Source organism: Anoplopoma fimbria, chromosome 1, assembly GCF_027596085.1.
Source record: "Anoplopoma fimbria isolate UVic2021 breed Golden Eagle Sablefish chromosome 1, Afim_UVic_2022, whole genome shotgun sequence".
In the NCBI taxonomy this organism is placed as follows: Eukaryota; Metazoa; Chordata; class Actinopteri; order Perciformes; family Anoplopomatidae; genus Anoplopoma; species Anoplopoma fimbria.
Window position 1 is genome coordinate 7,067,074 of NC_072449.1, and position 59,737 is coordinate 7,126,810.

The 59,737-nt window shown below is 38.8% G+C and overlaps 3 protein-coding genes across 3 annotated transcripts; 2 read left to right on the forward strand and 1 right to left on the reverse strand.

Moving 5' to 3' along the window:
- Nucleotides 1-13,660: 13,660 nt before the first annotated feature.
- Nucleotides 13,661-23,903, forward strand: b3gat1a (beta-1,3-glucuronyltransferase 1 (glucuronosyltransferase P) a). The gene is made up of 4 exons (XM_054602389.1): nucleotides 13,661-13,772; nucleotides 16,067-16,578; nucleotides 20,970-21,266; nucleotides 23,817-23,903. Exons 1-4 carry the CDS (start codon nucleotides 13,661-13,663, stop codon nucleotides 23,901-23,903), a joined length of 1,008 nt encoding a protein of 335 aa, XP_054458364.1.
- Nucleotides 23,904-31,264: 7,361 nt separating this feature from the next.
- Nucleotides 31,265-51,502, reverse strand: LOC129094583 (beta-galactosidase-1-like protein 2). The gene is made up of 19 exons (XM_054602857.1): nucleotides 51,255-51,502; nucleotides 50,355-50,540; nucleotides 50,171-50,239; nucleotides 49,608-49,703; nucleotides 48,679-48,787; nucleotides 48,249-48,341; nucleotides 47,982-48,063; nucleotides 47,321-47,385; nucleotides 46,875-46,959; nucleotides 42,592-42,735; nucleotides 41,669-41,749; nucleotides 39,652-39,758; nucleotides 37,870-38,016; nucleotides 36,997-37,068; nucleotides 36,530-36,608; nucleotides 35,819-35,906; nucleotides 33,773-33,887; nucleotides 32,825-32,941; nucleotides 31,265-32,230 (listed from the first exon to the last, which is right to left on the reverse strand). Exons 1-19 carry the CDS (start codon nucleotides 51,395-51,397, stop codon nucleotides 32,144-32,146), a joined length of 1,965 nt encoding a protein of 654 aa, XP_054458832.1. The 5' UTR covers nucleotides 51,398-51,502; the 3' UTR covers nucleotides 31,265-32,143.
- Nucleotides 51,503-53,592: 2,090 nt separating this feature from the next.
- Nucleotides 53,593-59,219, forward strand: LOC129094673 (beta-galactosidase-1-like protein 2). Its single transcript, XM_054602970.1, has 18 exons — nucleotides 53,593-53,774; nucleotides 54,013-54,081; nucleotides 54,195-54,290; nucleotides 54,372-54,480; nucleotides 54,576-54,668; nucleotides 54,752-54,833; nucleotides 55,042-55,106; nucleotides 55,284-55,368; nucleotides 55,660-55,797; nucleotides 55,906-55,986; nucleotides 56,144-56,247; nucleotides 56,784-56,930; nucleotides 57,033-57,104; nucleotides 57,613-57,691; nucleotides 58,008-58,095; nucleotides 58,407-58,521; nucleotides 58,856-58,972; nucleotides 59,109-59,219. The coding sequence occupies exons 1-18, from the start codon at nucleotides 53,611-53,613 to the stop codon at nucleotides 59,217-59,219; spliced, it is 1,815 nt and encodes a 604-aa protein (XP_054458945.1). The 5' UTR covers nucleotides 53,593-53,610.
- The last annotated feature ends 518 nt before the right edge of the window (nucleotides 59,220-59,737 follow it).

Sequence of the window (59,737 nt, forward strand, 5' to 3'; positions counted from 1 at the left end):
AAGTAAACATTTACCATTATTACAGCTAGATGAATAGTTGTGTTAAGCGAATGACCTTTTCTCTTCCTTAATGTCTCTACTCCATCCATCCAACTAGAAATATGTGTGCTCCGTTAAAGGTCAAAGGCCCAGAGGGGTCAGTCAAACTTCAGGGATTTATTCATCAAACTCACGCTGACGTGTCACCTCCAAGGGGTCATAAAAACACATCAGTTTGGGTCGTTACCAACCAAGAAATCTACTTAGAATCTGCATTTCAGTACAGGGGAAGTGATAGATGTTTTATGAAAGAACAAGGCTTAACTTAAGGCTGAAGTATTCTAATTATGATCTGCAGGCAGATTGAGATGTTATTCAAATGTAATATGCATGCGTCTGATGTCAAGTAATGAAAGCCGGTGACCGTAAAAACAGAATTAGCATCATTAGGTTTTAACATGAGAAGCTGTTTAGAGGATTCAGTGTGCAATAATATGGGTCTTTAAACTGGAAGAAAAAATACCCTTTGATTTGTGCAATCAGCTTACTTTAAGTAGCACAAGAAGGCACAGGCTGAGACAGGGTGATTGAATACAGCTCTGATAAAGCCTGATTGTAGCTCAGTCCCATCCACAACCTCCCCTTTAACATGGTTATTGTCCAACCCTCCCTGGACTTTACAGCTGGATGACCTAATTGGAGCCATTTCCACATATAATGTGTCAGCCCCAAGAGGGTTAATTATAGATGATGGGTCGACCCACCTCAGCTATTCTTTAGCCCCTGATAAGGGTCCTATGGTTCAGTCTAGTGACGGATACAGTAGGGTTTACTTCAGCCCACAGGCTATTGATCACCATTAGGAGGGAGGAAAGTCCTGCTGGCTATGGTGCGTGACGGTATCAGGGTGTGTGTGTGTGTGTGTGTGTGTGTGTGTGTGTGTGTGTGTGTGTGTGTGTGTGTGTGTGTGTGTGTGTGTGTGTGTGTGTGTGTGTGTGTGTGTGTGTGTGTGTGTCTGTGTCACTATGGGCATGCAGAAATGACTCAACTCTCATGCGTCAAAACTAAACAAGAGGAACATCATAATGGCTGTTGCAGTTGTGGATGGAAAAAAAAATTTGAAGTTGCTAATTTAAGCAATTTTATTGCTTTGACCTTTTTTGGAAATAGTATATTTGCTTTCTTGCAAAGATTTAGATGAGGAGATTGATAACGCTTTCATGTCTGTCTGGTAAATATTAAGCCAGCAGCCAATTAGCTTAGCACAAAGAAAAATAGGGGGAAACAGCTAGCCTGGCTCTGTCCGAGGGAAACAAATTCCACCTACTAGCACCTCTAAGATATCTAATAGACACAAAAACCAAAGAGTAAGAAATGACAAGTTGTAGTTTTGCAGGGGCAATGTAAATAACTTTTTCTTGACAAGAAATAATGACAAGACAAGAAAAAACTCCAGGAGCTGCTTTGCTGAACACAACTAATAAGTAATTCAGCATGCAACCTCACATAAAACCAGAACTTTAAACGTTTTCACCGTTTGACACTTCAGTTCTGGTACGGATTAAACAAACCATATATAACATGTTAATTTAAACATGCTGTTAGGTGGATAGGACAGAACCAAGCTAGCTGTTTCTAATGTTTGCAGTCTATGTGCTAAACCAAGCCAATTGGCTGCTGAATGAAGCTTCATATTGCGTAGAAATGAATGGTATCAATTCAAACATCAAAATCTTGAAGGAACATAAGCATATTTCCCAACATGTCAAACTATTCCTTTAAAATGGCATTTTAGCATTGTAACGGCGAGCATGTTCGTATGCTTCCATTAGCATTAAGCTCAAGTACAGCCTGAGTGTACTTGGCAGAGAGTAGGCTGCATGACAGAAGACCCTTATTAGATAAGAATATGTCTGGTTTTGCCAGGTAATATAGGTGTTTCATGTTATTTAGAATTTGTTTTCGGTGTACTTTTATTCCTGTCCCTCCTTATTATCATTATGACACAGTACTATTTTCACCATGCTTGCACAGCACCCATGAAGCTGAAAATCGCCAATGGTTCTCAGTCACCACCGTGCTCTTTATCTCAGCAAAGTCATTGCTCGGTTGAGTCATTGACACCTCTGTAATGTAGCATCAGCAGACACACAGTCGCTGTGTCAACACTGTTCTGTCAGTGTCATCTTTCTGTGCCCTCCGGGTGCTCTTTGAAATGCAACTGTGCATAGCTGCATACAAGCAAAGGACAAATAATAATAGTAAGTGATAAGCAACGATTTGAAAGGTCAGCAAAGAGCGGATTATCAAGGCTCTGGGTTGAAATGTTAAAGGTGCCTTGTTTTTACAGTGAACTGGAAACTATGCGGACTTGCTCCTTCATTAGGCCTGCGTCCTACATCATCACTTATTTGACATTTCACCAGAGATCTTTAAATGTCAGTGCTTTTAACGTGGTATTCAAAAAATACCATTTGTGTGAAAGTGGTGCATACACGCTTAACTGTTTTTGATATAGTTTTTAAAATAATAATGTGGAATGAGCATAGCAAGACTGCTGCTAAAATAATTTTAATATACAGTAATGACATGCAATTGCATTGGAAAGATCAAGCATTTTTCTCTTTGTAATAGCATGAAACAGGTGCTGACACATGGTTTTTGGTTGCTTTTGCGTGTCTATTTCAGTCAGAGTTTAGACTTCAGCACTGTCAACACATATCTTGCAATACATCATCTGTTACACAAGGTATATAAGACCTTAAGAATATCATAGGATTCATGAAATGCACTGCATAAAGCATTAGCAAATGGAATTACTCAGACGTGCAGTAAGCTTTGGAAATAATAGTAATAATGTTGCATTCACTAATTGCCAAAGCTATTAAACGAGTCTCCACCACAAATTAGCCTTCTCCTGGGGGCCGTGTTTTACTGGCAGGTTCAAAGCTAATGACAGCATGTCATAGAGGGAAATCGCATATACCAACACTCTGACTAATTATGTAATTAAGAAAACACCAGAGATGGACATGAGCGAACTGGCAGCTGCGTTGACTCCATAATTGTGAGGTGCCAAGTTCATCTGCCTCTGCATCAGACATATCTTTAAAACCCTCTACTTATCCTGGGGAAGGTTTTGCTGAGCAAGCATACTGTCCTCCAGCACTTCACACATGCTACACGGCTGCTCACTCTTGACACCGTAGAGCCACCCAGGGTTCTCATGTTGTTCACAGAGCTCCACTCCTTTATCCCCACTGGCATGTCCGTCCAACTGAGGCTACTTGTGTTCCCAAATGTATTTTTCCATACCGTCAGTCTTAGCTTTCACATCTCAGGTTTCTTTCTTCATGGCTGATGCAGATAAAGACAAGTATTAAATATGTTTAGTTAATTAAATTCAGTTTGATTGTGAAAACAAATCCTTCAGATGCATGATGATTCTGATCCATAATCCAAACAAACGGTGAGTTTTCTTAACAAAGACTCATTCATGTCTCTTTTTCTTCTCTATTTACACCAATTATTTCCCCTTCCAAACAAAACTCACGGCTGCACTGTCATTGCATTGGATTAAATCCCCTAGGTCTAATTAGCGATGATCAGATTCATAATTATATATATTTTCCCTCCATAAGGGCATATAATTGAGGGACTTTGACGCGGGGGAATTTTTCATCGGAGAAATCCATGGTTCAGCCCTCATTAAGGAACTCGGAGCTCTGGCATGTTGAAGTCTGAGAGCGAGAACTAGTAGAGAGTCGAACACCTAAACTCCCACTCAGGAAGCGGCCTTTAATTAGCTAATGAATCTGGGAGCTCCCTCTGCCAACCTTTGACCTTATGCTGAGGCATAATAAGCCTGTTCACAGTGCGAGCCATGTCACATGCGATGGAAATCAATGCCCTGTACAACAAAACCAATTTTAATGAGATAAACGCTGCGCTTTCTCTTTTATTGTTAGGAACTGTTGAAGCCTACATTCATGAATCATTCCTGGATACTCTCCAAAGGATGTAATGTATTGATTTAGTGTCATTTCAAACAAAAGTCTCCACTGTTTCCAAATTGTTAGTCATGTTGATAGCACACAAAGGATTAAATTACATTTTAGTAATAATATTTCCAAACCTCTAATGGCAGCATTAAAAAAAAAAACACATTAACCATGAATATGTTATTCATTTATTTGATGCTAGAGGGCAAATAATCAAAAAAGGTATGTATTAACATAATTTATTCTCATCAGTACAGTATGTAAAGAAATAAATGTAATATCTCGGCAAATACTTTCCAGCTCTCTCTCAATGTGCAACTTGAGATGTGTGACTGGAGTTGGAGTTGACAGACGACATGTACAACCAGGTTGTTTGACAACTAGCAGTATGCAAAAAAATATGAGTTTCCCAAACTCAAAATGGTAAACTTGCAAAAGTGCTCTTCTGTGTGATCATTCTTTTCACAAGTCAAGTCTGTACACATTCGTTCAGTACACTTATTACCACTATCTACTGATTTAGACTCACTAATAATCAGGTACAGTTTCTAGCAGTCACAATGAGGAAATCTATGAGATAGTGCTGCTCTCCAATCTCTCTCTGGTCCCGCCAAGATGACATGTCCCATGATTCCATTCTGATCAGAGCTGAGCTGTGCTGACCCGACATGGCAGGTCCAGGTCTCAGTGGCAGTCTCTGCAATCTTGGCGGAGCTCCTTCAGTGAGCTCAGCCAGCTTTGAGAGGCTGCATTGTGCTCCCAGGTCCAGCATTGGAAATGTGCCCTGGGAGAGCAGGACTATAAATTAGTCAGAATAAGTTAACGGCAGGCTGCGCTGGGCTATCCCCCATGGTTATCGGCAGAGAGGGACCTGCCCGGAGGTTGGTGCTCTTAAATCTTCCATCATTGCTGAGGCAGCCTGATCCAGGCATGGACTCGAGCCATCAATCAGGGCCAATGCTCACAGCTAATGGGTTATTCAAGGTTTCTTGCAAATGAAACAGACATCTTCATCATGTAAATCAAGTATGCAAAACAGCACTAACCGCCACATTATCTTGCTTTTTTTTCATTTTTTTATCAAACAGCATTTACAGTCATTTGTCTGCAAATAGTTATAATCTGATTAAAGCTTGACATGTTCTGTAATGGCTATTCAGCTATTCATTCTTTGATTACCAGTTACTGCATTTGATCTAACCATTTAAACAAGTATGTTAGAATTCCAGTTAGCATGATTTGAGGTAAACTTGAGAATATCACATGATCGTAAACGACATAGCTTCTTTCCCACTGACAGCCAACTACAGTATTCCTACGGGAGCTGTTCTCCCTGCGTTGCTATTTTTAGCGTTAAAGCCGGCAGTTGTTTCATGAGCAGAGGATCAAATTTTGAAGAGTCTGGCTTCACAGCAGGTGTGGATTGGATTGATGGGACAAGTAACACAAAACTAGCATTAAGGCAACCTTTCGCTGAACCCTGACCTAGAATATGAATAGTAGCATAGCAAGCACAAGCATGGCTGTCAGAAAATATCAAATTCAACGGAGGAAATGCTTCCTCCAAGACAAGATGTTGTTGTTATTGGATTTTTTTCCAACATTAAGATCCTCAATGGTTTTATGCCTGTTTTCATTCTTTAAACTCTCATTCACACTTTGAAAGGCAAAATAATTGCCAACCCTGCTCAAGATTTCAGAATAACACTGTACATCAGTTCCCCCTCTGCCCACAAATGAATTTAATTAGTTTGTGAGAAAAAGACAGTCAAACTGCCTCAGTGCACCCCAGTCTTTGAAACACAAGATCGTTTTTCGACTACACCAATGACACAGCCTCTAATTGTTTTTTTTCAACCATTATATTTTACTGCTTCTCTGTCTGAGTGGTAAGAGAAACGAATAAATTGAGCATAATATACAACCGAATAATTGACTATATAGTATGAATACTGTAATGAAAGATGTGCTTTAAATGTCGTTGAGGTATCTTAATTTTTGAAAAATAAGAATTGTTACACCTTTGATTTATGCATACATTCAAAAACCCACACACACATACACACTTACTGGAAAAGGAAGTATGGATGGAAGGAAAATGTCCAACCAACCAAGAACATTTTGGTTGAATGTTTGACCTAATGTCAAAATCTTTGTTCAGTTCTAAAAAATGTCCGTTTAGTCCTATTTTGAACGCAAATGGTTGTAAATTGTGTTTATATAAAGGCATGTTTTTGTACCACTAATAGTACCTTGGATTTTTCCTACGATCCATGAATTATATAAATGTATAACATCGCAAGCTGTCAGTTTACGTCAAAATATTCCAGAGAAACGAAGCCAAACTGTACATTTATTAAACTTTGTGATAATGTTATGATTTTTTCGGGCCTTGAAATCCAAAACCAGGACTATGAGAGAAGCTGAACGTCAGAGAAAGCCTAAGATCACTGGCTCCTGGCTTATTGTACTTCAGAGGCAATTATGCCTGTGTGAATCAATGCCCACAGATTCAAAATTCACTTTTAATGACACCTTCAGGCGAAGCTTTTTGGGGGTCTGTGACAGTAACATCAATAATGATTCACTCCAGTGATGTGTCTTCCAACGTTCCCAAGATATTCCTGAAAACTGTTCTGGGCTTTACCAAGCTGGTCGGAGAACAATGAATTCATAAACGAAAGCGAAAGATTGGACATACCAGGACACTCCATCTCCAGAGAGGCTCTCTTCCCTACCGACTGGAGAGTACATCAAAATGTTGCCACAAAGCAAGCAAGGAAAAGATTCTGTTATTATTGGGTCCTCTGGAAATAGGAGATGGTCCAAGGGAGCTCAGGAGTCAGAGGGAGACTCGATAACAAACTTGGAAACATGCCCTCGCTTCATCTTTGACTCAACTTTACAAATCTGAGGGAGAGAGAGAAGAGGAAGCATTTGAGAGCCTGCCAGAGCTGATGTCTCTAATATACTTGTCAATGCCAGGGTTTGAGTAATAAATTGGTTCAGTGCCTATTAAAGTATTTTATAGCCCAAACCATGGTTATGCATTTCAACACATTTTAACCTTTTGTTAAAAGGTAATATAAATATATGTTTTCCCATTATTGTATGTTATATTAATTTAATCTCACATGTAAACTTGTACCCCTAAAAAACTGAAATACTGAATACTGCCTAGAATTAAACCTGAAGAGCCACTAATTTCAATTTGTTCAATTAGAAGAACGCACTCAGTATTTGGCTACAAGTTGAGCGTGAACGTTATTTTTTCTTAACAAAAGTGAATTTAGTTAAACAAGGCCTTTTGTAATTAGCGTTATCAACATAATAATAAAGAAGGGGGAAAAAATATATTCACTGTAAATAAAAAATAAATACATTGTCTTGCTGCCAGACACAACTCCCTTGGTGCCTTTTTGTTCCAATTGCTGCCTTCTGAATCATCTGAAGGTTTATTATTAAAAAACAAATGATACTTCACAACACAAATTAAGCTTGATTCACAGGAAGGTTTAATGAGGCACTCTGTGTCCTCATGTAATAACGTAGAGGTGTTACATGTATAGTACAATGTGTTTTTATTATTTTAAAGCTGATGCACTAAAATAATCATGTTTTTAAGAAGTTAGAATTTATTGTATAAGTAAGAGGGAGAATTTTCATCCAAATTCTTAAAAAAAGGGCTAGGATTTAAGATTATTTGGAGATCTGAGGAAATAAATCCATATATGCTTTGTATAGTAACAGTATGGGCATTGCTTCTTAGCTCCTTTATAACCGTAAAATCATACTTTATCATATTAATAAAGTTTATGATGATAAAAAGGGACAGTCTGCTCTGTGTTGTCCAGCACAAGTTCATAAAACCAGTGGGAACATTAGAATGTACTGTCTGATCCCTCTGAGGTGTACTGATGTTCAGATCTCTCATCCTTTTTATCACACACACACTGCCTTTTTCTCTGACACACTCAAACCCAGTACAGAAACATATTGGTTCAGCCCTCCCGCTTCACCTTTCGGGGGTAATGATGTTAGTTCAACAATCAGAACAACAATTTTCACACATGACATCGTTGCTGTGATTCTTTATTAATCAGGGGCAGGTGTTCCCTTCACAGCTGGTTAACTTGCGCTGATGTGAAAGGCTGTCGAGCTTCATTGTCTGCCATTGGCTGCAGATTAGACTAAAATTGATCAGCACATAAAACAATGAGAGCTGTAAGCTGCGGTATTGTTTTTGTTTTCATGCGTGTGTACATCTGTCAACCATGTCAACTGACAATAATGTGCTCTGCAGTCAGTTCTGACTGGAGTCTAAAGTCATGCTAGCGGCTTGTTAGGCTGCAGGCTAATTGGGCACAACAGTGCTTGCCCTAAATAACGTTAACATGCTAACATGCTCACAATGCGTTAGCGTGCTAGTATTTGGTAAATAGCACAAAGAACCGCTGAGGCTGATGGGAATGTCATAGTTCTGGTGTTCGGTTATAAACCAAAGTGTTGGACCTTTTAAAATTGTATTAATTCAGCTAAATGTTCCTTGAAAAAAGAAGTTAATCTTCCATGGCCCAACCCATCTGCAATGGGTAAAAGCCAAAGAAGCAATAAATAATTTTAATAAATGCATTCATCATATCCCAAACAAGCATTTATTGCTCTGTATATTCTGCACATTACTGCAATATGAATTTCAGCTCCCCTTAGCTGGCAGCCCTTGACACGCTTCTTTTATTTTTCCAAACATTTTCTTTTAAAAATGTTTAGCACTAAGATGCTGCACCAGCCTGTTTGAGGGTCTGAGAATTTGGCAGGTTATTGTTCTATACTGTGTTTTCCTCTGTTTATCTCCATCACCATACATACAGGAGGTGCTTGTTGTACATAAATGAGAGTGACAACACTGTCATTGCGACCTTGCATGCATGACAGTACCTGGCAGCCACTGTAAAGCCCTTCTATAACTGTTGTTTAGTTATTTTTCTTGGCACTACAGTGTTTGCTTGTCGCTGTCATGAAAAGCAAATAGCCTACTGCAGCAGCTGCATTAAACCATGAAGACCGTTTCTCGTATTCATCTGTCATTCCTTTTTCCACACAACTGACATCAGCCCTCAGAAGCATGAGACTTCAGTTTGAGAAATTGGACAATGTGTCAGGGCAATCTGAAAATAGATTGTTTGGAAATGTAGTGCCCATGAAGCAAACACACACATACACAAACCCCCAAATGCAATACTGGATCACAGACAATTTGCCTTTTTATAAACCAGTGTGGCTCAGTAAAATGATTCTGGGAGTCCTGCTGTTTATTCCCCCAAAACTACATATTTGCAATTTATATGCGTCTCTATTACTGAGCCCCTCAAAAATACAGTCTGTGCAGCTGATGCAGCGTGCATCACTGGCTGAGTGAAGCATAAGCCTCCATAGAAGCAGCGTTCCCTCAGATGTATTTGAATAAGACATGATGCCAGTTTATTTTTGTAACATCCCCCACCCCAGACTGTTGGCAAGCAATGGCGTTGTGACTAACCCTCTTTCATTTTCCACATTAGGTATAAAAATAAAAAAAAAATGCTGGCTCTGTGTCTGTTCAGTTCAGATTGGAGTCAATGAGATCAAATTATCAATACGTGTACGGTATTAACCATTTCACACATGAGCAAAACCGCAGCATTGTAAAGCACAGCGGTGGTCTACCACTGGAGGAGCGTATCCTGCTGTGAATCTGAATGATGTGCATCCAAATTAGAGTTCATTACTTGATACTGACACACTTTTCCTCAGCTGCATTTTTCAACCCAAGCTCTTTGATGTTAAATAATGAATAGACGTCCAACAGCCACACCACTCGCAGAGGTGTCTGGAGCCAAGAATCGCTTTAAGGCACTGACTGTTAGAGCCTGTCCAAATGGCTATGTTTAAACCTGTCTGAGACTGTCCTTGAATGTCTCATGCTGGTGTGAGTGAGAGAAGAGAGGATGGGGGGGGGGGGGGGTACACACTGTGAGGAACACAAAGAGACAAACATCCGCAATCTGTCATCACTGAATCATATTCACCGATCTGTTCTTCTTTCGCAGGTCTGGACTCGGTGTTGCCCGTCTGCGGCAGAGGAAGAGGAAATGGTCGGCTGAGGTGTCGTGGAGGACGTCACCGCCACGTAGCTCGTCCAGTATGCAGTGTGGCCTTCCCAGCTGCGCATCACCTGTGGTGCCATAATCCAGTTATAACTGTGGGTGAGCATCCAGAGGCTTTTTTTTTTTCATTCACATGGATGTATTAATTATATGCAAGCAATGTCATTAAACGGGCATGCCACTGATTTCACACTTCAAGGTCAGTTCACTGGTCACAAGGAGAGTACTGCTGAACCTGCCACTTCAGTTTTATAATGCTTTCTGTGGCTCAAGAGGAGCTTTGTCAAGTCTGAGAAAATCAGCCTGATGATGTCATAGTGATGTCATTAGGGCAATCTCAGCTTTGAGAGATATTGGAAAAAGCCTACGTTACAATCTTGAGGTGTGGAGTTTGAAAGATGTGGGCATTTACCAAACACGGTTTAATAAAAGATGCTATCCAATTGCCTCATGGGAAATTAGGAGATGCAGTAAAGCCAGTCTGTACTTGCAGAATGACTCCCCGTTCTGTTGTTTTTGGGATTAAAAATGACTTGGGCTGAGAGTTAATTAGATCAAAAATGAGGTAATTTGAGGTTTCTCCCATTAACGAAAGCTTTCATTTTTCAAACAGAGACACTTCCCAATACCAAGGGAATATTCACAAGGTCAAGAAAATCCATTTCACATCAAATGTAAGCAATAGTTCTTCTAGCATTTGTAAGCAGGTCTGAAAAGCTTTACATGGTCCCAACTTTTCATTAAAAAAAAATTAAAAAAAATGTCTGTTGCCCCATGTTGCCCTTCAATATTTGGCTGCACACTGATGCACTTACTGTGGGTGATGTCATTTTCTGTACAACTTACCGTACTATATAACTATGCAGAGCCACGCACAATAATAATTTCCACAGAGCACTTCACCATAAATCACCTCTCCACTAAAGGAAAGAAAATACAGCTTTACAACTCTGCAGAACAAATATCTTTATCAGTAGAAAACACGTATAGGTGAATGGTGTGTCAGACACACCTGGTTGCTTGGGCGTTAATGGTATATTTATTTACAGAGCTCAATAATCATAATTGGCATATACAATTATGTTAAGCCTCAATATACAGCTACCTTCCCCAGCAGTGGGAAAAGGATCACTGTGGGAAATGTGATGACTTGCTTCCTCATGTGTAAAGCTGTAATGAATACGCCAAACACCTGTGCTCATATTATGTCTGTTTTTTTCTCCTTTGTGTAATTGAGCAGATCAGTTAATAAATGCATTTTTCCAGTTAGGGCTTGGCATAATGCCAGCAGCCTATTAAGGAGGAGGAGAGACAGTCCCTGGGAGACACGGGGAGGTCTGTTATCCTTAAATTCAATGTAAATGAGCTACCGGTGGCAAGAAGTGGCAATGGAGTAGGCCCAACAGCACAGGGAGTGGACACAATAATAAGGCTGTCTGAAATATAATGATGCAATCCAAAAAAAACAAACGAGAATAAAAAAGTTTGTGGGATATTACCTTATATGGTGTATTTTCATGTCATTATGTTTTTTAGTTTTTTTATATATAATATCTCAATATCACACAATGTAGAATCAACTTCTATAGGCTGAGTAATTTTCATTTGTCATCAAAAAAAAGCTGGAGGAAAATTAAATGAATTGGTCTCATTCTCGAAACATGAAATTTGCCCATTATATGTTAACAGAGTAAGAAGTGTGTTTAAGTGCTGGGTACTTTCACCCCAGGTTTTGAAAGGCCAGATCCTACGTTTTTTATTAAATCATAAATTTTATTAATGCCTGAACAGCAATTGTCCAATCCTAACTTAACAACCGTAACCAGGCATCGTCTGTCAGATAAAAAAGCCCCGTTTCTGGTTCGAGCTTCCGTTTATTTGTCCAGACCTTGATGCTATCAGAGTTGGAGGTAATGTTAGCAGCTGTATCTGATCATTATGGTACAGTATTTGGTTGACAGTCCGGATGAGTCAGCTGGAAACATTAAAATGTCAGCCTGAGACATTGTTTTCAATCAACTCGTTCAGCTAATGTTACTTGATTAATTATCTTACATTAGATGGCTACAGGTTATAAAATCAGTTTCAGTTGGAAAAGTCTAAATCAGACTGGTGTAGCGTAACAGTAACCAAGGCGGGGCACAGCATAGACATGTGCTAGTAATGTATTTACTGTATTACTGTATTTACGTTACATATATAAATACAACATTGGAACACATTAAAAAACTCAGATTTTGTTAGTCCAAAGACCTGCTAGATTATCTCCTGACCTGGTGGTGGGTGGTGCGTTTATGGAGACATTAATGAATAGAGTGAAACGCATTAAAAGACCTTTCACTACATTTGATAGTTCTAGCTGGCTCCAATCCTCATCTAGTATTTGGGTTATGACCTACACCTTAGTTTGTGCCTCGCATGTATCAGCATGCCTTCAGGCAACAGAAGTAACCATTGGTTTCACCAAAAGATAATTAACTGACAATCTTTGGAAAAACTCAGAATGTAATTTAAAAACCGTTACTGCTGTTGTAGCGGTAAACGTTTCTGGTAACCTCTGTTGCCCAAATGTATGCAAACAGAAGAGAGAAACAAACTGGGACTATCATTGACCCATTGTTTACATTTAAATCACAAATTGCACCTTTACCTTTTAAAAGGTTACCATTAAGAGAAGAGAAGTGCAAGTTTATATAAAAAGTTGAAAAACCTTTTAATGAAAGTTTTCCAGCTACTTAGAGAGACCTGCTACCATCCTATTAATCAAATTGTGACAAAGCTTCATCAATTACATTTTCAAGTTGAATTTGTAAAAGCTATTTCAATTAATTCACAGTGAATGTCTTGCATGCTGTAATTTGATTTTTCAAAGGGATACAAAGTTGAACCAAACATTTTGGACTCAGAGGGAAGGGCACATATCCCAAACAGTCCAGCCTCAGTCTGGTGACATTGTTTCCTGCCATTTGGCTGGTGAATAGTTACAGCACTGGGCATGAAGTCACTGCCTCCTCCTCAGTGATGGCACCGATGAGCTCATTGGGTTGGCAGAGGGCACAAGCTCCTGCTCCATAGCCTCCTCTGGTAGATTTGACCCTCCTTTTGTTGGCTGTGGCACACTTAATTTTTTCATTACCTTTTATTCTTTTTACTTCTTACATTTTTCTGCAAAGGACGAACAGCATCTGCTCCGTCATCTCACTCTTAATGTGTTTGGTGAGGCTGTAATGGCGCTGTGACCGCTGCAGAATAATAGTCTATTTTCTTTTAAAAGCTCAGAGTAAACCATGACATAATTTCCTTCAATGATGCTTTTGATCCTTATGAATATGGGTGTCTTCTTGTGCCTCCAAATCCCCAAGTGATGGAGATTTAGCCACTTTTATGTTTGCTTGAATGGTGGAGATATTAACACAAACGTGGACATTTTATGGCTTTTTCTAAAGATGTTCCTGTGTGTTACAAAATGCAGAATGATAACACATCCAACTTTTTTTCTCCAGGTAATGCCGAGCCAGATAACCAATCCTGGAGATGCCGAAGAGAAGAGATATTCTTGCCATCGTGTTGATCGTGTTACCCTGGACTCTGCTCATCACTGTTTGGCACCAAAGCGCTATAGCTCCACTCCTCGCCATCCGCAAGGGTACGCAGTGCACCGCACTCCACAGGCAATATCTAACGTGAAGTGGGTCCTCCAACCTAAAAACGTACTTCAGGTTTAGACAACAGGCCGTTCATTTAGAGGCACTCACTAACCATGACCACCAGCTTCATCAGGGCTCAATGACTCTTGTGCAGCCATTGTAAACCTCATCAGTGTGGATTGTTTGGTGTTTGATGAAGACTGAGAAGTTACTGATCCACATATACTCTCATTCATCAAGGAGTTATATCGGATATTCAGTTTGTCAGTTGAATAGAATTAAGTGCTCAGCTTTGTCTAATCTTTCATTTTTTCTTATTTTGACAATAACTTTTGTTCTACGAAACATTTGCAGCCTATCCACTTTCAGGCCTTGGCCCATTTATCCATATTTCACACAGCATGCACTGTGAAGCAGCATGTCCACAATTCATTTATCCATTTAAGGTTTAAACTATTTCCCAATTTCACTCATTCAAATTCAGTGCAAATTCATTTTTAGAGTTTGTTCGGTAAATCAGCAATTTGAAATAATAAATGTCTACTCAGTTAGCTTCACAGAATATCTTCCATCCACTTGTAATATCACAATTGCACACCAGTGTGAGTCATTAAGACACACACTCATGAGCCTCCCAATCATCCCCCAGAGACCACAAACCAACAGTGTGAAATGTCAAGTGTTCTGCAGAGTAAACAAACCCATTAGAGCCACAGCAAATCAATATAGCTCTTTGCCCTCTTCTTATAATGTCACGAATCAACACACAGGGGTTAACAACCAAAATAAGTACACACAATTGTCCTGAAGCAGCCTGGAGTCAACAGAAACTACAAATTATATTACATTATTTGTTTTTACAGCCAACCTACACACCTAAAAAAGTGTCATTAAAAAAAATGTGAGTACTAATACTTTTCTTCCTCACCAAATTCATAGGTTTAAGGACAAAATTGTTGTCAATTTAATAAAAATGTATACATAGAAAAAAAGGTGGCGAGTGTTATCTGACACAGCTCTGCCCGCAGACCTCCTTTTGTGTGCTCTTAAAGGAGAAGCTAGAGGTTTTTTGGCAGCCTTTGTCAAACATCTGGTCATCAGTAGATTATGTTAATCTATGTGCTGCAGAAAAACCCTCCTTATGTTGGAGGTGAGACTGGAGCTCGGGCAGAACAGTGACAAAGATCGCCACTGTGGCACAATTAAAATAAACGTTAATGTCTCTATTATCATGTTCTATCCATCTTGACCAAACTATTGGGACTACAGTATCACAGCCTTTACCTCTAGAGGAGTCAGTTTGTGTCATCTTATTCACAGCTGTTTACATGCAGGTCTTTAGTGGTCACATTTTTCTCACTTATACATTCAAAATGATATTAACGTTATTTCAGAAGAAAGAAACAAGAAAGCAGTGTGTTTGTAGCACAGCATTCACTACTGTAGTGCTACAGCTGCTGGGAGATTTGGTTATTATTTCTGTGTTGTGTCAAATGCTCAACATGCCCACAAAAGTAGTCCACGTAAAAAACAAATTTAGTTTCGTAACTGTTTAGTTTGCATTTGGTGTTACCTGGATTTTCAGTTTCCAGATAACCAGCGGGCATAGAAGTAATGTATGTATATTTGCGTTGAGCAGAAGAACCAAATAATCCCCAAAAACAATTTCCAACCTTTTCCATGGAGTCATTTAAGAGCCAAAAGATCTTGGTAGTGGAGTGTTTAGTCCCGCCACAGTTAATCATAGCATTTAAGGTCATGTTTAGGGATCTCTGGGGCAATATATAGATATTTTTAATAGAATGAATGTGAACACTAGGACTGATTTCAGCTACATAACTACATTGCAGCAAAGTAGTAGTAGTAGTAGTCTTAGTAAGAAGGGACATTGAGGGGCAGGCAGAGGATGAGGGAGTTTTTGGTGGACTCTGAAAATAAAAAGACAGCATGTCTCCTGGATCCACATACCCACATTTTTCTTCCTTCCGAAAGAAAAAGCCCAAAGGCAATGCTGGGGGAATAGCAGGGCTCATCTCTCCCCTCCCTCTCCTTTGCGCTGTCTCTCTGTCCATCAGCTGTGTTATCCTCTCACGGTGCCTGCTTTCACTTTTTGCAGCCTGTCACCACCTAGTAAAAGAGATCTTTATCATTCCAGAGAGGCTTGCAGTCCGCCACCACCGTCTCTCAGGTACACTTTACCCCTATTGGGTTTAAGTCACCTGAGGCAAATATACAAAGGGCAGCCCAAGGTTGCACTAATGCCTTACATGTCTTCTTATCCCCAAATCTGCAGATGATGGTGTCGAGGGCAAGAGGGAGGCAGGTGGCCAGGCACAAGACTCCAAGGAATACTGTGCCTCAGATAAGGACATTGTGGAGGTGGTGAGGACAGAGTATGTGTACACACGGCCTCCGCCCTGGTCCGATGTGCTGCCCACCATCCACATCATCACCCCCACATATAGTAGACCGGTGCAGAAGGCGGAGCTGACACGCCTGGGAAACACCTTCCTCCATGTTCCCAACCTGCACTGGATCCTGGTGGAGGACTCCCAAAGGAGAACGCCTCTGGTCACGCGGCTCCTCCGAGAAATGGGACTTAACTACACCCACCTCAATGTGGAGACGCCCAGGAACTATAAGTTGCGAGGTGACACCCGGGACCCCAGAATCCCTAGGGGGACGATGCAGAGGAATCTGGCCCTGCGGTGGCTGAGGGAGACCTTCAACGCCAACAGCAGCCAAGCTGGAATCGTCTACTTTGCGGATGATGACAACACATACAGCCTGGAGTTGTTTGAGGAGGTCAGAGTTGCTCTACACTCATGTTTATTTAATGCATTTTTTTACAAAAAAATGCAAGACATGGAACATTTAGAGTATAGGTTGAACTTTACAAAATGTATCTGAATGCAGTGGTGTCCCTTACACACCCTGTTCAAAGCGGGACTGTTTCACCATTAATCTGCCTTGCTGGTCTTTATGAAAGGTACTGAGGCAGAATGGGGGGACAGAAACTATATGTGTAGGGGGCTATCGGTGTGTTTTTATAGATCCCAGGGTAACTACAAATGAAAGTAATTTCCATATCCCAATTTCCTCTAACTTTAACCTTACTTCTTAAGTATTTACAACTTAAATCATCTAAACTTTGGATGGTATACCTAAGTATAACCATTTCCTGTTTCTGCACTGACCACTAATGAAAATTCTCAAGCTGAATCCACCTTTCAAACGCTGCACCACTTGAGTTTCAGAAAAACAAACCCTGTGCAGAGCACACGATTGGTAATTCAGGGGGTCTGGGAGATTAATTCATTGATTCATTCCCAGCAAAAACACAGAGGACAGCCTGTTATGCCTGTTTAGAAAGCTAGAAAGCTCAGCAGCCACTCTGCTTAAAGAGGAGTGACTGGAATTGATCAGGAAGGCCAACAATCAGTGAACCCTAACCAATATGTTATGGTGCTAAGATCCAGTAAAATAAAACTGACTGCACTTTTGAATGTGCTTGAGGAAAGAAGATTAAATATTATTTTGTTCTTTTGACGTTTAAGTGCAATGCATAAAGATTTGTTTGAAAAAAGTTTTGCCAATGATATTCTCTACTGTACATGTAAATTCCTTTTGAGGTTTTATTGTAGAGAAAAAAAATGCACAAATGTAAATGTCAACTTTTTGAAATTCTTGTTTTCTTTCGGATCCCTCCCTATAGCTGTAGTTCAATATAAATATTTAGTAGGTAAAACATAGAATACACCATATGGCACTCCCCAGCCATATACTCTATACTCTACGCAGCTGCAGTATGTTATACAACTATAAATTCACTGTAACACCGTAAGCATTTCTCTTGCTCTTAACAAGCATAGTCAGTGATCTTGAGCTGGTGGAGAGACATTCGGGCATGTAATCAGTACAATCTCAGTCCATCCATCTCAACATCGGTTGAATTACCTGAGCAGACACGGTCTAGGTCTTTTGAGTATTAGCCTCAAGTCTTGTTAGTAGCGCAGACGGGTACCGAAGTAAATGGAGCGCCGGGTATTGACGGGGCCTGTCATTACCTTTCTCTGGGAATCAGCCGAAGTGCTCTGTCTCCCTCAGAGGCCCTCCATCACCTCCAACGGGCCTATTTATGGGTCAGAGTAACGGCCCTGAGGGGGAAAGAGACAGACTCAGAGAGGGAGAGACAGAAAAAGAAAAAGAATGCAAAAGAAAGAGGAGGTGACAGCCAGTTAGACAGAAAGCAGGGAGTGGACTGCAACAACAAAATAGCTTGCTGACACCATAGTAAAAAATCAGTAGTTTGCTGACACCATAGTAAATATTCAGTGTCTCAACAGCTTGAAAACAAGATAGGCATTTAAGCCTCCAGTGTGGAGACAAGGTTTTAAAGATTGATGTGCACTGCTCCATATGTTAGAAAAAGACTCGTCCTTTTCCCCTGGTTAATCTTAAATGATCCAATTCATTCCTTTTGAGCAGTTGAAATACCTTTTTAACTCTAATATTTGAAAAATTTAAAGAAATAAGAGCTAGGTACATGTTGACGAGCTGTCAGCTTCACAACGAATGAAAATACCAACAGAAAATAGTCAGATCCTGCACATTGGTCCTTTTAAATTACATCAACTTCAGTCAAAGATATACAACTGTTATATCCAGGCAGTAACATCACATTGTTTGCGGCTGATATGCTAACTTAGCCTAAAACGATGTGGCATTTATAAGACTAAACCATAGCTAACTGCTAACCACACATGCAGAGCGGCAGGAATTCTCCTCAGTACAATTCAGATCACTTATCACTATAGTCTGCAGCAACAAAAGAATGTAACTGGAATTGTTGTAAATTAACTAACATCATATCCGCTGCCAGAGATTTTGGTGCATAGATTGCTTTTATTACCTTCTATTCATACCCACATTATGGCAATCAGTCTTTCATTCATGCACTTGTGGCTCTGGCACATTAAAATTAACTACTTTTTTTGTTGGTCATGCCTTAATAAAAACATAAAAGATTTATTTCTCACTGTGCTCAATTTCAACCTTGAAGAATAAATGTCAACAGCATAAATCCAAGAGAATGGAGCGATCACATAATCAGAATGTCTGCAGTAAGGCTGAATGATAATCACAAAATCAAATATCATAACATGCCAGTACCGACATTACCATGATATTTGACTATTGCTGCTTCGATTATATTTTTACAGATGAGAAACTATCATGATTGTCATAATTTAATATATATATAATGGATTTACAAAAAGTTAAAAAATATAAAGTTTACTTTATCTGTTTAATCATAAATCTAGATAACTATAGCACATTTCTGTTGTTTGGACAAAGACTTAAATCCCCAAACTCCTCAAATGGCACCAATGGACGACTATTCTGTTCTGTTCCTTCCTCTCTGCACCCTTAAGGACTCATTAATACCTGGATGCCGCCTTCTTTTCTCTTTGAGGATTTGGGATTTCTGTTCTTTGTTTTGCTTTTCTGAAACACAGCCACTTTGTCTCCGAAGGCCTCTCACTGAGTGGAGCAAGGAATAGATCTTAAATACACACACAGGTATTCAAATACAAAGTTTAGCAACAGTGAACAAAAAAAATAAAACTCTGTACAAACAAATCATATTCACCAGAATGGGGCAAGAGGAACGTTGTTGCGTTTTCATTTTGCTTGGGTGCGAGAAGAAGAGGGATGTGTGCTATTTTACTCCGGCTCATATTCCCACTAGAGGCGGCAGGCGGAACACTCGTTTTCACATTTTCAGATGGGAGAGTGATGAGCCCCTTGACATCGCCTGCAGAAAGTATGATTTATGCTTCATTTGAGTTGTACCTACTGTATATCTATGAAGGGAGCAGGCATGGGTATGTATGTTTGGGCAAAATGGGTTGGTGGCTGGATCCAGTTGTCACCTGTCTTCAAAGAAACTGACAAAACAACCTTGTGGACGGTACTTACTGGAGCTTTTCAGCATCTCACAGACGGTTTTGTGAACCTGTACCCAGGTGTTGAAACAGGAAACAGATTGAGCATTGCTGCCAAACCATATGTAGGCCACATATGAGACAGAAATATGATCCTCTGTATACATTTATAGCAGCACAATCACATGGATGCATATAAGCACTCAATCTCTCTTCCACCATCGACACCCAGATCTCATTGAGACCGAATGTCCTGCCAAATCTTATCTGGGTTCCTGGCACGTTTTTGTTTTTTTTCCCCCAAAGCTAAAATCCACAGATTCCAATAAGCCCCCCCCCAACCCACTTCATGCTGTTCACACTCTGCAGCTCTATGATCCCCTGAACTGACCACACAGTATCCCATCAGAGATAACACACACACCAATCTAATATAGCAGATCATGTGCAAACGGTTATCTTCATGTTATTTACACACATATTAAAAATACACAATGCACACTTTAACAAATACACGCTTGGAAACAGGCTTTCATTGCAAATATAGACATTTTCTACATGCATGCTCTTATATTCAGGTAAGAACTCTTCTTTATCATATACTATATACACACATACTAGATACTGTACATGCGCTTGCACATTTGTTTTTAAATAGACCTTCCCCCAAACAGGCACGAGAGTCATTATTTCTGCTGCATTGAGTTTGATTAAACATCTCTGCTGTTTCCTGTTCCCTCACTGTAAAGACGTACATTTCATGTCTGCAGCAGGCCCTTCTGGAATGGCAAAGGCTAACTGAGAAAAAGGGTGGCAAGATCGTTTGATGCTTGAAGATTAAAGGACAAAAAGAAAAAGAGGATGGCAGTGCTCTCCCGTAAAGAATCTCTTCAGCCAACCAGCGACTAGGGCCACTTGCTCTAATGGCTTGGCTCCTTCAAAACCCTTTTGGCACTGTACTCCCTTTAAAGATGGTTGTATCTAATTATATCATTGTAGAGCAGCTGTTGAACAATGTATGTGATCTGCCTTCATCTAGTAGTTAGTCTGCTGCCCAGGGCACAAAGGGCTTGGTCAATATTCACCGTCTTTCAGAATGAATAATCGCTTCAGCTCTAAAGACCCTCCGTCCACACTCTGCTGTACAGCTGGCAGCAGATGCTCAAATAATGTGTCTCACTGTCATGTATGCTTTTTTTCAGATGACTAATTTACTCTCTTCTCCCCTCCACTTTCTCCTCTCGCTAGATGAGATCCACTCGGAAAGTTTCAGTGTGGCCTGTGGCCTTTGTGGGCGGCTTGCGGTACGAGTCCCCCAAGGTCAATGCAGCTGGAAAGGTCTACGGCTGGAAGACAGTGTTCGACCCCCATCGGCCCTTTGCCATTGACATGGCTGGCTTTGCCATCAACCTGAGGCTCATCCTCTTCAAGCCGCAGGCGTATTTTAAGCTTCGCGGGGTGAAGGGCGGCTACCAGGAGAGTAGTTTGCTCCGGGAACTTGTTACACTCAACGACCTGGAGCCTAAAGCAGCCAATTGCACTAAGGTAATCCCCTTAAAGCACCTTGACTTAGCAGTTAGTAGTTAAAGTTAAACTATACATGAGGATGGTAAAAAGTTGTGAAGGAAAAGTATTCCGATCCTCTACTTAAATAAAATTAACAATGCAGAAGTACTCCATTAAAAGTTTAGATACATAACTTTTTTTCCAGTTCTTTTTTTCCAGCACTAAATATATAATAAGAAATTATATATTTAGTGCTTACATAATATAAAGACTCAACTTTTTGTAAGAGGTCACAAGTCAAACAGTTTGGGAACAACTGTATTTTATAGGCTTATTATACCACTTTATATTGTACCATCTTGATCTGTAAAGTACAGCTGTAGAATAAAGCAGCGGAGTAAAAAAGTGCAATACTTTTCTTTGAAATGGAATAGAGTAAAGGTGATAAGCAGCAGAAAATGGAAATTCCTACTTCCCACCACTTGCTATAGCATACTAATGACACAACCTTGATAAGCTCTTGCTAAACCTGCATGCTGAACCATCTAGGAAAAATATATTCACCTATAATTCAGATTCAGAGGAAAGAAAGTGTAAATAATTCACAATCTATCATTGAATATCAATCTTTACAACAGAGAGAAATTTTATGTTTTCATAACTTATGTAAGAGCAAACTTTGTAGCTGTATGCAAACACACTTCCATGATAATGCAGTGCTGTACTCATAATCAAAAACACAAGAGGGTGTGAAACTACAACTTCCCATCAAAAAATAAATCAAGAGAAACTACTTCCAACTCAGGAATAGCTCAATATTTGGGAAATATGCCTATTTGCCTTCTTGCCAGGAGTAATATAAACTTCAGAGCAGCTGGTAGGCAGATTTTGTTCAGATGCAGAGTAGCTTCCAGTCTTTATGCTAAGCTAAGCTAACAAGCCTGACTATGCTTTGGGTTTAGGACACAGTAATGAGAATGGGGGTATTGATATTCTGATCTAACTCTCTGCAAGACGTTAAATAAGTGCATTTCAAATGTGTTGAATTATTTCTTTACAAGAATGTAATTGAACCACAGCACTTTCCTGATATAGCGAACTTGTTATTTAAAAAAAGTCCTTGCAACATTACATTATCTTTTCACTGATCACCAATCAAGTGGCATATGATGTTTTGATGCCTCAAACTTACTTGATTAAGCGTCCTGAGCTGGGAAAGCTCCAACATATACAGAGCAAGAAATCCATGCATTTGTTGACAGAAAAATCTATGAAAACATGATGATTTTCTGATGGTCAGAAAGAAAGTTAATGCAAAGTTCTTGCTGAAAAGTTGGATATCATTGATTATAGTTCTCACATTGCCTACAATCACTCTTTCGCATACACACACACACACACACACACACACACACACACACACACACACACACACACACACACACACACACACACACACACACACACACACACATTGCACTAACAGGCTCGGGGGCAGCAGCAGCAACGTTTTCCTCCATGTCCACTCCTGCTTACGACCCTTGATCTGCATGGGTCACATCACTAAGCCTCTCTCTGGGCAAAGAGGAGTCAGCCAGAGGGCTTTAGCTAGCCAAGATCCACAACACAATCACCCCTACACACACACATACACACACAAACACACAAAGAGAGAAAGAGAGGGGAAAGGAAGGGAGAGAGATACTTTGAGCCAGCTTTTTCTCCTGCTCTCCCCCAGCCTTTCAGAGGGGTAAATGAAAAGAGGGGATTCAGGGAACGGCTGAGAGAGCGGAATTGGAGTTGGGAGGAACGGGGAGGTAGGACCGTCACACTGATTACAGATGAGCACAGGGACGGACAGAAGGGCGGAGGAAGAAAGAAATGGAACGTCGTGCATGGGCATCTCTCTTCCTTATAATCAAGCACTTCCGATGCAAGTGACTATTAACCTCCCCCTACACCTGAGCAAAGTAGGAGTGGGCTCCTGGCACATCTCAAACACGCCCCATGCATAATTCATGGCCGACACTACAGCGAGATGAAAGTAAGGAGGGTTCCAACACAGTGAAGAGAAGGGGAAATGAGCTTGACTCTTCTTTTTATTTCTCACCTCCTCCTCTGTTCCCATTGTCATCCTTTTCCTGGATGTTTGTCCAAATGAACCCAATCTGAAGGCTCGCTGGCACAAAAGCATACCCAGAAGAACTATGCAAAGAACTGTAGCGCTACTGCAAAGGCAAAAGCTCATATATATATATGCTCTGTCAAAATGTCTTCAGTTGGCTGTCATTTGAAGGTAGCCATTATCCTATGGGCAGGAGATGACTTTGCTCAGGCCAAGCTGAGAGGGCTGTGTCATATTTGGTCCCTCTTCACTCCCTTCTAATGCCTGTTTCACGCTCAAGTAGCTCTTTACATGCAGACAGCGCCTTTGGCAATATATGTACTGTAAGAGCTAGAACCGGAATCGACTGTTTTGAAGAACATGAGGCAGAGTGGGAGCTGAAAGGGAGAGCGGACTCGAAGAGTGCATTAAGGGAACAGCATGTTACTAATGTTGCCATTGTTTGTGTTTGTTTTTCTCACCAGATACTTGTTTGGCACACGAGAACGGAGAAACCCGTCCTTGTAAACGAGGGGAAAAAGGGATTCACAGACCCCAATGTGGAGATTTGACTGCTCCTCCTCAGACCTCGGTAATTAATAATGTTTTATTTTGAAATAGCTTCTTTTGCAGGGAAAATGAATATGTGATGATCATTTACACCGGGTCTTACAAAAGAGTAGGTCTTTATTTCTACGTCATATTACATTGGGCATTCATTTTCTTCATATGCTCTTCTGTTAGGGCACAATTACAGCAGCTGGTATTCATTATTAAATGCCACCTATGAAATAAACAGGTTAAATTAACATAATTAAGGCGTAGCGCGCTTTCTGAGCATATCTTAATCCTTTCTATTGCAGGTGGTTGGCCTTGGACCTGCGGAGGAGGAAAGCTGCGAGTCTCTTGATAAGTGCAACCAGCGCTCATGTCTTAATCATCAGAAAAAAAAGGAAATGGGGGCCTTTGAAAGAGGATTTAATCCTCTTGACTGAATCTGACATTTTTAAAATATGGACTAAAACAGTACAAATGTACCATATTAAAGCACAGATTAGTAAGAGGAGGATGTTATTTGTCAGGTCTACGACTGAAGTGCAGAGGAGACGACATAAAGGACGCCTCACAGGGTCAGCGCGGAGAGACGTGACCTGCACCGTCACGGTACAACGGCCCGCTGACGACAACCCGACAAAAGAGACAGCACAATACGTCAAGCATACAGCCAGCGGAGTCAACCAAACAAGCAGGTTAAAGAATATCCTTCACCTCAAAAACACTAAGGAAATAAATCACACATTGCTTGGATCTGCACATTGTTCAAGAGAGAAGTTTGGATTTAAAGGACGGTCTACATCATCAGCCTGGATACAAAACACGAGTCAAAGGACAAAATATGTCTTTTGTGGATTTTCCTTTGTGCAAACACAAACATAGCAAAAGGAAAGAATGTTCTTTTTGATAACTATAAAAAAAGTTTGCTTTAATTTAATTTAATCAGTTTGGGTGTTTCACAAGCACTTGACTTGCTAGTTCAATACTACTGACTCTTACCTGCATTTACTCTTGGGTTACCATTGTTCATTTTATGGTGTCATTATAACTCATGCATTTAAGCCACCCCCCCCCCCCCTGTACACTTGAAGAGAGACTGCGGTGAGAAACGAACCCCTTGTAGTGCTTTGGAGCTGAAAATCAAATTCCTGACACTTTTTAGCACTTAACAAATATATACAGTAGATGTTCCTTTGTGACAACATGTGTAAATAGGAATTCAACTTGAGAACAATCAGATGATTGATGACAAATTTTGACAAAAGCATTGTACCTACTGTATTTATATGTAAAAATAACAAAGTCTCTTCTCTTCTCCCCCCGGTGAATTCCTGACAACGACACACGACAAGGCACAGGTTCTAATAGCACATCACCAATTTCGTTTGGTAATAGAAACTCCAGTTTGTGACGCATTCATAATAAATAGATGAGAACGTCAAGTCAGCTACGCGGTAGACTCACGAATGTTGTCCTAATTGCCATGTAAGCTTTCATAAAACGTGTCATTTTTTGACTTTGCAGGGACAATTGTGTGTCATTTTAGAGAGCTAATATTTCCCCTTGTCTATGCACGCTCATCTGTCCAAGAGCCATCCAATAATAAGCATCAAAGCCCAGAGAATTAGATTTCCACTGTGCTTATCAGTCCCTCTCCTCTCTAGATTTAAACTTTACTATGATGTGAAGGAGACAGAATTCCCTAAAACATAAATTCAAATGCTCAGGCTACATCTGCTGATATTTAATACAGCTCACCTTCCAACAGCTGGTGTATGTTATGAAGGATAGATTTAAATAATTTATGCATGGCCACAAGTATTTGGGTTTTATAAAAACTTCGACTCCCATGTATGAAATGAGAGAATACACTATACTCTCAAATGACAGCAGGCTAAAGAAAAGCACAACAATTGACCTTATTTTTGCTAATAAACGTAGCAGCGTTGACGCGCCATTTTCAGTATTATGGATTGATGTCTCATGATTTTTATTAATATTATGATCCATCTGTTGTACATTAACTGGATCACAGAAGGGAGTCACCGCACCTCTAACAATAGACATCAGCAGCTATGATGCTGTCTGTCTGAACACTGTAACAAAGTTATTCTACACCTAGTATAATAAAGTTCCCTTCTACTTGATAAATCAGCCGTCTAGAGTGGTGGTTCTTATCTAGCATTGCCCAGCAGAAGTAGCTGGAGATAATTCAACACTGAGCCTTTGTATCGTTGCCAGATTATCTCTGTGCACCCGCTGCCCCTTCAACAAACACAACCCAAAATACACTGCTGCGGTATGAAAACGTACAAAGACGTTACGGCCTCTCGGGCTCATCAGATGGGGAAACCGTGCTATTACATATTTCTCTTGGAATATGATAAGATTCACATTTGGGCAATGGCTGTATTATATCTCTCATCAGACTGGCTGTTTTCATTGACTGCATGATATTACACTGCACAGGGACCGGCCATGGAGATCACACAGACTATCTTTGGATTTGTTCTACTCTTCAACTTGCCTCCCATTATTTATTTAAAATCAAATTTAATATATTTATTCATGTATTTATTTCAAGTGAGGATGTGCATTTGAATCATAGCAGTGTTTGCCCTTAAATCTGTATTTTCCAACTGCTCTCTAAAAAAAAGCATGCGCACAAACTTAAATTGTACACATAGATTATCTAACAGATCAATAATAGGGTTGTGCTACCATCGCAGACACACACACACACACACAACACCAACACACCATCTTCTTTATTGCTTTGCTGTTGATCTAAGTTCTACTTGAGTGGTCATTATGGACTTTTAATCTATATTACTGAATCCACCTGAATTGTTTTTAGTGCTGAAACAAATTAAGAGTCCAAAATGCAAAAAAACACCAGCGTTTAAAAGACTTAATTTGAACACCAGTTGAACTTGAAATTGAGTATGTTGTATACCATGTACCTTTTAAACTAAAATAAACTCTTATCTTACGTTGCTCTTGTCAAAATGCAAGCAAACCAGTGCATGTTTGACCGTACAGGTCAGCATGTGGTTGGATTGGTTGGATAAGATTCTGTGATGTTAATCTCTGTGGTGTTTCTTGAAGCAGCAGAACAATTCAAAGGGCTTCACCTTGTAAGTGATGTTGTTACAATTTTTGTCAGACATCTGATTTGGCATGTTTCTGACTTCAACAGATGACGTATCAAGCAATATCTAATGCTCACAAGGAATTGACCAGAATCAAACTACTGATACATCAACTTTAGCAGTGCAGGTCATTCAGTATTTAATGTCAGTGAATGAGCATTACCCTCTGAGGGGCTTCTCTAAGGCACAATACACACAAGTCCTCTCTTTTTTCCTCATCTCCACTGTCATCCCCCAGCCTCATGTGATTCACATTTTATGCATGTGACTCTTAAGGTTGTTTATTTGCCACAGCAATTCTGTCTCAGAGAAAGATGTTAGTTGAATCATGAGAAATAAATAACTGAGAAGAACCTCACCTTGTGTCTGTACACTGTGTGGTGTTCTAGCCTTCCAAGTGTGTTTCAAACATCTGACATTTTGATATTTTCATTGATTTTCCAGTGGTTTCGTAAAAAAAAACGTGGCCAGTCCTTCATATGCTACAAGTACCAACTAAAATCTTTTTAGTTTAATTAAAAAAAATATAAAACCAGGGTCGGTTTTGGAGCAGGAGAGGCTTTATATGTTTTGTAAATCTTCTATGTCTCTGTTTGCTGTCCAGACTGATAGATGAACAAAGAGACTTGAATTGGTAACTATGTTACAAAAAATAATTGATAAAAATGTCATAGTATGCGATAGACAAATCATAGCATGGATCGGCCATGAAATGTCATAGTATAATATGCCATAAAAATAATGATAGTAATATTGTATGTCATAGAACATTGTGTATTTAAACTGTCAACACAAAGTCATAGTATAGTATGTCATAAAAAATCATAAAATAGTACACCGTGAAAAATACATATAAATATTGTTCAGGAAATATGTAAAAAATGGCACAGTGTAATATGTCCTAAAAAAAGGTTATAGCATAACATGCCATGAAAATGTTTAATAGTATGTCATAGTATTGTATGCTATAAATAATATCATAGTATAAGAAATATACAAATATATTTCATAAAAATGTCAAAGTATAGTAATCCATGAACAATTTATAATATAGTATGTCATTAAAATGTCATAGTTATAAAATGTGTCGTGAAAAAGCCATAGTATAGTATGCCATGTATGCGCTGCAACTGACAATTATTCAGTATTGATTTTCTTATCAATTGGACAATAAAATGTCAGTAAAAGTAGTCGAAAATGTTTCTCAAAATTCAAGGTGATGTTTAGTTATATAAGATATTAAGTTTGATATGATATAAACAGAGAAAAAGGAGTAGATCTCAAATGTTTTTAATTGCTGAAAAACAGTTTTCTTCATCATATGGTATGCTATGAAAAAAATAATAATATAGTGTGTAATAAAAATGTTATTCCTTAGTACGGCATAAACATTACATTAAAAATGTCATAGTATAGTTTGTCATAACAAAAGTCATTAAAATATAATACCATAAAGAGTATCCCTTAAAAAACAGTATTGAATGTCATAAAAAATGATATTCATGTCATGAAAGATAATAATTTTGTATATCCTAAAAATATCACAGATTAGAATCTCAAATAAAGATGTCAATGAATAGTATGCATGAAATGCCATTAATTCCATTAAAAATAATACTTTTGTATGTCATAAAAATATCATAGTATGGTATTTCATGAAAAAAGTATTACAAGATATCATAGTATAATATGTCATCAAAAATCATAGAAACGGTCACAGTGTAGTATATCAATTTAATTTCATATTTTATTACTTTAAAAAAATGACTTGTATATAATGAGTTAAATAGTATCCCACAAAATGTAGTAGAGAATTGTATGTCATCAATATGCCATACAAAAGTCATAGTAAAGTATGCCATAAAAAATACTATAGAATGACGCAAAAATATCATAGTACATAAAAAAAGTAATTGTACAGTATGCCATTAAAAAAGTTTAGCATAGTATCCTGTGCGACCTTCAATCATATGCTTGCTCCCTAAATTGTCACTCAGTCATCAAAACTTTGAGAAAGCATATTATAGCAGTTCTCATAGTAGCTGTTTAAGTTTTAATAGTATTTTTGTAGTAGCAGTTATTGTTATAGGTATGGTATGTTATTGTAGTTATAGTTTTTGTAATAGTAGGAACAAAGAATGTCAGTTCCTATTTCCTCCTTCTCTTCTTTTATCCCCAGATAAGTGAAGAGTTTCTGGACCAAAGCTGAGGATGACAGTTTCTTCACTCCCTTCATCCACATGCTTGTCTTTTTCTTCTACTGTATGAATGTACTCAAAGGGGTCACAAGGGAATCATGTCTGCCGCATTTACAAAAAAATCAAAGAAATGGTGGTTTTCTGTTTGAAAAGCACCTCCTTCTATCTCTCCAAATGAGGAGCATGTTTCATATTGCCTTGTCCACTTCTGCAGTGGTGCACCTTACACAGTTGTCTTCACAATCATGAGGACTCAAACATGGCCCTGGCGCCATACAAACTGGGATCCAACAAACAACGCCACTAATGCTACGTGCACGTATAGTATGTCGGAAAAAAAGTCATAGTATAATATGTCGAAAAAAAAGTCATAATATAGTATGTCAAAAAAAGTCATAGTATAGTATGTCGAAAAAAAAGTCATAGTATAGTATGTCAGAAAGAAGTCATAGTATAATATGTTGAAAAAAAATAAGATAGTATGTCGAAAAAAAGGTCATAGTATAGTATGTAGTATGTCGAAAAAAAGGTCATAGTATAGTATGTCGGAAAGAAGTCATATTGTAATATGTCGAAAAAAAGTCATACTATAGTATGTCGGAAAAAAGTCATAGTATAGTATGTCGAAAAAAAGGTCATAGTATAGTATGTCAGAAAGAAGTCATAGTATAATATGTCGAAAAAAAATAAGATAGTATGTCGAAAAAAAGAGTCATAGTATAGTATGTCAAAAAGAGTCATAGTATAGTATGTCGAAAAAAGTCATAGTATAATATACTGAAAAAAAAAATAAGATAGTATGTTGAAAAAAAAGTCATAGTATAGTATAATATACTGAAAAAAAATAATAAGATAGTATGTTGAAAAAAAAGTCATAGTATAGTATGTCGAAAGAAAGTCATAGTATAGTATGTTGAAAAGAAAGTCATAGTATAGTATGTCGGATGTCTGTGACTGTGTTGCTGACTGGGGGTGGAGGAGGGTTGCACCTGATGGTGCTGAAATGACAACTGACAGCAGGAGAGAAGAGAACATTTCTGAAGTTTGACAGCAACCATGTGATTGGCTTAAGGAAACAGTGGCAGAATCTGGTTGGTTAACTTTAAGTAAACGCCCACAATCCGCTGATAGAGTAGTCACAGGGAGAGAGTGAATTAGATTATGAATTAAAAGTAGGGTAAAGATAGTCTTCCTGACTTCCGCTAAGCTTCATAAAAAAAGTCATAGTATAGCTTGTTGAAAAAAGTCATAGGATTGCATGTCGAAAATAGTCATAGTACAATACGTCAAAAACAGTCATAGTATGTCATAAAAAGTAATTAAAAACTCATAGTATAGTATATTACATTTTAGATTAAATATAATCTATGCCTTTTTATTACATTTTAATGACAAACCATATTATGACTTTTTTCATGACATATTACTGGCATGCTATACTTTGATATTTTTCACAATACTATGCTATTTTTATGTCATTCTCTGACATACAAGTTTATATTGGTATGGTATTTTTTCTTGACATTTTTACGGAATGTTTTACTATGTTATTTTAATATTTTTTAAGACATTTTTGATGGCATACTACACTATAATATTTGAATGGAATTATTATGGCATACTGTACTATGATATCTTTATATTTCCATGGATTATAACATGATACTGTTTTGACTATTTTATGACATACTGCACTTAAACTTTTTTTATGACATATTTAATGATATACTTTATCATGGTATTTGTATGACTCTTATACTGCATGCTATACTACAATCTTTTAAATACAATGTAGCTTGTATGAGTGTGTGTTTTTAGGAAACACTGAATGACCTGTTACTGTAACATTGGGATCCTGCATCTGCCTGCAATTACAGGAATATAGTGTAAAAAAAAAACCAGATATGCTGAAAATAGTTGTATTCTATGAATTGCCTCAAGAAGACACGCACACACAAACACATTCCATCTTGCAACACTGCCAGTTTAGTCCGCAGAGACCCATGATCCATGTAGCTTTGAGGTGTAGAGCATATATAAGGGCACCAAATTCAAGCAATAGGTAAAAAACTACATGAGATATAAAAACATTTTATTACAACCATCATCATTAAAATTATGAAAAACATGGTTGTGTTTTGTTCCACCTAGGGTATGGGTATCTTAAAAATTAAAGCCATTTTGGGGATTTGTGCTTGCACTAAAATTCTTCCCCTGGTTCACCTTTCCACATATAGCTTGTAAAATGCCATAAAAATGCTTAGTCTTCAAATGTTTTAGCACAGCTTCACTGTGGCATCATTCCTTGTGATGGTATGCTGGTTAGCACCACACACAACAGATGCATTTTTAATAGACACTCTTCAAAGACAGCTTTTGATCTTGACTTATCTGCAGGAGTTCACAGCTCATCATAAGAGGGTATATTTGAAAAGTAACCAGTTTTATATCAAACAGGCTCTCTGTGTGCAGGACAAATAAAGCAGCTCACAAGGTGCCCTACTGACACAGAGGTCAAACCCCGCTTAATTAACAGGTCTTTTTACACAGCTTTATTTATAAGTTAAGTTTGTGGGAGGAAGATATTTAACAACACTTTATTATAATTAAAGACAGCCCCCTGGTCTCCAATTATGAAGTATATGAATGCAAGTTAATGATACCGTTGCTAAATGGAACACAAATTGATTAAATACAATGTCATTATAAAAAGTCACTCAATGAAAGCTGCATCACTGCCATGTTGGCGTCTTCTGATAGGACAGATGCCATGTTCACTGACGGGTGTCACGCTTGAGTGCTTCTGGTCGCGGCACGCCGTGAGTGCCTGGGTAGACGAGGCTCACAGCAGATCGCTGTGTACCCTTTCCCAGCTACTCTCCCATCAACCACGCCGACCCCCTGTTTTCACTGGACATCAACGGTCATGCCATAGTCAGGGCTGCTGGTGAACTGAATCTTACCATCAGTTTCCTGCTCCTCGAACACAATAACCTGTAATTAAGCAAAAAAATACTAGTTTAGCCGAGGTCATGGAAGGACAGCGAGAGTGGGTGGTTGAGCACCAAGGTAAATATATGCATGAAATAGAAAAGATAAAAGCCATTTTGGCATCCAAGAAGGACAAAACACATGAGTTACAGTAGATGTAGCCAAGGCCTTTTCCAGTCAGTGCTCATGATAACAACTATTTAAACTGCAAGGTGACAAGCGCGCCAGTAGCTCACTTGAGCATACTATCAAGGCTTTGTCCTTGAGACCTGGGTTCGAGTCCAGTCCAGGGCTCTTTGCAGCATGTCATCTCCTCTCTCCCCTGCCTCTCCTGTCTTTTCTCTCACCAAACTGCAGGGTGATGAATAGGAGTAGCTGTATACAGTAACTGTTGACCTGCCATGTGCTTTAACTTTGTCATATTACTGGAGGTGAGGAACATGTGACTAAAAAGAGCTGATGATAGATTTTTTTTGAGAATACCTCAAATCTGTGAATATTATAGGCATGGATGATTATGGACGAATTGTGCATGGATGAGTTGTGCCAAATGTTAAGTGAATCAGACTCATGACCACAGAGACAGAAGTACTGTACCTGGTTGTCCCCCCTGTGAAGCCAGGGGCCCGGGACATACAGAGTCTGCTGAGGACCGATGGACCAATAGCGACCCAGATTCTTGCCGTTGATAAACACTACACCTTTGCTCCAGCCCTGTGAACACAACCAGTGACTGTTAACCATGACGACAAAAAGGCTTCAGCCAATTAAATGCTGACAGGTTAAAAGAACAGTTGTGGACTTTCAACACCACGCGTCAAGCATTCTTTTCTAATATGTTTCTATCTTTGGCTGAATAGATCACGATTTGTTGTTAATCCCAGGTTTTCGTCTTCACTTTTCCACATCCAGCCACTTCACAAAAGGAAAACTGTGGGAGAGTTACAAGCCAAAAATCCCCAGAGAGATGTACAGTATAACAGGAGGGTACAGAAGCACTTATTCAATCAGTAACTGCATTATGTAGAATTGCATCAAAATTGGATCACCATCAGAACCTTTTTTCTGTAAGGAGCCTTTTAAGAAGTTCTCGGTTCTCACTAATGAAGTAATATTATTGTGCTAATATATCCAATGAATTATAAGTGGACTAGCACTCAATAAAGCTCCGTACATAATAAAAGATTAGATAAAAGATTAATAAATTCACACTGATTATGAATATATGAATTTATTCATATCTTGTATGGTATACCGCACATAACCAAAACAATGTGTGGTATACCATACTTATGCAGTGCTTTGAAGTATGTGAATTATCTATGAAAGCCCAGACAGCTGGATTTCTGTTTATTCCAAAAGGAAGGTAAAACCTGACATTTATATTTGACTTAAAAAAATGTTCTTAACTTTTTCATTTTAATTGTGAATCTATGAGAGTGGGGCAAAATAACCCAAACACCAGTCCATTTACTGTAAGATATATGTAATGTCTGCAGTAGTGCTGCTGTACTGGACTCCAGGCCCACGGTCTGTCCCACTCACAGGGAGTTTGATGAAGGTGTCTTTAGGGGAACTGTTCACATAGAGTCTGGTCTGGAAAAAAGCTGGGTAGGTGGGCCGCTGACGCATAGACATCCAGTGGCTGGAGCTCTCAAGTCTATAAAAGAATACATTACACTTTTTATTTAGGTCAGATTACACTTTCAACAAAACTTCAAATTTCATGGAAAGAAAGCACAAATATTTATGTATCTAATGTATTGGGGCGGCTGTGGCACATGAGGTAGAGCGCTTGTCCCGTAACCACAAGGTTGGTGGTTCAAACCCCTCTACCGGCAACATGCCGAGGTGTCCTTGAGCAAGACACCTAACCCCAAGTTGCTCCCCGGGCGCTTCATTGCAGCCCACTGCTCCTCTGGGATGGGTTAAATGCAGAGAAATAATTTCCCCATTGTGGGACTAATAAAGGATTGATTATTATTGTTTAGATACAGACTGCTGCAGTCTTTCTCTAAAACTCCGTCTGGACTTTTAGGTCTTCAGCCAGCAGTCCACAGTGTATCGTGTCATTTATATTCATATGCCTACAGTAAATGTCAAGGGGAACTTTGGACATAAATGGCAGGGGAAATATTCAGAATCACTATCTTTGTTTTGGTTATAGATTATATTTTTCCTCCGAGTAGAGCGAAAGGTTGCCATCATAGAACAAAAAAAAAATCTTCCTCAGTTTCACCTTTTTAGTTTTCACTCATACAGGGCTTTAGGCCTTGACAGTTTCAAGATAGTGCTGAGGTAAAGAGATTGCAGTTTTCAGCACATGAAGAGAGAGACCCACAATGACTTGAATATGTAGATAATCCACTAAGTACAAATATAAACCTCTAAATACGATAGAAGGTCATCCAATCCTGCTGAACCTGATGTTTATTATCTGTGAAACATATGTGAGCTGCATACAGAGGGTAAATAAAACAAGATAGCACCTTGCAATTCTGAATATCACCAAAGATGTTGTGATTACGAGGGGCTGTGTATGATGTTTGACTTCAATCTGGTGTTAATGAAACAAATGTTCCGTGTGATTATCAACATCAAATGCATCATTATCTTTTAATATGAATCCATCATGAGGGAAATGCATTTGCACCTTGGGATGCGCTGTTTCTGCCAAAATGACTTATAATGCTGTTGTGGAGAAAGTATCAGACCTTATGTTTATTATGGGATAGGTGCCACATTACAGATCTGCCATTTTGTCAAACAATTTGCAAGAAATTCAGCATCAAAGACAACCTTAGTTCAAGACAACCTTTGTCAACCAGCAAAATCTAAACCTGTCCCGATTCCAAATCGCTCACACCATTTCACTTTTGGCACTGAACAGCATTTGTTTACACTGGCACTGTACAAGGTTGTGTCCATTTTTATTAAGGTGGTGTCTTGGTGATGATTCAATGGTCTTGTCAGTTCTTTGGTAAACATAATGCAATATTGAATAACTATCCTGTTAAAGGGAAATGTTTTTGTTTTTCCTTTAGCATTCAATTACTGCTCTTCTTTGTTGATGCTGCAAGTTTGTCATAACGCTAAAATAGTTTCTTGGCTGTTTGACATCTTACATTTAAGCTGTCAAAACACATTCTGCTAGCTGAAATTTAACTTACAATAAATTGTATTTGTAACTAAGGCTTTTTCAAGGTGTGTTTATTATTGTATAGGCTTGGAGCATAATTTGGATTCTGCTAATACTGTATATTATGAACGCCTTTTGCTTTACTATATCTGTCCAATTTAATTTTAGTGACAAAAGGGCAAAGGTTTTCCTATATTTTTAAGGCACTAGAACATTTTAAGAGTACATATCTTAAGTGATCTACCTACTGCACTGCTTATAATTTCAAATGTTTAACATGACACGCCGGATTGGCTGTCTGTGTTATAATTTCTGCATTTTGCCATCATGTTCCCACTGTGATTGTGTTAAAAAGAGAGGTAATCTGCTGGATTGAATCGGGAGCAGGCAGGCGTAATAACAGAGAAACACAAACATGGAGGGAAACTGGGTAATAATTGAAAGACACAAACCTGTTTACAAAGCTCGGCTTCATGTCCAGACTACGAATAGTGAAGTCACGGAGGCGCCGCTTGTTTAGCTCAATATCTCCAACAAGACCTGAAAGGTGAGGCAAAGCTGCTTTAATTTTATTTTCCTTTTTTCCGCCAACTCCGTGATCATTACTACCATTAACTTTCATACTTTCAACTCTTTAAATTATGTGTTTTATTTTTAAAAAATCCCACATTGATTGTGATGCATTGCATCGAACTCTGCAGTGCTCCATAATACAGTAGCAATAAACCTAGAGGAAACCAGGAAAAAAGCACGTGCTTGCCCACAGGGAAAACATGAGAAAATGGCTCAATCTGGCAAAAAATTGTAAAACCTGTAGAAGGAATCCCCTGATATAATAGAAAGCATGATTTTATGCCGTATTGGCCATAGGATCAAACATTTTGGTGGGTTTCAATGAGGCCTGAAGGGTCTGAGTGTCTGTATTTGGCTATATTATAGGAACTGAGGTTGAACTTCCAAAATAGAAATAAAAAACTCCACGCCACAAGCATCAGCACAGCCAGAAAGAAAAAAAACAACAAGAATAAATAAACAATAATATCCCTAGTGTTGCATAAAGGTTAAGTTGCTGTTAATTAGTTTCCTTCAAGGTTATAAATGAACATATTAATCAGCAGGACTTTTGCAGGCTTAAACCCATCAGATTAAAGAACAACTTGTACCTTTGCGCTGCTCGTCCAGGGTGTCCCCATAATTCACTCTTCCACAGTTCTCCACCAGTAAACTCAGAGTTCTTTTTCCCTTCAGAGGAAAAATGTATAAAACATGAGATGCATTACTGAACTACAGCAGTATTCCTTGATAGAAAGTATATAAAAAAAAAACAAAGGAGGCTGAAATTCCTTTCAGCTGGTCTGACTTTAGTAATTGATCAAGGCCGCTCTGAGTCTGCACTTTTCTGTAAGGTTGAAGTCGATTTAAAATTTGTTGCGATAAACAGTCATTTGAAGGTTTGCTGTAGGCCTAATACTGGGTCCTTGCTGCCAAAAACATCTATCAGCATCCCCTGAAGCTTTCACAGCTGTTAAATATTAACAAATTTATGCTTTTGAAAGTAGCTTACAGTTCACTAAATCCTACAGTAACTACATACAGAAGGACACGCACACACCGCACACACACAAGGTACCTTCCCATCAGGGAGCGCAAGTTCTTGGGTTTTATAATCCAGAACACCAACAAAATGTTTGCCTACAAAAACCTGGGAAGAAAAGGAAACAGTAAGCAAATATATTAGAAAAATAAAAAATACGCCAAATCAGTAACCATTCTTACCATTTGTGGTGCTAATGGGATCATTACATTACATTACATTACATTACAGTCATTTAGCAGACGCTTTTATCCAAAGCGACTTACAATCAGTAGTATATTACATATCATTCACCCATTCACACACTGATGACAGGCTACCATGCAAGGTGCCACCATCAGACTCTAACTAACATTCATCATCCAGTCCACACCGATGGCAAGCCTTCGGGAGCAACTTGGGGTTAAGTGTCTTGCCCAAGGACACATCGACTGCCGAAGCCGGGTATCGAACCAGATCATTGTGTGTATCTTGATCATACATCAAGACACACACAATAAGAAAAGGCTCAGCAGGGGCACCAAACTCTGCAGAGTCCCCAGAATATTGATGCCATGCACAACACGTATTTGTGGACAGCATGTGAATGACATGTACATTTCTTCACCATAAAATAATCTCAACACCTGCCTCTCAACATGAAGCATTAATGTATTTGTCTTGACATTAAACTTCTCTTCTCTTTCACTGAAAAGTAACTTTTAGAAGTCAATGCTCCAACGACTGTGTGACATAATTTAACACCAGAGCAACTGGTAGCAGCCTGAGCTTGTTAATTGTTCTCCACAAGTACACTGATCAGGGGTGTGATTTCAGATAACAAGTTGCTACGTGCAAACGTTCTCACAAAGAAAGTGTAAATGTTTGTGAGCGGATCATGTTGATGTCTGCCCTCCTGTTTTTTTTTACCAGTGCTCTGTCTCTGATGTTGTTCTTTGAGTTGAGTGTTCCTTCACTGGTGATGGTGGTCTCATACAGCGTGTACCCGTAAGACTGACCATTGTTGTTGTTGACAGGGAGATTCTCCATGTTCACCGGCCCCTCTGACTTGAAAGGCTAAAAAAAAAAAAATGAAGACACAAGGTTTGTTACCTTTTAAAACCAGGTAGATAAATGTGCTCCAGAAGTTTATTTTTTTGTATGGTTACATGAAATTTGTTGATTTAAAGTGAACACACAATCTCGAAGCCACTCTCGATGCGGATGGGATCTTTTATGAATCCCGCTGCACAATTTCCCACTTGCAAGATGGCTTCACCCAAAGTGATGATTTATCAAACCTAATGAAGCTTTCCTGTCTGGCGTTCAGAGCAATTCTTTTATCCAGCAACATTCTTTTGCATACCCTCGGGAGGTGCATTATGCACTCTTCACGAGACAATAAACACTCGCTGCTATGACACGATTAACCACGTACTTGCACACACACAGATACAATATCAAACTCAGACATCCCACTCAGTCACACTAAAGCCTCTGAAGAGAAAATGCTCTCTTTGAACACGGGTGTGTGGCTGGTCAGGGGCAAAGTAATTGTCGTCTCAGAGGGAAGCAAATTATTGCGATGGAGAGTGAATGATGAATGTTGTAAGCTACTGCCAGACGTGCTACATCTGGTTTGAATTTAAATGCCCCTGAAGAGCATGGTGTAAATAGACAAAACTAGACTGGGGGTCAGGAGAGCAGGCAGTCATGATTACACCGTCCAAACAGGTTTTTAACCAATCTTTTGGCAAGGGGAAACATTCTGCTGCATTCATGTTGTATTTGCACAACAACCTGTTTTACAGTCAAAAAGGCCACTAGTGCAGTTAGTAGAGAATGTATTGCTCAGGGGCACCTCATCATCAGCTGTTCATTAAGGGATGAGTGCTACTCATTTACTTCCCAGACTTCCTAAAAAAAATTCCTGGCGATCCAGCTGGTGGTGGACTAGCAGCAAACTCACTTCTCTCACTTTCAGATTACAACGGCCACGTCTGTAGTTTACCTTGTGATTTTCAGGACTTCAAATTAGATTGTTCTATTTCTTTGAATCTAGAAATAAAATGATTCTGTAGGGAGTTTGGTTTATGTGTAAGAGGAACACATACTCCTGTATATTGTATGATTTATTTTAATAGGATGGACCCAAAAAAAAGATGCGCGGAGGATATCAAAGGTTACTTTACATATAATCATAATATTAAAAATCCGCTCAACTCAAGCGGATACCTCAAAAAATTTTTTGAAAGATACAGCTGAAGAAACAAACAATGCAATTATTATCAATATTGTAACCTAACTTTGGGATTGTTTATGTTGTTTGCTAATGTTGATTGACTATAAAATATGTTGTGTGTTGTGGTAACAGGTGGTAAAGGGAGCTTGTGCTACAGTAACTGTAGATACTGTGAATACACCTAGGACAGTCTTAGGGAGTCACGCTTCCCATGTGCTATACAAGGCTAGAATACATTTTTTAAGAGTAAACAGACCACAGCAGGCTGCACATCCACATAATTGACAGCACATTCTCTTTGAGTTTATTTGATCGGCTTTTGTGTATTACCTATGCATTAAATATTTCATGTATTACTGTTGTCTGACTGACAGCAACCTTCTGGCTCTGTTTTGAGCAAAGCTACACGGGTGATGTTTATTATTTCTGTGCCTTCCACTTTTGGCACTCTCCCTGCATCTGTAGCTTACCTTGTCAGTGAAATGCAGACTGTCCCACAGAGACAGGTGTTGCTGGATGACAACAGGCTGGTACGCTCTCCTCTCATGATGAGACGGCAGTTCAGGGAGAGGCTGGGCTGGAAAACAAGCAGGGCAAATGAGGGTAGGATGTCTGTCTGTACAGTCATTCATTAGCATTTCTTTTATCCTTCATTTTCCCAGGAGATGCAAACTAGTCAAAATGAAAATTATTACCACGCGATGCATACACTGCCCACATTCAGCCAGAGACGGGAGTAAAAGACGAATATTCTGTTATTTGAAGAAATCTTTTAAAACTTGGAATGGTAAACACTTTGCATCCACTCATCTACATATTATATAAAATGGAGCCAGAGAACTGCTGCTTTGTAAATGAAAATAATAGACCATGTTGAGTCCAAACAACTTCTTGGGCACAGCTGTTACTAAGAAACGGTAGGATGATTTATTAACTCTTGGCCAGCGTAATTCAAAATTAACAATTCACTAAAACACCAAAAAACTATTGGGCCTTCTTCTGGGCTTTTAAAGCACTGCAGACTGTTCCATTCTGCCTTCTCTTGCAGGAGTCTTACATACTCTAAAGCCAATGAATCACTCAATGCCAATCATAAAGGCGACCTTGGAAACTGCTTCTAAGGCTCCTTGGGTGAGCCATTTACCCTCCACAGCAGCATCCAGTTTGTGCTGCAAAACAGTCTCTTAACAACAATGAACAGTGGATTGCAATGCCCACTCGCGGCTTTTAAAGGTGTTAAAGCATGCAGAGACACCAGCGGTCCCTCCGGAAAAGGCTCGACAGCATTTCCTTATCACCAAGTGGTAACAGCTGTATCACTTAAGTAAAGGGAAGATAACGGTCAACACCTTTCTCCTAAATGGCTCTCTACAACACTCACACACCAGTGTCTTTTTAAGTGTATATGATGTGTCAAATCTAAGAGGGGCTTTCTGTAGTGCTACGTCGTAGATCTGGAATTTTTCCCACAACGAAACCCACTTTATGTTCAATTCCTCACATAATCATGTAAAGTAGCGGCTGTGGAGTTGTGCTGCAGGATAGAAGAAACATGCTGACATTTGACCTTCCTCACAGAAGATGATTACAGGAATGAATACCTTTAAATCATAAAGTGGCATCATTTGATCTGACATACTGCAAGTGCTCGAACAGAGTGTGTAGTGTAGATGAATGTGCAGCTTGTTTAAGATTATATATTGTGTTTTTTGCAATTTTTGACATATATATATATCCCCAAAGCATATACGTCACAGGTCTATCTTAGGAGCCATGTTGTAAAAGATCAGTGTTAGACTTTTGACAGATTAGCCTGAATCCATGCCAGGTTACGCACAAACAAACTACAGAGTATATGACACAATGTACATGATTTGACAACCAAACAAATAATAAAATATCAAAATGATCTAATTAAAGAATTGGGTCATGTGTTTGTAGTTGCTGAGCAGAACAAAACGCCTCCTTAGACTCACTCTTATATCCAGGCCACTGCTCATTGTTCAGCAGACAACAAAACATGAGGGATGAATCATGCATAGGCAGCCTTCAAACTATCTTCAATCACCACAAGTCTGGGCAAATTATTACTTTGTTGTGCTGGATTCAATCCCAGATTGCCAACAGCTACATTTTCAGTCTTGGCAACAAAACACTTGAGACTTGTGCCCCCAACCACAAACCCTTGTTTTACAAATAGAGAAAACGGCAGCAGCAATAAACATGATAAAAAGCCAAGTATGTAATTTTCACAATGGGCGGTAATTGAGGGTCTTTGACTTGGGCAGAAATCTCCCGCACATGCACAAACGCACACAAACCCATATCTAATCCGTGCTTGTAATCATATGCAAAGTTATCCTAGTTTAGCCAACAGAGAGCAGGTTCTACAAGGAGAATTAACTTAAGTGGGGAGATGAAAGGGAAGGGAGAGAAAGAGAAACAGAAGATGTGGGGCCCGACTCAGCAACAACACACAACACTCACCGTGGTAGCGGCTGAATACATTCCTCAGAAGATGGTACTTGGTGGTGTAATCCCCAGCCTCGGATAATGGAGCATCGTAATCTGAAAGATAATGCGCTATCAGAACAGCAGGCTCGGAAGCCGGAGAGAGGCAGGGATGCCTTTTACCGTGGCAGATGCTTTCAGTGTGCTCCCCTATCAAACATCTCGAGACAGCAGCGGGCCGAGACACATTTTAGGTTATCTTGACAGAAAATGGAGCCTTCTTGAGTCAAAAAGGTAAAAGGCATTCAGAGGAGTAAACACGGTTTTGACGGCTGCTGAAGGTCAGAGGTGGCCTTCCCTACTGGGGAGCGGTTTTCAGAATTCTCCTCTTTCCTCAAGAACGAGGTGATTACAATGTTAAGTACCCTAGAGGAGCATATAAAAGCCATCCTACCGTCTTTAATTTACATTTCCCGTGCATTTTATTAGGTAATGAATCCATTAATATGCACTGCATATTCAAATTTAGAATCAGCCCAAGGTCAGCGGCTCGGGAGTAGGGATAGCGCCATCTACAGTCATTTAAAAAAATCCTAATGATGTTTTCTTTAATCTACATCTGTTGTTCACAATTGGCTCAACCCGACTGTTCTTACTGACTGCATTTCAAATTGAAGGTTATGGGTTGATGATTATGTGCACTCTTTATTGATTTTTTCAGCCTAAATCGGTGCTGAATCAGTGGCCTGATTCGGATCAAATTAAAGTGTAAGTAATTGTGAATGGGTCTGGTTATTAAAAAGCAGTTTTGTGTTCAGTCCTTGTGGCATGAACCTAGTTAAAGAAAACGAACCAATCAACCCTGTATATGAATTTTCTTCTTCTCCTAACTCACAGGGATTTTTTAATCATTCAAATGTCACAAAATGCTGGACACAAACATGTTCATATAAACGTACCATAGCTTGTCACCATAGGTTTAGGTGCTGGCATTCCAACGGCAAACGCTCCGCTCATGAAGCCGAAATTTGTCCCTCCGTGGAACATGTAGAGGTTGATGGACATGTTTAGTTTCAGGATCTCTGTGACCACAGGTATCATGTCTGTCAAAAGAGTGAAAGAAACAAATCCCAATTAAAGTCTACAATTTAGCTTAATTGTTCGGATTTAACCAGTGAATAATAAAAACAAAGCTAAAGATCCATGACTAACAAACAGAAGAAAAAAAACAAAAACATTTGATTTAACTGTTGCCACTGTTTCAATAATCCGTTTGCCCTCAATTCCACTTCAAATGAAACACAGAGAGACCTCAGCCTCACATCCTATTACAGGTTACTATAATTCATTACGGGGCAATGCTCACAACCATAAAAAATTGCCCACCTCCCCGCACAAATTAGTTACCTATATTTCGCAGTGAACCTAGCAGGGGCAAGTAATTAAGTATTCAAATTGGACTTTAGTAGTCAATTTGGACTGACGTTAATGATTTGAATCAAGGGCATGAGCCTTGGTGAATAACAATCGAGCAGGTTGAGTGACAGAGCCAGACTCTGTTAGTTTCATGGTGATGGCACTAGCTGTGACCAACTGCTGGGTGTGCTGCAGTCTGCACTGTAATGAACTGTCAAGGACAAGAATCCCCTCTGAATGCCCCACTGTTCATTTCACAGCTGTAACACTTTCTGCATGGCAAGGATTTTTTTTTTGTCCCCTTATCCCCTTTCTCACTGAGGAGGAAACTCATAAGGATGCCTTTCATTTTCAGAACATTTTTTTGTTAAGATGAGGATGGCTGCTGGGAATGACAGTAAAAGGGAAGCTTGAGGCTCTGAGTTGTATATCTGAAATGAGAGGTTTCGGAGAGCACTCAAGATGGTGATAGCATTGGTCTTTACAAATGTGAAACATGTATGTCAAGACTGTATATCACACTGTATATCACTTTACTGGCTGTGGTCTCCTGGTATCTGGGAGATTCTGTGCAGGTACTGACTCTTTAACATTAATACTGTAATTTTCCCCGCTGCGGGACTAATAAAGGATTATCTTATCTTATCTAATACTTTAAGGGTCCATACCAACCGCCAGAACAAGGTAATCAAACATAAATAGCTTATGGCTTATGTGTTTGTGACATGAAGCTGAAACAAGTAGTTTATTAACTGATTATTCAATAAACAGATAATTAAATTTGATAAATCTGTTGTCAAGTAAAAATGCCAAACATTCGCTGGTTGCAGGTTCTCAAACGCAAGGATTTGGTTATTTTTTTCTGTTTTATATTATTCCAAATGTAATATGTTTGGATTATGGACTGTTAGTCGAAAACAAAACAAGAAATTTCAAGACATCATCCTGGGTTCTGGGATATACTGACTGTCACTTTTTTGGGGGGCAATTTAGAGCGTAATCGATGAATCACAAAATATTAAATGACAATAGAAATAACCACTGATTCAGCCTTATTGAAATGTTTCCACAAAGTAAGCTAAACTACATCTTTGTAAAAAATATTCATATTTTGTGTGCACTATGGGGAAATGTTTTCCACAGTGGGTCCCCATTTTGTTAGCACATGCACAAGGATGTATTATGCATGTGGAAAGTTAGTACATTTATCTTAGAACTGTACGGTACCATTTCGTTCTACTTTACACTTCTATTCCACAAATATTCAGGCCTGTTTTCAATGCAGATTGATATGTTTATTCTGCATTACTATTTTGAGTATATTCTGAAATTAACTTTCATATTTTCACTTCACAGTATGTATGTTGCTTTTGGTACTTTTAGGACATTTTGCAGAAATGCCTATGTATTTTTACTTAGGTAAGATTTCTACGATGTTGTTTCATCCCCTTTTAGTTAATTGAAGGATATGAATCCTTCCATAACTGCAAGAGTGACATGATACACAATCCTGCCAAGGGTTTCACACTATTCCACTAATCGACAGTTGGTGCAGTTAGGAGCCAAGAAATGTAGCAATGCACCAACAAGAAGAAGAAGACTGATAGCACGCAGTCATGAATGTAAACTGAGAAGATTTCAAATGCTTCCAAAAATATGCTCCGCAAATGTTTTGCGAGGAAGAACGCATGTTAAACACCTGTGTTAGGCCACAATGATACACACCATCCATGTGGTGAGAAAAAGTAGACGTAAACAGAATTCTGTCCGAGATCTCTCATATTTTGTCATATCTTATGTTCAGCTTCATTTCAATTAAATTTTCTTTGTGAGCCCAAAATCACAAATTTGACTCAGAAGGCTTTACAATCTGAACAATATATAACATCCTCTGTCCTAAGACCCTCTCATCGGATTAGAAAAACTAAAAACAGAACCCCTTTAACAGGGCAAAAAAAGGAAGAAGGCTCAGGGAGAGCAACTGAAGAGGGATCCCTCTCAAAGAATGAACAGAAGGGCAATAGATGTCATGTGTACAAAATAAAAATGACAACATAGTCATTCATATGACAGAGAGTATACATATAATGAGAGTAGTATAAGCAGTAGTAGCGCTAATAATAGCAGAAATAATAATAGAAAAATGATTACTACAAACACTAACAGAAGCAGTAGAGGATATAAAATGCCAGGAGCATGCAGTGTAATATTGCAGCACATATACAGCCTGTGACTTAGGGCTTGGCAATAAGGAAAAATCACAATATAGCATGTTTCCTGGTAATTCAATAAATGAAGAGTCAATATGAAATGAACACATGGAAAACCCTTTTATTGTACACTATTGTATGAATTAAATACTTGCCAAGTGAAAAGTACTAGTGAGTATTTTCTCATTTTTATTAAGAACTTTCGTTCAAAATTAAAAATGTTTAAACTGAAATGATAGAGAAAATATATAAATTAAAGATTGGATAAGTTTGTGACTAGGAGGCTGCAAGTTGGTAGTCTAGTTTGTTAGTCACATTGAACTGAGTGGTAATGTAATGTGTGATGTAAAAAACAAAAACAAAATGTTCAATTGATGTTCCCTCAAAATATTACCCAACAGATTTGAGAAATTTGAGTTAGTATGTGCTTGTTATTATGAATTTAGACTTCATAATAGATGATATCTCAATATATGATTCCATTGAAAGACGATACATGATCATATTGAATAATTCTGCAGCCCTACTTATAGGACATTACAGCATCTATTTAATAGGAAAGTACGCAATGATGTGTTTATGTAGCTGAAACTCTGATTAATACAACCAAGTGAAAGACAAACCTAGTGTGTATCTGCGTGTTTATGTGTAGCCACATATGTGGATAAGATAAGGTAAGATAATCCTTTATTAGTCCCGCAGCGGGGAAATTTGCAGGATTACAGCAGCATAGGGTAAAGTGCACACAAGAGACATAGTAAAAGAAAGACAAGATAAAAATAAAATGAAATAAAAAACAAGTATTATAAATAAGCAATAAAAAACAGTAAAATCCACAATAATTTAAATATTATATGTACAGACAGAAAATACAGAGGAAGTGTGAGGACATGAGAGGAATGCAACTCCTACTAGGTGTAACACCTCCACCTAGGTTCGGTACAGTCAGTGAGAATCGGTGGAGCACATCTTTGAACAAACCCTGTACAAAGAAGTGTTTGAAACATCGAATGTACCGTCCAGAGACAAAGTGGAGGAGGTGGGACACGGACTCTGGTTTGTGATACTTGGCTCACAACACAGCATGCATGAGAAGTCTATAAATCTCTGACAAAGCCACAGAAGGAGGAAATGACCATATGCTAAGCTGTACATCCCAGCTGCACCGAGTGGGCTCTGTGCCTTTTGTGATGGAACCAGAGTGTTAGAGGGACTTTCTTACACTCAGTCCGGAGAATTTATCTTCCAAAAACCTCCAAAGCATTGAGCTTGTCCACACTCTGTCTACGTTTCCCCTGGCACAGAGACGGTTTCATTCTCAGTGGGGGAAAAAAAGGGGTTGTTGGTGTAAGCCTTTCTTACCCTTAGGCACTGAGACTCTGTCTTACCTTCAAGACAGTCTGTTTTACCTTCAGAGGTTCTATTTTGGAAAGCTAGACAAAACCTGTCTTACCTCCATCTCAAATTAGCCAATATTATCGACCTACTGTACAGAAAGAAACCGTTTCATCCTCAACAAAGAATCCCTCAGCAGGAATCCTGTCTTGCTCTCACTTAAACTCCTGTTTAAGTCCTCTCCAAAGAAAATCTGTCTACCCACCCTGAATCTGTCTTACCCTCAGCTGTGTACACATGATGAAGGTCCCCCCAAAGATCGAACCAGCCAGACCAGTACTCCATCACCATCTTAGGCTTGTGAGGCTAGTGAAAGAAAAAAATGGTCAATCAAGCAAAAGATACGTTGAAAGGACCTTTCCGTTTCTTTCAGTAACTACCTTATTGCAATTGCACAAACCTTTAATAAATAAACCTTTAATTAAACATGAAAGACATTTTTTCAGGTCTCTCACTATTCCTTTTAAGATTGGTAAGAAACCCCAAAGTTTCATTTGGAATAACCTGGACAGTCTATTTATTGGAAAGAGCAAATGTTGCTATTGATGTGTCTGTTTGATCTTTAGTTTGATCCTTGGTTAGATCAGAAAACCAGCAACGACTGACTACAAAAACTTGGATTAAATGATAATGAACAATGAAAACCCACCAAACAAATATGACTTACTTGTACTGCATCCAGATGCTTGATGTCATTTGTGTTCAGTCTCTGGAAATTGATGGTTTCTAGGGCTTTAAACACAAAAAAAAGGTAGAGCAATATTGTTAATACAAATACAAACGAATAAAGATGCAGAGCATCTGTTCAAACTAATATCAAACATCCTTCAGATATAGCTTTATGAAATAATTATTAATTTCAGTTTCAGTACATAAACCCTCACAGGCTTCTTATTAGAAATCAGGCAACGAATCATCATCCATCAATTGTTTACCTATGACATGTATATTACAGTTAAGCACACTTTATAAAAGATACCCAGAGGAGGGTTTATTATAACAACACAATGTTTGCTAATGCATGTGCATTAAAATAGCACAGGTGCCAAAAAAATACTTATATACTATTAATATTTCAGCATCACAGTGTTTGTGCCAGTGTTGTTGCAAAAATAAACGATTTTCTGGAAGAAGACAGAATCCTTTGTGTGTAGTTCAGAACTGCAGCTGCCTGACACCAGGCCACCCTTTGGCCCAGACCCTTTGTCATTGTGTGAAAAACACAACACACCAACCGCCATACTGTATATTTGTGCGTGCGTGCGTGCGTGCGTGCGTGCGTGCGTGTATATGCTCAGTCGTGTTTGTCTGTCAGCGCCTGACAATACCTCCTTTCACTCCTCCACGCTTTAGTCCTTCCTTGTTGTCTGAAGTCAGCAGCAGCTCTGTGATGCCCCTGGACAATAACGCCTGGAGAGACGGAGGATTGTGGAGGCAATTAAACAAAACAGTGGAGGCTCTTTCTGAAATATAATCAATGATTTATTTTTTTCCAGAGTAAGTGAAAGGACAGCCGGGAGAACAAAATAAATAAGGGCACTCTCATCTATGAGCTACAAATCATCGTTCAAATAATGTAGAATTTTATTTCTTACCTCCTTGATGAAAGGCATGTAGTCTTCATCTTTAGCATAGGAGCCGTACTCATTCTCCACTTGAACTGCGATAATTGGACCACCTTCGGAGTACTGCGCAGTGATTATGCGAATAGAGGTCACACATTAGGGCCTGGCGTCTGTTCTTGACCATTCTTACCCTCCCTAAAGCTGAATTTTAACGACTGTGCAACGGAAATCAAAGGCTTGTTCAATGATGCATGTAGCTGATAAAAAGAACATATGGGTTTAATTTATTTTAAGTGTGTATTGCTACCTGTGGTTTACATAACAGACAGCAGCAGCTAGTCAATGTGCTTTTTTGGGTGGTAACCATGAAAACACTAAAAAACGTGTTATTTTTCTATAAAACGCTGTAATCTGTACATCAATCAATTTTTTTTTTGTTCATGCTAAAATGGAAAATTACCTGATGTGGAACAACTTTCTTAATGAGATGATCAAAGAAGGAGTTGACTGCATCAGTGAATCTTGGGTAGGTTGTTCTTAGTTTCATGTTTGGATCCCGTAGTAGCCAACTGAAAAGAAATCACAAGCAAACCTTTTAAAATGTCCAAAAAGCAACGTTTCACAGGAGTTCCTCAAAGTGCTGTGCTGTGAGCTCTCTTTAGGTTTTCTAGCTCTCGAAGATAATCGCACCAACCTGAGCATGACTATCGCAAAGTGCACTGCAGAGGAAGTCATGCTTCGCTGCGTGCTCCTAGAAACACTCTGTTTCGATGATTATCAAATAAATATTACCTAACATTCCCCGAAGGCAAAACGACTCCAAAAATACCTACTTCCAGTCGTTTTCCCCTCACATTCACCGCATTATCTGCTCAAATCTATTTTGAATGCAGAATTAAATGAATTCATCCTTTCAGGGAGCTATGCCCTGTCAGATTGAATTACTGTTCTCTCCGATACCTCACTAAAAGTCTGGTAAATCACCAGTGACTTTCATCTGAGTAACATTAGAGGTTACTTGCATAATGCATAATGCCCTGTCTCTGTATCTTATGTACGACACTGTAAGGTGGATCGATCTAACAGAGGCAAACACTTTGCTGTACAGTAGCAACACATATTGTGAGACTGGCAAATAGATGAGAGAGACGGCACACTTGAAATAATTCACATAGCTAAATTATTTCCACGAGTTTAATTGATTTAGCCTGCAGCAAAGATACCGCTAACAAAAAGGATTACCTAACTGAACAATTCATGTCCAAGCCAATTTAAGGGATTAACTTAGTACCCCACTGGCTATTCTAAAATAAAGCCTTACAACATTACTCTGGCTCTAAGGCATATACAAAATATCTGCGAAAGCAACACTCGGCTGTGATGTTTTACCTGGGTAGTCCCCCTAAATCCCACTCAGCACAGATGTACGGCCCGGGACGCAGAATGACCCAGAGACCCAAGCTGCCTGCAAGTCGGAGGTAGGCTCTAGAAGAAGGGATATACAAATGGTGCTGTCAATGAGGTCTATTTCATTTCAGTACAATCAATTTAAAATGTTTACTACATCAGATATAAAGTGGGGACTGAAAGTAATTCTGAATTGAAGCAGATGTTCAATTGCAAATGATAGGTCATTCATTCTACAATATTTCACTCAATTGATTTCTTTCATTTGCAAATCGAATTTTTCTGTTTTGAGGTGACATCTGCTTCCAGCACTGGACTCGACAGCAAGCCGCACATTTGATGAATCAACGCCATCTAATCAATAAATCAAGAAGCACTGATACTGATTAAGTGCACGGCTAATTAATCAAAAACCTTTCTTAAGGGTAAACGTACACCCTCTCAGCAGTATAACAGTATTGAAGACAGTGGAAAGCTTAGCCTTTTTGCAATGCAACAGTGCCATCTGCAGGAGTCTGAGAAGCCTTCCCTTCATCGTTCCTTACTCTAAATCGAGCTGATCCTCGAAGTTGAACACCCCTCGCTCAGGCTCATGCAGGTTCCACGGCACATACCTGAGAAGAGAATAAAAACATGTGTTGTGTGTTTTAATTGGATTTTAAGACTTCATTTTATTCTATAAAAAAAGGTAACGTGTATTTATCCAGCCGTGTTGCAGTGGGAGCCTACGTGGTGAGCGTGTTGAGGCCACAGGCCTTCATCTTCAGCAGCCGGTCCTCCCAGTAGGCTCTGGGGACACGGAAGTAATGGATGGAGCCCCCCAGGATGAGGAAAGGTTCTCCCTCCAGAGTGAACTGAGAGGAGTTCGCCCTCAGACCCTCCACACGGCTCATTATTCTCACTTCATGGTGATTCCTAGGGGGTAAAATACAGTTCACAACTGAAAAATAACTTCCAAAGAAGCAATGCATTAAAGACATTTGAGACATATTACTACAGTTTGATAGTAAGCAAGCTCGAGAACGAATATGCCCTTTAGCTAAATATCTAAACCAAGTTTCATCTGTTTAGAAAAATAATACCTGCAAATACTGTATTTTAATGTATTAACAACAGAAAAGAGGCACAACCTGTGGATAAGTACGCATTTCTTAGTCATCTTGCAAAGTTCAGTTATGACTTAATTATCCTAAAGCCATTTTATTTTGACAACTAATCAATGTATCATGTTACAGAGAGCTCTATCCAACACATATCTATGTACATAAATCAGCATAATGACACAACAATAACATGATCCCTCTCTGATCAGCAGCACAGCTTTGCATTGAGACTTACATGGTGATCTGACCTCAAAACAGGACAAACTGAAGTCTAGCACAGTGAACAGGTAAACTAGTTATGTGGTGTGACGTTCAATGTCCAGGTGAGAGTTCACAGGCTAAACTTGGTTCATAGAGCTGAGTTGTGGCTGCAGCAGCCACGAGGAAGCCTGACCACAACATTAACAGTGAAGGTTTCAGTGGGAGCGGTATGCATGGAGCAATGCATCATAATGCATGGCTCTTTTTTTTTTTTTTTTTTTTTTTTTTTACTGCTTTATGTTCCCCGTTTCTGTTTCTGTCTTACCTTGCAAAATGATAAGCAACGACCGCTCCGACAGCAAAACACAGCAGGAGGAAATATCTTTGCTTTAGGGACAGACGGAGCCCACACATCGATAAGCTTTCCATTCGCAATGACAACACTACTTGAGTTACAGTTGCGCTCATGCACGCGAATTAAAGTGCATGTTGTTATATCCCATGACATAACACAGTTCTGCAAAGAGGATAAAACCTGACATGTTAAACTCCAATAAAGTTGAGCTAACCCATATTTGCATAACGTTACTTCCGGGATTAATAATTCACCAAAACACTGAGCATGGGGAAGAAGTAGGACACACACACACAACCGATTCTACTGTGGTGTTTAGGGACCGTCGGACAATTATGTTGCTGAAGAAAGGCAGAAAATGAAAACTCCTGAGAGTTCCCTTGCTTCATCAAACAACCAGACACAGTTCTTTATATGTCTTTAAAAAAAAAAATCTATTACATGTCATGAATGCAAGAATATAAAAATGTATACAGTACCAGTCAAAAGTTTGGACACTCCTTCTCATTCAATGGTTTTTCTTTATTTTTATTTTTTTCTACATTGTAGATTAATATTGAAGACATCCAAACTATGAAGGAACACATATGGAATTATGTGGTAAACAAACAAATGCTCAACAAACCAGAATATGTTTTATATTTTAGATTCTACAAAGTAGTTGAATGAAAGGGTGGGTCCAAACTTTTGACTGGTACTGTATCATACTTTCTATTATAATTAGGCCTATTTATTGTATTTCAACATTCATCTGCACTAGTTATTAGGCTATTAGGCTGTCAAATAATTATAATGGAGTAAAAATAGTTAAACTATAAAGTAGCAAGAATTATAAATAACATTAGCCACATTTTGGATTATTATAACCTTATGGATGCATTACTGTGTACGTAACATTTGAATGGTGTAGTTTTAATGAGTTTATATGATGTTATGTAGTTAAAGCTGTCAGAATGTACAGTACCAGTCAAAGGTTTGGACACACCTTCTCATTCAATGGTTTTTCTTTATTTAAATTTTTTCCAAACTATGAAGGAACACAAATGGAATTATGTGGTAAACAAACAAATGCTCAACAAACCAGAATATGTTTTATATTTTAGATTCTTCAAAGTAGTTGAATGAGAAGGTGTGTCCAAACTTTTGACTGGTACTGTATATATATATATACTGTATATATATATACAGTACCAGATATATATATACTAGACTAAACGGCACGTTGTTTTTACAAACATTCTTTTAATATCACTATTCTCCAGGTCCTTTTTAATGACTTTCTCTGTCATATTTGCAATACTCCTAATAGTCTCCTTCTGCCATCACAGTTCCCCTGGATGCTTTCTAATGAGGTGTGTGTGTGTGGGGGGGGGGGAATAAATGAAGTCTCAAATGTCTTGTTCTCACCTTGTTGATCAGTCCATTCATCTTCATTATACGTCCCTTAAATCCTTTTTCCTCGCATTCATTTTTTAGAATTGAATATGTCCTACGTCTTCTTTCAACTCATCATCCCAGCATCCCTGGTGAGCGATTAGCTTAAATTGTGATTAATGAAAAGGACAGACGAATGTGCTACATACTATTTGCCTTTTTAGTCTGTAATTTGCCGTGCTGCTCCTTGTTCTATGGTGTTCACTTTTCATCTTATCAATAACCTTAAAATGCTGATGTGCTCTCAGAAGAAAGGACAAAAATAAACACCCTTACTACATCCTAAATGTGGTAGAGAAGTTGAATCACATGACACACATTCACTTGTGACCACAGTTTAACACAGTACCCTATTTGTAGTCTGTCATTACATTTAGAACCACTGAAGGGCACCAGCACATTCTTTATGTAAACGATATCATGAGACCAACATTACTGTGATGCCTCCCTACTCTGAGAGAGAGAGAGAGAGAGAGAGAGAGAGAGAGACAGTGCACTATTATATTTTTTTGTTCTGAAACAACAATAGTTTCCCTTATCCACAGTGTTTGAGGCCTCCCAGCATCATCCTCTCTCCAAATGCTCCCAGGCAAGCTTCATGGTACAACAATACTTTTGATGTAATTGAGATTTTCTGTTATTCGGCATTTTGGAATTTCATGTTAAGTCTTGGTAAGTAAATAAATGTACTTTGTGCCATTTCTGTTCATACTATGTCTGATATATCACAGATGCATGGTTTAAAATAGCTTACTATTTGTAAGGTTTTATTACAGTAACACCTTTGAATTATATAATCTAACATGTTTGACATGCTTCAGAAGATGGCCTTTTCAGTTTTAATTTATCTTGACAGTTTTTCCCTGCCAGACATCACCTTGAAGTGAGAAGAATGAGCCGTGTGGAGGGTCTGAGGGCGAACTCCTCTCAGTTCACTCTGGAGGGAGAACCTTTCCTCATCCTGGGGGGCTCCATCCATTACTTCCGTGTCCCCAGAGCCTACTGGGAGGACCGTCTGCTGAAGATGAAGGCCTGTGGCCTCAACACGCTCACCACGTAGGCTCCCACTGCAACTTGACTCTGCCTCATATCACAGGATTGTCACTATTCTGTTACTGAAGAAGGTCAAACACAGATCAGGTTAAATCAAATGTGTTTATATGAAATGGCTTACGAAACATTTCACCTTAAAATTAAATAGAAACAAAGCAAATATCCGGATTTCTACGAGCCACTGGGCCACACTATTGCTTCTAAGCTACAAAGATTTTTTTTTTTCTGCTTGCTTCTTCAGATACGTGCCATGGAATCTGCATGAGCCTGAGAGAGGAACATTCAACTTTCAGGATCAGTTGGACCTCATGTAAGGCTTTCATGTTCTTGTGTTTCCTCGTTGTAGATTTAAATAAAACCAAAAGACATGCAGGACAGGATAGTACTTTTTGAAATGAAGCAGAAGATGTCTGCATTTTTCAGGGCCTACGTCAGTTTAGCAGCAGAGATGGGTCTGTGGGTGATCCTGCGTCCTGGACCTTACATCTGCGCTGAATGGGACTTGGGCGGGTTGCCAAGGTAACACCATTTTCCCATTGCTTTAAAATATTGCCATATATTAGCAGTATTGCCAAGAAGTTCTTGTCGTGTTTCTTTCAGCTGGTTGTTACGGGATAAAGGCATGCAGTTGAGGACAACTTATCCTGGATTTGTAGATGCTGTCAACCTCTACTTTGACAAGCTTGTCTCAGTTATCAAACCACTGATGGTAAGTCAAACTCAAAGCTTTCATACAATATTTCCTGAAAGAAAATTTGAGATTTAGAGAGACAAAAAAACATTATTCCTTTTTTGTTTTTTCAGTTTGAAGAGGGAGGCCCAATCATTGCAGTTCAAGTTGAGAACGAGTATGGTTCATATGCCAAAGATGAGAAATACATGCCATTTATAAGGAATGTGAGTTGAATAATACATTGCAATGTTTCTTTTTAACTGACATTTACATTAAAATACAATTAATTTAGACTATTTCCCTGCAGTGTCTCCAGTCCAGAGGGATTAAGGAGCTCCTGCTGACTTCAGACAACTGGGAGGGCCTGAGATATGCAGGGATGGATGGAGGTGATGAAGATAAATAACCCTCGAGTCAAAAGAGCAGTGTTTTTGTAATGTTTTATAATTAACCCCTTAAAGTATATTATTTTATTTTATTATGATTGAATCGTTCTTCTTATATGAACAAAACATTTTTTTGAAGATTACTGTTCATAATGAAATGTTTCATTGTTTGACTTTGTCCTTCATTTGATCTAAATGTTGCTCATTTCAGTTCTAAAAACAATAAACCTTCAGAGACTGTCTTTCGGAGCTATCCAGCACTTAGCTGACATGCAGGTAGGTGATTGTAATGGTCTTTGTTATTTGTTTTTCTACTTCTGCATAACATACTGTGGTATTGTGTACGAGCACTGGATAAAAGCCCTAAAGAATAATGTCAGATTTTGTTTCTCATTAAATTGCAGTAGAAAGTAAGATGTGTATTAATACTGACATGTGTTCTGCTTTACGTAGCCCCAGAAACCTTTAATGGTGATGGAGTATTGGTCGGGTTGGTTTGACGTCTGGGGAGAACATCACCATGTGTTCCATGCTGAGGGTACGGAAACACTTTTCAAAATATTTTTTTTTCCAGTGAACTTTTCTGCTGAGCACATTCCAGCATTACTCTGCATTCCATTCGTTGTATTACACACTTACCAGCTTCACAATGGACAATATCCATTTTCAGACATTCAGATTGTCACTGATGAGTTGTTGGGTTCAAGGACACTTCAACCTGCGGAGAAGAGACTTGCTGCCTTACTGAAAATCACTTTCATTGCTGCATATTGCTCTCTGGCTCACTTTGCGTGTGTAATGACATCCTTAACTATTATTGGGTTTACAGATATGCTAGCTGTTGTGTCAGAGATCCTGGAGAGAGGTGTCTCCATTAATTTGTACATGTTTCATGGGGGAACCAATTTTGGCTTCATGAATGGAGGAATGGACTTTGGCACCTACAAACCTCAGGTCACCAGTTATGGTAGGTTAAAAGGACCTTAGAGCTCAGAGACCAAAGAACAAATTAATTTTCTTATATGAGTATGATTCCCCTTAACAAATGCTTTTTTTTTTTACATTTTATATGCAGATTACGACGCTCCGATATCTGAGGCTGGGGATTGCACCCTAAAATATCAACTCTTGAGGAATCTACTCAGCCAGTACCACTGTAATGTCTTTTTAAACATCCAAATGCATTGATTCTATCACAGATTGTATGTGATACCATAAACACCCTTTAATTAATTTAATGACTGCATTTCCTAAAGTAATTGAGTCTCCCATAATAAGCATTAATGAAATGTTTTTGCCAACTTGTGTTCCAGCTGAGCCTCTTCCTGTAGAGCCCACTCCTCAGGAGAGGAAAGCTTACGATCCTGTTGCCGTCCAGCAGCACCTGTCACTGTGGGACAGCCTGCACTTCACCAAGGTACGCTAGAGGCATCGAGCACCTGTCTACTGTGACAGTTGATACATATAATGAAAAATGTGTTATCCATCCTGTCAGATATATAAAGGGGCCCTACTGGGATCAGAGCAAAATGTAAGATGTGGCGAGCTTCGGATGGACAAAAGAGCTCTGTTATAAGTCTGTGTGTCTGCTTTGGTGTTTACACTTGTGTAGAGAGTAGCAAAATGCTGCTCATGCTCAAGACAGATGTCTCACAACTGGCAGTCTGGGTTTGGTCATGCATTAAGGTGTCAACACACCTGCTTTTTTTCCAGAAGTATCTGTCATATGCTGTTTGGTGGTCCAAGTGTGTTGCAGTGTCATGCTTGCATACATATCTTGTATGATTTCATCCAGTGACAATGACGTCCTAATCCCTGCAGCGATGATATCTTTCTCTCTGGCTGTATAACTCTGCAGATACAGATTTCATTTCATTGTCCTCAGAGAACTGATGTTTACTGTGTTCTTGTATCTTGTATATAATACGTCAGAATGTTTGACTATTCATCCAGCCACACAGGTCAGAGAGGCCGGTGAGCATGGAGAATCTTCCTGTCAACAATAACAGTGGTCAGTCATATGGTTACACGCTGTATGAAACCACCATCACCAGTGGAGGAACCCTAAACTCCAGGAACAACATCAGAGATAGAGCACTGGTAAGAGACCCACAGGCAGACAAACGCACAATACATAGTTTCAAAATATTTTTCTGATGTTATACAAAAAATACTGTCATTTTGACTTTTCATGTTCTCTAGGTTTTTGTGGACAGACAATGTGTTGGCTGTTTGGACTACAAGACTCATGAGCTGACACTGCCTGATGGACAGGTACTGTTAGGGCTAATAAAGTGCCCATATGTTTGAATTTTTTTTCTGACAATCCTTTAATTTAGGAATATAGCAGGATAATGCAATATCCACTTGCCAGATTGCCAGATGTATTATTCATAATTGAAAACAGTTATTAAAAAAAGAAATGTAATCTGCAGGATTATGATTAATTTAGCAACGCTGGCAGCTCATTATTGTGAGGTATGGCCAATATGTTGTAAACAATGACTAAATAGCCAAATTTATATATTTAAACATATACTGAGGGCTTCTGAGTTATCCAGCAGATTCCAATTTTGGAGTATTTAACTATGCTTAGAGGAATTTACAACAGAATTTGATTCTTAGATTCTCCTGTATTCACTGCATTTTGAGAATTCTCTGTTATTCACTAGTTTCATTTTTGCATATTCACATAAGTAGAGAAATATCAAATTGTCTCATTGTAATCACTTTTTACCAAATAACTTTCCAAATGACACTCAATGTGTTTTGTGCATTGAAGGGGGAGAAGACCTTGAGCTTGCTTGTGGAGAACTGTGGAAGAGTGAATTATGGAAAAGCTCTTGATGAACAGTGCAAAGGTATTCTGCCTTCAAGTATTAGTGTCTTGCATTGTGCCTACCACACATTGGTTTAAGGCTAGTTATCCTGCTGAGTCATCTGAGGTTATGAATACACATTGTGCATTGCTTATTATATTTCAGACCTGAACTCTTAATTTCATAATCTATTTTCAGAACTGAATCAAAGCATTCTTAACATTAATTTTAACATTGTTAAAGCCAGAAGAAGTATCAGAAAAGTTCAGATAACACTGAAAAATCACTACCATTATGTACAATTACTGACATTTTCTATGTTTTGTGGCCCATCACAAAACCTCATATTGTATTACAGGTATTGTGGGAGACATTCTGCTGAATCACACCCCTCTGACAGGATTTAACATCTTCTGTTTGGATATGAAGCCAGACTTTATGAAAAGGTTGGTAAACTGAATAGTCATTCTGTGAAAATGAACTAGTACTAGACTTGTTCATGGACACTGAAAAAGCAAAATAGTTAATGCACTTAATGGATGTTGGTGAAAAGCCCCCTGAAAATGGTGAGAAATCAAAAGACAAATCGAATGAAATACATCAAATCCTAACACTTCTTTACCACACCTATCAAAGAATAAATGAATAGATAAATAACTGAACTGCAAAACTCAATTATGTTTTGCCAAATCCTTCTTGGACCATAATTCCCATGATTACAGTGAGTGTTTCAAATGAATATTTGATCTTTTTTCAGATTAATGACTTCAGGTCAGTGGAAGTCGGACTTCAAGTCGCCATTTGTTCCAGGATTTTTCCAGGCCAGACTGTATGTAGAGGGTCCTCCCAGAGACACCTTCATCAGACTCCCTGTATGTAATATTTTACATTAATCTATTATAACTAGGGAAATCTTATGTTGATTTACTGTTTCTTATATTTAAGAATTAATACAGTATCTTGCATGCATGTTTAAAATCATATACAGTAATATGATGTAACTTAGTGTTTGTGTTATATCTGTATGTTTGATCTACTTAAAAAATGTTGAAGCATACTGATAATGTTTAACACATTCTGTTTTGCCTTAAATTTCACTGCTCTACAACAGTGTCTTACTGTTAATGATAGGTATTTTCTTACAGTTTGGAAAACAAACACTCCGCATTGTCCTTTAACTGATCATACCAGTGTTTCCATTCACAGGGGTGGGGTAAAGGAGTGGTGTTTGTCAATGGGCAGAACCTCGGACGCCATCGGTGCATTGGTCCCCAGCTTTTCCTTTATCTCCCAGGACCTTGGCTCAGAACTGGAGAGAATCAGGTATAACCATGTATATGAATGATTTATGTACAATATATGAATTTCACCTCTGCTTTTTAGTTTTTTTTCTAGATAATTGGTGGCAGATCGTGTATGTACAATATGTAGAATAAGTATTTTTGATGTTCTCTTTTAGATAATCGTGTTCGAGGAACAAAAAGTGGACGACAAAATACTGTTTGCTGAAAATCCTGATCATGGAAGGACAATTGATGTTTACAAACTCCCATTTTGCACACTGCTGTGAAGATAATGTACAGCAACAACACAAGCAATTTTATGCAAACACATTGTGGGACAGTTTATTGATACTGGCAGTTACTGTCATTTGATTCAAAGCTATTAATTCACTACACATATTTCCAATTGCTATTATACTGCAGTGTGGTTTATTTTTCTTCAAAAGTTTAGTGACATGTTACATGTCACCATTGATGCCATTAATTCTGTTTCCTTAAATTCAACAATGCAACAACATCGATTGATTTGTCTTGTTTTTTTCATTTCAGTTTTAGTATTCACTAGGCTCTGATTAGAAATAATATACTTAGTTCTCTCTTTTCAATTGATGTGTGTTCACAAGGCCCTGCAGTCTAATGCCATTATTCTATATTCATTTTAAGATTGTTAAATAAAGTCCCATTAAAGTTTTACAAGTTAGGTTGGTTGGGACATATGGACCTATATCTTATTTTACATATGTAAAACATTTTAAAATTCACTCTTTCTGTCTAACTGAAAGAATGCACTTGTTAAATACTTTCA

Coding starts and splice junctions, on each gene's coding strand:
- b3gat1a (XM_054602389.1), top strand. CDS start 13,661: ATGCCGAAGAGAAGAGATATTCTTGCCATCGTGTTGATCGTGTTACCC. Junction 13,773..16,066: donor ACTCCTCGCCATCCGCAAGG/GTACGCAGTGCA, acceptor CCAAATCTGCAG/ATGATGGTGTCGAGGGCAAG. Junction 16,579..20,969: donor GCCTGGAGTTGTTTGAGGAG/GTCAGAGTTGCT, acceptor TCCTCTCGCTAG/ATGAGATCCACTCGGAAAGT.
- LOC129094583 (XM_054602857.1), bottom strand. CDS start 51,397: ATGAGCGCAACTGTAACTCAAGTAGTGTTGTCATTGCGAATGGAAAGC. Junction 48,788..49,607: donor GATTTAGGGGGACTACCCAG/GTAAAACATCAC, acceptor ATTTCTTTTCAG/TTGGCTACTACGGGATCCAA. Junction 39,759..41,668: donor TGTATTCAGCCGCTACCACG/GTGAGTGTTGTG, acceptor CTTGTTTTCCAG/CCCAGCCTCTCCCTGAACTG.
- LOC129094673 (XM_054602970.1), top strand. CDS start 53,611: ATGAGCCGTGTGGAGGGTCTGAGGGCGAACTCCTCTCAGTTCACTCTG. Junction 54,082..54,194: donor CAGGATCAGTTGGACCTCAT/GTAAGGCTTTCA, acceptor TGCATTTTTCAG/GGCCTACGTCAGTTTAGCAG. Junction 58,522..58,855: donor ACACCTTCATCAGACTCCCT/GTATGTAATATT, acceptor TTCCATTCACAG/GGGTGGGGTAAAGGAGTGGT.